General features: G+C 44.1%; 1 protein-coding gene, 1 non-coding gene and 1 pseudogene across 2 annotated transcripts; 1 reads left to right on the forward strand and 2 right to left on the reverse strand.

The window, feature by feature from the left end:
* Positions 1 to 3885: 3885 nt before the first annotated feature.
* Positions 3886 to 47606, forward strand: Mtap (methylthioadenosine phosphorylase). The gene is made up of 8 exons (NM_024433.2): positions 3886 to 4040; positions 14705 to 14791; positions 18525 to 18583; positions 22962 to 23129; positions 37644 to 37746; positions 38661 to 38900; positions 43319 to 43441; positions 45984 to 47606. The coding sequence occupies exons 1-8, from the start codon at positions 4008 to 4010 to the stop codon at positions 46020 to 46022; spliced, it is 852 nt and encodes a 283-aa protein (NP_077753.1). The 5' UTR covers positions 3886 to 4007; the 3' UTR covers positions 46023 to 47606.
* On the reverse strand, positions 28218 to 28734 carry Gm12607 (predicted gene 12607; annotated as a pseudogene).
* A 1902-nt stretch (positions 47607 to 49508) lies between the features above and the next one.
* Gm26490 lies at positions 49509 to 49636 on the reverse strand. The gene has a single exon (XR_003955534.1). It is a non-coding gene; the product is annotated as a small nucleolar RNA SNORA17 (small nucleolar RNA).
* Positions 49637 to 71931: the final 22295 nt, after the last annotated feature.

The following is a 71931-nucleotide window of genomic DNA, read 5'->3' on the forward strand; positions in this document are numbered from 1 at the left end:
CCATGATATGTACTCACTTATAAGTGGATATTAACTATAAAGTACAGGATAGGCTACCCATGCTATAATCCACAGACCCAAAGAAGCTAAGAACAAGACGGTTCCAAGAGAGGATTCTTGAAACTCACTCAGAAGTGGAAATAAAATAGATATCAGATGTGGAGGAAGGAAGGGAACTGAATGAGAAAAGGGGAGGGGCTCACGGGTGGGGATCAGGTTTTGAGGGGAGAGGGAATGGAAATAGGTGGGGGGGACAACTCTGGGAAGAGCTAGTGATCTGGAATGGGAAGAACCTAGCTGAGACTCCTAGCAACTGGAGCTATGGAGACTGAAGTGACCACATCCTGTCACCACACAGGACTTCCAGTGGAGGGAGGGGACAGAAACCCATTTACAAAAACTTTGACCCAAAATATGCCCTGACTACAAGATGTGCAGGGATAAAGATGGAGCAGAGTTTGAGGGAATGGCCAACCAATGACTGGCCCAACCTGAGACACATCCCAGGGGAGAGAGCCAGCCCCTGACACTATTAATGATAGTCCGCTATGCTTGCAGACAGGAGCCTAGGAAGGAGTCTTCTGAGAGGCTTCATTTAACAGCTGATGGAAACAGATGCAGAGATTAACAGATAAACGTTAGGTGGAGCTCAGGAAGTCTTGTAGAAGAGTGGAGGAAAGGATTGACGGAGCCAGAGAGGTCAAGGACACCACAAGAAAACCGACAGAATTAACTAACTCAGGCTCATGGAGGCTCACAGAAACTGAACCTCCAACCAAAGAGCAGATGCGCCTAGCTTCTTAGGGACTTGATGTGCCAGGGTGGGGAGATACCCAGAGAGGCCTCCACTCTTTCAGAGGAGAAGAGGGGGGGGAATTGTGAGAGGATGGAGGGGGGATGGGCAGATAAGATCCATCTTATCTCTCGGCCATAAAGCTCCTTGTCTCCTGCATGCTCTGCACTGGGTCCACACTGAGTGGCAGGCTTCCAAAGACCCAAAAGATCCATCAGCTGAGAGGCCTTTAGGGAAGTACTTTCATCCATCAGTATTCTCAGGCTCCTAATTTTTTTTCTATTTTTGTAGTAGATTACGTGTGTGTGTGTGTGTATCTTTGAGCATTCATGGGGAGGTCAAAGAACAATCCATAGAAATTGGTTCTCGTCTCCTGTAGTAGCTTGGTCTTGTTTTTCCTCCAAGCCCCATGTTCCCAGATAAAAGATTTGGACTCAAATATATTTACAAATACCTTGGTCATATAGCTAGGGTCTTGTCTGACTAGATCATAACTTAAATAACCCAATTGTTTTAAACCACATTCTGTCACGTGACTGGTTACCTGTGCTTGGGTAGCATGTGTCTGTCTAGTCACTTCTTCCTGGGCAAACCTCCCTTGCCTGGCTCTATCAAAGAATTCTTTCTGCCTCTGGGATGTCCCACTTTCTATTCTACCATTTCCTATAGGCCATAGGTTTTTTAATTGACAGGTGATACATCCATACAAAACACAAGAAGTTCTCTCTATAGTCTCCTCATTGGGCTCTGACATCAGGCTGGGCAGCGAACTCCTTTACCTACTGAGCCAGCTCACTACCACATCCTAACCTAATATTTTTGTATCACTTCTGCCATTATGTTTAGTTTTTAGGTTTCTGAGACAGTATCCCACTATGTTTCTCAGGCTGGCCTCAAAGTTACAATCCTCCTGCCTCTGTCTTCTATATGCTAAAATCACAGCCTTACGCCACCACACCCAGCTTTCCATTGTATTTTATAACCTAAAATGATTGTAACAGAAGAAATGTTTATATCTTGAGAAAACTTAGACACAGAGTGGATAATGGCGACGAATGGGTCTACACAGCATCAGGCAGCATCCACACCAACAGAAGGTGGAGATTCATTAAATGGAGGTGTACGGGTATTGCTTTACTACTGACATAAACACCAGCTCTCACACCAAAGACAGTCTGAGAACTTGTTTTGGACCCAAGCATGAGTGGCCAGGGCAGGGAACACAGATTTAGTTCAACCCAAATTATGTTCCAGGACAGTAACAGTTTCACCAAGTTGTCATAGGAACGGAACAACGACAACAACAAAAGTCACACAGGAAAACACTTTGAATGTATTCCTGAAAACATCACACAGGTGACTTATAGGGAAGGATAGAGTGTAGGCTGCAGATGCTACCGATGAGGCTCGCCTTTGGGATTGGTGGGAGCTAGCTTTGTACACTCCAAAAGATTTACCCAATAGGCACAAGGACAATAAGGCACACAGAAAGGCAGATAGTAAGTACCACTTAGTGGGGCAAGACAGGGCAAGGTAGGCTCTGGGCCAGAAACTTTCCAACTCTCCACAAGCCTGATTAGTTCATCGGCCTCGTCGAATGCGAGTCGAGGGTACCTTTTCTCTGGGAACTTTCAGTTAACACTGCTGAGAAGAAGAAAACAGAATCTCCTTCCTTGGCTCCTTCCCAACCACAGAGAAATTTGTAGCTTTTTCTATATCTCGGGGGACCACCCTTAAGATAGCTGTCACCCAGGGCTGGCGAGATGGCTCAGCTGTTAAGAGTACTGTCTGCTCTTCCAAAGGTCCTGAGTTCAAATCCCAGCAACCACATGGTGGCTTACAACCATCCGTAATGAGATCTGATGCCCTCTTCTAGTGCATCTGACGACAGCTACAGTGTACTTAGATATAGTAATAAATAAACCTTAAAAAATGATAGCTGTCACCCAGGGTTGGAGAGATGGCTCAGGGGTTAAGAGCACTTGTAGAGGTAAATTCGGTTTCCAGAATCTATATCAGGCAGTTCACAGTTGCCTGTTACTCCAGCTTCAGGCTGGGTTCTGGACAAACACACACACACACACACACACACACAAACACAAACACACCTGCAGGTATTTGTGTGTGCATACATATAAATAATGAAATAAACTAAGAAAAAAAAAAAGATAGCTGCTGCCCAGCATTTTGTTTGGCGCAGCTTGTACCATCAAAGGCTATAATGAATTGTCCTAGTAGAGAAGGGATAGGGCCTCTCAGAGAGAGTATCCAGGGGAAAGGTCGCTGGGGTCAGAGTGGGTCTTGCTGGTATTGCATCACAGAGACACAGGTCCTGACCTGAATCCTGCTGTACCGTATGCTGCCCTGGCATAGAAAGTTTTGTTTTAATTTTTGCTTATTTTATTGGAGTGAGGATTGAAGCTAGTGTCTCCTTGGATGCTAGATAAACACTTTAGTGCTGAGCTAAATACCAAGCCCTCTGTTTATTTTTGAGATAGACTCTTAATATTGCTCAAGATGGTCTTGAACTCACTCTGTAACCAAGTAAGACTTTGAACTTGCCATACTGCTTGCTGACCAGACTTCATGAGTGAGTGGGATTACAAATCTGCATCACTAGCCATTGTATAAAGGAATTTTAAAAATGCCCCTTGCTGGTAGCATCAGGCTGGGTGTTGGGGAGGGTCCTGCCTCCTTAAAAGCTCCCCGCCAAACAGAAGCTAAATAAACCAGTTTGTAAATCAGAGCTGTGGGGGGCGGGAATCTCAAGCTAGCACTCTTCAGTTTCCCTCCGCCCTCCCCAAAGCCCAGGAATGCGGCAGGCCCTGATTTTACAGCCCTGGCCACCGGGGCAGCCAAGTCGCCGCAGAACTGGCAGTAATGCGCTACCTCACCATGTTCTTGTGAAACAGTTAAAAGACAAAGTGACAAGCACATCCTAAGTGGCTTTTCTATCTTGATCATAGACTCGCCATCAGGCTGCACAGTAACAACAGAAGCCCCGAGAAGCCGAAAACTCTGCAAGAGGGACGGGAGGCGGGAACCTGATTTGAGGAGGAGGGTGGAGGAGAACAGCCAATCCCGCGCTCCCCGGGAGGAAGAGGAGGAGCCAGAGCCCGTGGGTCCCCGCACTGCTCACTCCCGCGCCACGCCGGCCCCGCAGTCTCCTCCCGGTCCCACGCTGCGGCCCGCTGTGGACTTCCCTGGTGCAGACATGGCCTCGGGCTCCGCCTGCACGGCGGTGAAGGTGAGATCACCCTACAAGCTGTGAATGGGCCAGCCCTGCAGGGTTCCTTCTCGAGCCTCCAGGCTGTGTCCCCAGCCGGAGCGCCCCCCACCCACCGCTCAGCAGGGAGGGGACAGGGCGCGCGGCACCCAGCGCCACCCCGATGTCCCCAGCCTTTGAACTCATCTGCATTCCGGGCCCGAGCGGTGGTAACCGGGGCTCTGATGGGGAGTGGGGTAATAGAAGGGGGAGCGGGATGATGGAGGGGACTGCGCCCCGCTGCCACCCTCTTTTAGTACCACTCCCCCCCAGGCGGGAGCTGGCGCGTGGCTCAGCTCCTGCGGCTGCTGCGTCGGTCCCTCTAGTCTTACGGGACTTAAGCTTCCGCTACTTTGACTAGGCCCACGTGGGAGAGCTGGCACTTGCTCTTTTGCATGCTTCGGCTTCATTTCCCCCTCCAAACTTAGATTTCCTTTTGCTTTGTTTTACCTCGGCAGCGCAGAGCTGAGGGAGCTCTGAGACTTTTTAAATACTGAAACAGAGCGCGGACCGCTCTCAGACTGGAGGCCTCTGTCTTATAAACCGCTTTCCAACCTTGAAAGTTAGAGTTATTTTCTTAGGCCTTAGGTCCCCAGAGATCTGGACACAAGGGACTCTTGTGCGCCGGGAACAGCTGGCCAGATGAGAGCATGAGTTCTGAGAGTTGGAGTGAGCCTCCCTTGGGGAGTTTTAAACACATCCTGATTGATGGGTAGAGAGTGGAATAACGGAGCCCAGGAAACACTGGTGTTTAAGTCCTTTCTAGGCTGTTTATTATTAGCCAAGAACGCAGTTAATTTGATTCAGTTTAGGAATTTCTGACCCATGCTACAGGAAGTGCACAGTTTTCTTCAGGCATCCTTTTGATTGCCTGCAGTGCCGTTTGATGCCCTTGCAAGAGGCCCATCTCTGCATTTAGCCTTCAGCGTGCCAGGGCATTGTATACTGGGGCCCTGCAGGGCTTCATGAACCACTCAGGGTGAGGTTGCTGCATTCGGTCATAGGGGCCAACTTTTTCTTTTCTCCATTTTGAAAAGGATTATTTACATTTATAGAAAGCCATGGTTCCAGTCAGCAGGAACGGGGCAGAAAGGGTCTTCATGTGCAAGGTACAGTAGGTACTTATTTATAAAGTGGAGATTTTAACATATTGTGGGCTGGAAATTTCACTGAGGTAGAGGCCTGTGATTTGAAGATAGATCTATTTGTCATCTCTGTCCCACAATGTGAGTAAAACCAAATAGCTAGAACTTCACACTTAATCAGTCCAGTCAGGATAATACTATCTGTGCAAGGACCAGCATATCTCAACAGAAAGAATTTGCTTTAATCTGGTTAGCCTTCTGCCCAACACACAGTTTCCCTGCAAAATGAATGTGGTCCACTTAAGAGCAGAAAGAGCTATGTAAATATTGAATGATATGTATTTTTTTTATCTTGGCAAGCTTTTGAAATAAAACTTAGAGATATAAATGGTGCTCGGAATACCTGCTGAGTTCTCTTCTTGAGATTGCAACAGGTGAGAACATTGCTAATAAAAAATCATGATGCCAACACCATATTCCACAAACTGCTAAGGCAGCACCCCACATAGAAAACAGGAAGGGTCCCTATCCAGAGCAAAATAACCTATAAAAACGATATCTTAGCGCGAGAGTGAAGTGGCTCCGTCTCTGGAGTGCTTGCTGCCCAAGTGTGAGAACATGAATTTGGACCCTCAGCACCCTTGCTGGGGAGCTGGTGGCAGACACCAGCATCCATAGTCCTGCCAATAGAGAGGCAGACACAGGGAAACTCGGGGTTAACACTAGCCAGCCGAGAATGCCTTTCTCACACACACACACACACACACACACACACACACACACACACACACTGTATTTTATCTGGACATCAGGTAGCATGGATGGATTGTTCATTTGAGATCATAAGAACATAACGATTCTTTCTTACAGATGTGAAGCTGACAGATCAGCTAACGTGTCTCGTACAGGTTCCTAGATAATGACAGACTTACAGCCTGGCACTCCCAGCAAGTAGATGTGAGATATTTCTTGGTCCTTAAACAATAGTTTCATTTGCTTTCCTCTGAGTGGGGAGGAAATAGAGAGCTGGGGCTGCGTGCATACGCAGGCCGCCTCTGCGGAAAACCACTGTATAGGAGGCACGTTTGTGTCCAGCAGGTGGCTTTTGGCATGCACCATTCCATCCGTTTCTGAGAAGCAACTGTTTTATTGTGTACCTCAGTGAGAATATTCCCACACTGGACCCGAGAGGCCTGGACTCTCTTAGGGACCTCTGCTAGGAGGCCAGTGCTGATCACTCCTACTTTGAGCTGTTGTTAGCTTTATGTCACACGCCCAGCTCAGTGCTTGCTCTGTTAATGCTAACTCTGGTACCTTCCTTTGTAAATGGAAATATTACCAGGGGTTCGAGTTTAAATTCAATACCGTTTGGTTTAAGAGATAGGATAGACCATTCAGATGAAAAGCATCCCGTTTTGTAGGGACAGTATAATGCTCATGATCTCGATGTAATCTGTCTACCGGCAGAATCCTACCCAAAAAATACTTATTGGAAACCTGCCAGGCTCTGAGAATGCACAGTTGAGTGAAACAGCATCCCTGTTTTCTTTAAGTTTGTCTTGTATTGGGGCTGGAAGACTAAGTAATATGAGGGAGCTGTCAGGGTCCTGGGAGTGGCAGAAAAGACCTTTAGGTGTTGGTTGTTAGAGGAGAATGGGACTGGCTGGAGGTGATTAAGTCATGGTTATTAGAGCTTCCTTGATGGCAATAAGCACCTTTGTAAAAGGCATCAGGCCCTAAGAGCCACATGGTTCTGCCATTTAAGGGACCATCTATAAACCAAAGAGCTAGCTCTCCCTGATACTGAATTGGCCAAAATCTTGAGTTCTCCAAGGGCCTGCAGATTGTGAGAAATGCGTTTGTAAGTCTGATTTTATTATAGCCACTTACTTAGGCACATCGAGGACAAGCTAGTAGTTGAAATGATGATAAGGAACCTGGAATTACGTGGACAGCTAAGCCTGAGGAAAGGCTGGGGAAGATCTGAGCACAGCGGCCTTGAAATAGAAACCGTCTGTACTTGTGATCGTGAGAATTAGTTGGGTATAGTAGGCCTTCAGGATATAAACCACAGTAGAGAATTTACTAGTACCCTGAGGCAGAGGGAGGCAGAATTTTAGCTAGCCTTAAACTATGTAGAACACACCGTGAGTCAACTGTGTACATACAGTAAGACCCTATCTAAATAAGTAGATAAATAAACAGACAAACAAATAAATGAAGCCAACAAATTTTGGATTTGATTCTAAATGCTTTGGAAGCCATTTAAGGATTGTGAACAGAGAGGTAGTGTCTGATTTATGTTTTTAAGTGATTCCTTGGCTGCTCTGTACAGAATTGCCTATACTGGGCAAAGGACAACATCTGGCCAGAAGCCATGGCGCTTGTGCCAGTCTGGGCTGGCAGCCATAGAAGTAGTGAGGTTCTGCAGGCGGAGTAGAGATAGCGTGTGGGAGGGTAGCAAGAGGGAAAGGGTGCTTCCTGTGTCTGGCTTCCACCCCTGGAGGTGCTGAGCAGTCCTTTCCAAATAGAAGTAAGGAGGCTGAGTTCAGGATTCCTTCCACTAACGCATTTCCAAGTGGGCGCTAAAGCAGGGGGGATGAGGGGGGGTCTCTCTTACAGCAGCAGAAGAGCTGCAGAGTATGTCCAGGGTCAAAGGGTAGAAGATAAATGGAGACAGCAGGAGGCAGAGGCCATGAATTCATAGGAGCACGTTGCCCAAGAGGACTTGAGAGAAACATTGTCCAGGTTTAGCCATGGGCTGGCAGTGTGCTTGATCATGCAGAAGGCAAAGCAAACCTTTGGCATCCAGAGAGGGAGGGAGGTTTGGAGAACTGCTTCAGTGATCCGAGTTATGCCCCTGGCTAGTTTCTCCACCGAGGGATAGGAAGATAATGTTAATCATGTTTAGTTGGATAGGGCGGGAATATGGTCCCTCTGTAGGTCAGTAGTAGACTTCATAGTCAGAGGGTCCTGGTTTGGAAGATGGCTTTTAAACCTCTCTTCTGGACTGCCTTGAGCATGGTTGCCACTGCTCTGTCAGATTGCGCTGAGCTTTGCAGCACACAGTTTACCCTTAGCCTCTCCCCTACAAAGTGCCAACAGCACCTCCTCTCTCCTGTGCCAGACGACATGGTACATACATACTCTCAGGTGCCCCGAGAAAGTGACCTCATATTTGGTTAAAGACCCCTAGGCCATTGCCTGAGAGACTGGCTAGTTAGGAGAGGTAGGAACCGCTGATTTGTGTCTCTGTCTACAGAGGAGATAAGGGCCTGAGTTGCCGTGAGGAAGTCACTTTTCCTTCTTGGTCTGTTGTTAGGAGTGGTAGGGTATGGACCGGAAACTGATACCACGACGTCCATTTGATTTCCATGCTCGTTCGGCATGCTAATTAAAAGTCTGAGCCACATAGGGAAAGAAAATGAGGAAACAAACAGATAAGATAAATATTTGTATATGATGGTCCCGAGATCCTTAACTGGGAAGAACTCATTGGCTTGACTCCGTTGCTTCTAGAGACATTCGCAGTTGTCTCCCTGCTCCACGGTTATACCCTCCATCAACACGTGCCCTTCTCCCTCTTAACTTCCTGTTCTCAGAACCCCTAAGGTTCCATGGAGGGCCCATCCAGATAGTCTCCCATCTCATCTTAATTTATTTACACTGAATAATATTTGTAGGTTCTGAGGTTGGGGTGTCAACATCTTTTTGGAGGAGCCTCTTGCATATCCCCTGAGAACCCGAATGCTAACGGTTACAGCTGTTAGGAAGTGGGGAGATGGAACAGATAGGAAGTCAGCTTTGCTCTGGAAGTTAAGTCCCATGAGGCATGCGGCTAGCCTGGGTATCGGGACTACAGATGTAGCCGTATCAGAACTACAGATGTAGCCTCATTTTGCTACCTTGCCGCTGTGATTTGAGCAGCTTTCCTCTCCTCCGCACCTCGATATTCTGCCTCACCATAGGGTCCAAGTGACCACAGAGTAAAACTTTGAGCCAAACCTTTCCTCCTTAGGGTTGATTTTCTCACATATTTTGTGTCCCAGTGACAGAATGCCAGGTGACTAGCATAGGAAGGGGTCGTTATGCGGCCTGATATATTCCTCTAGCTCATATTGTACAAATTTGTGTTTTAAGCAGAGCAACACACTGGAACCAACCAACAAGCTTCGGATAAAACGCATGCTTTGGATAAAATCCAGTTATCAGATCCTCTGCAGTTTGGGGTCTGACATTTGGCAGAGAGGGACTGCTGATATCCATCAGCTGAGTAGCAAGGAACTTAGGCCACATCCTGCCCTTATTCCACAAGCAAAGGAGACTTGAAAGGAGTGCAGTGAGTTTTGAAGAAGAGGCCCCGGAGAAACCAAATAGTCCATTTCAGCTGTGAAATGTGCCAGCTTCGGGGTGCCCGGGGGCTGTTTGGATCTTCCAGCCTTTCCTAATTCCTCTGACTTCTATGACTGTGTTAGGTTGCTGGGATGGCCTTAGCAGAGCTCAGTGGGCAGTATCTCACAGTACTGGAGGCTCCTTGTCCCAGATAACCAGAGGGTTGCCAAGAGAGTTGGTTTCTTCTGTGGTAACCCTCCTTGAGGTTTGGATTTGGGGTAGCCATGGTTTCCATATATTTTGACCAAAAAAAAAAAAAATCCTCAAAGAGAATAATCAGTATGTTGCATCCCAGGAACATGGATACAAGTGGCCCCAAAGAAAATGTTCTATCAGTGGTTTCATGAAGTTTATTTTGTTACAGGATAAAATTCAAATACACTGGTGGGAGCTGAGATTAGACAGCATACAGCAGAGCAGGAAGTCTCTCAGATTCCATCTGATGAACGCCTTAGCTTCCAGTTGCTACAACTTGGTGGTTTGCTAAACCAGAAGATTTTGCCTCCTGGAAACTAGGATGTTAGATAGGTTGTGGGTGGGCAAGAGAACCAGGGGTGTGGCCTAAGATTTGACTCTGGATCAGCCCCAATCCAGAAGTTCTAATCAGTCCATCAGCCCTGTAGAATCTTTAAGCTGGGGGTGGCCTCTTCTCTGGGAGCTTCAATGTGCAGGCTCCTTGTGCTCTTCCTTCTGGGTGTATCTGTGTCCGTTAGGTTCAACCCTGACTCCAAATCCACTCAAGTAGTGAGCATCACAACATCTGTATATAGGTTTGGACTGGGGCACAGTCTGGCCCATAGGCGTTCCCTGTGGAGAAAGCTTATGTTAGGGTTTTACTGCTGTGAGCAGACACCAAGACCAAAGCAACTCTTTTTTTTTTAAAGATTTATTTATTATTTATTATATCTTAAGTACACTGTAGCTGACTTCAGACACACCAGGAGAGGGCATCAGATCTCATTACAGGTGGTTGTGAGCCACCATGTGGTTGCTGGGATTTGAACTCAGGACCTTCGGAAGAGCAGTCAGTGCTCTTAACCACTGAGCCATCTCTCCAGCCCCCCAAAGCAACTCTTATAAGGACAACATTTAATTGGGGCTGGCTTACAAGTTCAAAGGTTCAGTCCACTATCATCAAGGCAGGAACATGGTAGCACCCAGCCAGGCATGGCGCAGGAGGAGCTAAGAGTTCTACATCCTCATTTGAAGGCTGCCAGCAGAATACTCACTTCCAGGCAGCTAGGACTAGGGTATTAAATAAAGCACACGCCCACAGTGACACACCTACTGTAACACGGCCACACCTCTCAATACTGCTGCTCCCAGGGCCAAGCATAATACAGACCATCACATTTACTTTGGGGATGTGCTGTCTAGTTCGTATTGCAGGTTTTGTACAGACCTCTCGGGCGCAAGCATTTGGTCTCTTGATCCCCGTAAGTCAGGACCATAAATGGGGTCCTATAAAACCATACACATAGTCCCTCCATATTTGTTGGTGGTAACTGGAGCTGAAGGACTGAAATCCCAGAGAGGGATTGGGCTAGATCCCACCCTAGCTGTCTTTCCTCACCTTGAACTTGACATGCTCAAAAGCCACCCATTTCGTTACATGGGTTCATCTCAGCTGTTCTATCTTTGGTGTTTGTGAGTACCTCTGGGAGGCAGGGCATACAGGGCTCAAAAGGATGGTTCCTGAGACCAGGCAAGGTAGGTGAAGTCCTGGTTTTGAGGCACCAGGGGAAGTACATAGGGTATGTATCTGGTTTTAGGGAATGTAGCTGTAAGGTCCAAAGTCGCAGGCATTCTTTTTGAGGTGACTGGTGGGAAATCTAACAGTTAAACATGTCCCTCTTTCAGAAACCTTGTTTTGTGTAGTGAAGACTTTCTGGATGTACAGAGTTGATCCATCTGTTCTGTCTCAGCCCTTTAACCCATTTTTAGGCATTCTAGAGTCACCTGGATTTGGGATCTGATAAGGTATTGCTGCCTCCTGAGAGTGGTTGATGGGTTTCTCAGTGGTGTCCTTGATCACGGTTCTCAACCTGTGGGTCACCACCCCTTTGGGGATTGCATAGTAGATAGTTACATTAAGATTTATTACAGTAGCAAAACTACGGTTATGAAGTAACATCATTTTATGGTTGGGGGTCACAAGTCAGGGGCTGTATTAAAGGGTCACAGCATTTGGACAGTTGAGAACCACTGCCGTAGATGCTCGCCCAGCTACCCAGAGCCTCTCTACAGTGTGTTCCGTCACCTTGAGCAAAAGCTTGCCCCGACCAAGGGTTAGTCTCTGTATCATGGGCAGTGACCCTTTCTAGTAGACTTTGAGCTCCTGGAAGTCCCCAGAGGATGTTAGGAGTTGGCACACGGTGCTCAAGCTGGAAAACGGCGTTGCTGCTCTTTTTGTAAAGCAGGAATAATGCCATAGGACCTGTGTAAGAAGAGAGCATCTGTGAAAATCAGATACGGTTCAGCGCTAACCTGGGGTGAAGTGCTTGGGAGCTTCATCCAGCTGTACTTTGCTTGTGCTGCCAGCAGGTGGTGCTGTGGGCCACATGTTGACACTGCAGGCCTCCATCAAGGTTCTGTTTGTTCCCTGGTGTGGCAGTACAGTATTCAGTTGCCAGTCTGGTTTCCTGTAGCAGGTGTAGGTTTAGGTGTGGGTACAGGTTTCCATTAACAGTGAGAGCCAGCTGGATGACCGGGTGGGCTTTGTAGACTGCTGTGGTCTTCTTGGTCAGTCTGCTTTCCTGCCAAGTACTACCCACTCCTCGCTAAGGGCTGAGGTCCCTAGTGCAGGCCCGTCGTGTCGCTGGGAGGGTTTGGACTGAAGCAGAGCTGGCAGATGAGGGAGGACGAGTTTCAGGAGCTAGCCTGTTCCGATTGCTGCTTCCATTCCTACTGTGCTAGCTTGCTGCATTCTGAGAGTACTTCCAAAACAAAATGAGATCTGTTTCGTATTCAAGCCTGAAAGGTCAGTGTTGTCAGTGTTGACTCAGAATCTGAGATGGGGTAGCCTAGGGGACTTCTTGAAATGATTAAGCAAAGCGGTCATAAGTAAAAAGTTTGAAGGTTTTTTTTGTTTGTTTGCTTTTTGTTTGATTTTGGCTTTTGTTTCATATTTTGTAGCTCAAGCTGGCCACAGGCTCCCTATATATCAAAAGACAGTCTGGAACTTCTGATCCTCCTGCCTCTAAGCCTAGTAGCTAAATTCCCAATGAGTCAACTGATAGTTGTTTCTTCTGTTGCTTTCTTTTGCCCAGTGTGAGGACATGGGCTGGACAGTCTGTTAGCCCAGAGATGTGAAAGATACAACGGAGAAGCCACGCCAGCAGAAGTGCTGGGCTTTTGTAAAATAGAATGATTTTATAGATTGGTTGACCTTAAGCATATTAAACAAATAACTGTTGTTGATTTGAAATCACCAATATGTTGACTGGTCAGTCTTTCCCCTTTAGTTGATATAAAATACATCTGCTGTAATTTCAATAATGTACCACAAGGTGGCATCAGTGTCAACTGTTTTAGCCACCAGGAAATGTAAATCTGCCATCCTACAGCAAAATCTCATAAATTCTTTAGTTTGGAACTTTACCCTGTTGAGCCAGAAACTTCTATTTTCCTTTGTAAGAATATTATTCAGTGACAATTCGTTTACACCCTTTCATTGTAAAAAGTGCTGGGGTCTTTTTCTATGAGCTTTCTCCCAAAGTCCCATGTTGTAGCCTGCTGTTGACCTGTTTAAGTCCTGTGTTCTTTAGGGAGTCAACATAAAGTTTCATAATGATAATGTTACTTAGTTTTTTAATGTTAAGACTTTAATGTTTATCTTTGTAATTGTTCTGGTTTGTTTCTTAGGCTTTGTTAGATCAACTCAATTTTTTTTTAAAGATTCATTTATTTTTATTTTATGTGCATTGGTGTTTTGTCTGCATGTGTCTGGCAACCATATATGCACATTGCCTTCAGCAGCCAAAAGAAGGTGTCGGACCTCCTAGAGCTGGGGTACAGATGGTTGTGAGACACTGTGGTTGCTGGAAATGCTCATAACTGTTGAGCCATCCCTCCAACTCCAGATCAACTCACAGGATCAGGTTTCTTTCTCCACTTTTTATAAGAACATGGATTTCCAGGAAGTCTTAGGAAACTGAAAAAAAAAATGCTTAAACATAAAAAATTAAAACTACTAGCGGGGAGGGGGGTGGGGGGGTGGCGCACACCTTTGCAGCCAGCCTGGTCTACAAAGTGAGTTCCAGGACAGCCAGGGCTATACAGAGAAACCCTGTCTCAAAAACAAAACAAAAACAAAATTAAAATTACTTTGAATAAATATTTGAATTATACAATGTATGAAATACTGTCTGCTGTATATGTATACATATGAACAGCCTTTGACTTAGTATATATATATATATATATATATATATATTAGTATGGGCTTGTCATGTCACTCATCTTTAACCTGCATTCCCTTCCAGGTGGTTATAGTGGCATGCAAAGAAAATTTCTTATAAAATATCATGGTATAGTAAAAAGAAAGCATTATCAAAGAAATAGGCCTAAGTTTTTATATCAAGCTTTCTTTACTCCATAGTAAATGTGGTAGAGAAGCAACCTTGATCAGAAAGATCTTTCTACAACTTTTGGGCTCGATTTCTAACCTGAAAGTCACGTTCTGTTTATTTGTGATTTAATTGGGAGTAAATGTGGTGCAGTCAGAAACAGCGGCCTATGTTTTGGCTATGTCAAGAATGGAAGGGGCTGGAGAGATGGCTCAGCAGTTAAGAGCACCACCTGTTCTTCCAGAGGTCCTGAGTTCAATTCCCAGTAGCCACATGGTGGCTCACAGCCATCTGTAATGGGGTCTGGTGCCCTCTTCTGGTGTGTCTGAAGAGAGCAATGGTGGTGTACTCATATGCATGGAATAAACAAATAAATCTTAAAAAAAAAATAGAAAAGACCATCGGGTTTTATTGTTTTGTTTGGGGGTTTTTGCTTTGATTCTTTTTAATTAAAGGGCTTGTTCTTCAGGAATCTTCAGAGTCATTGCCCTTTGGGGATTGGCAGGAATGAGAATGGGCCTGTAAATACGGTTAGGTATCTTTGCTTAAAGTGAACTATGACCAGCTGTGAGCGTCTTCTTTCTTCTCCTTTCTCCCCTAGATTGGAATAATTGGTGGAACAGGCTTGGATGATCCCGAAATTTTAGAAGGAAGAACTGAGAAATATGTGGATACTCCATTCGGCAAGGTTAGTGTCCGGCTGACGGAGTGCGGGCTTGGCCGGTGCTTATGCCTGGCTGGCTTTGTTTTTACTAAGTTATTTATTCACTTTACATCTGTATCAATTCTTCTTCCTCCTCCTCTGGTCCAGTCCCTCCCTCCTACTCCTCCCCCACCCCACCCCCCTTCCACTCTTCCTCTCCTCCACAGAGAAGAGGGGGCGTTCCAAGCTCATCAGCCAATCCCAGCACGTCAAGCAAGGCTAGGTGCATCCTCTCCCACCGAGGCTGGACAAGGCAGCCCAGCTAGGGGAAAGGGATCCAAAGGCAGGCAGTGTCGTCACAGACAGCCCCCGCTCCCACGTTAGGGTCCCACATGAAGACAAAGCTGCTACTTATGTGCAGAGGGCCTAAGTCCATCCCGGTCCTGTACTCTGGTTGGCAGGTCTGTTTTTATGAGCTCCCATGAGCCCAGGTTAGACTCTAGGTCTAGCCCAGGTTAGACTCTAGGTTTTCTTGTGGTGTCCTTGACCTCTCTGGCTCCCTGAATCCTTCTTCCCCCGGGGTCTCTACATCAGCTTCCAACTGTTGCTGCATTAAGCTAAGCCCCTCCGACAACATTTTTGCTAGATTCCTGTCTGCGAATAGAGCAGAATATAAATAATACTGTCAGGAGTGGGCTCCCTCTCATGGCATGGCTCTCAAGCTGGGCCAGTCATTGGTTGCCCCTTCCCTCAAGTTCTGCTTCAGCCCTCACCCCTGCATATCCTGTAGGCAGGACAAATTGTGGGTCTAAGGTTTTGTGACTGGTTTGGTGTCCCAGTCCCCCATAGGAAGTCTTACCTGATTCCAGGAGATGGACAGTTCAGGCTCCATATCTCCCGTTGCCGGGGAATCTTAGCTAGGGTCGTCCTCACAGATTCCTGGGGGTTTCCATTGTCCTCGGTTTCTAGTTCATCCCAGAGATGTCCCCACCCCAATCCATTTGTCTTTCCCAGTACTCTCTCCTCCATTCTCCCTCCACATGGTCCCTCCTATTCACACCCCTCTCTCCTCCCCTACACAGTCCACTCCTTCTGTACCTCCCACCATGCCTAATCAATTTCCCCCCTTTCAGCAAGATTCAAGTGTGATCTCCTTGGGCTGTCCTTGTTGCTTGCCTTTTGTGGTTCTGTGATTCATAGCATGGTTATCCTGTACTTTATGACTAATATCCACTTATAATAAGTGAATACATACCATCTTTATCTTTCTGAATCTGGATTACCTCACTCAGGATGACATTCTCAAGTTCCATCCATTTGCCTGCAAATTGCTTGATGTCTTTTTTTTTTTACTAGCTGAGTAGTATTCCATTGTGTAGCTGTACCACATTTTCTGTATCCATTCTTCAGTTGAGGGACATGTTTCCAGTTCCTGGCTATTTATAAGTAAAGTTGCTATGAACATAGCTGAGCGAGCGTCCTTGTGGTATGGTGGAGCATTTCTTTTGGGTGTATGCCCAAGGGTGGTATAGCTGGGTCTTGAGGTAAACATCTTTCCAGTTTTCTGAGAAACCACCAAATTGATTTCCAAAGTGGTTGTACAGGTTTGCACTCCCACCAGGATGGAGGCTAGGACATCCTTGATCCGCATCCTTGCCAGCTGTCACCTCAGTGTTTGATCTTTGCTATTCTGGTAGGCGTGAGGGGGAATCTCGGAGTCCTTTTGGTTTATATTTCCCTGATGACGAAGGACACTGAACATGTCTTTAAGTGCTTCTTTGCCATTAGAGAGTCCTCTGTTGAGAATTCTGATTAGCAGTGTATCCAATTTTTTAATTGGGTTATTTGGTTTGTTGATATCTAGTTTCTTGAGTTCTGTATATTTTAGGTATCAATCCTCTGCCAAATGTGAGGTTGGTGAAGATCTTTTCCCATTCTGTAGGCTGCCATTTTGTCCTTTTGACTGTTCTTTGAAATAAAAGACTTAATGATGGTTTGGATTTCCTTGGCGTCTGTTGTTATGCCCCCCCCCCTTTTTCTTTCTTGTTTTGTTAATTTGGATATTTTCTCTCTGCCTTAGTTTGGCTAAGGGTTTGTCATCATGCTGATTTTTCTCAAAGAACCAACTCTTAGTTTCATTGATTCTTTGTTTCTATTTTATTGATTTCAGCCCTGAGTCTGATCTTTTCCTGCAGTCTACTCCTCTTGGGTGTGTTTGCCTCTTTTGTTCCAGAGCTTTGTGTGTGCTGTGCTGTTTGTTACTGCTAGCGTGATGAGGCACTCAGTGCTGTGACCTTTCCCCTGAGCACTGCTTTCGTCTGTTTGGGTATCTTGTGCATTTGTTTTCACTGGATTCTAGAAGGTTTTTAATTCCTTTATTTCTTTGACCCATGCTCACTGAGTAGAGAGTTGTTCCAGTTCCATGAGGGTGTAGGCTTTCTGTCGTTAAGTCCAGCTTTAATCCATGTTGGTCTGTGAGATACAGCGGTTATTTCACTTTTCTTGTATCTGTTGAGACATGATTTGTGACCAAGTATATAACCAGTATTGGAGAATGGTCCCTGAGGTGCTAAGAAGAAGGTATATTCTTTGGTATTTGGGTGAAGTATTCTAGGCAGGGGATTGGGGACAGGGGGTTGTCACCTGGTTGTTGGTGCTGCTGGCAGGCCTCTGGGAATCTACCGGCTTGATTTTTTTTTTTAAGATTTATTTATTATTATAAGACACTGTAGCTGTCTTCAGATGCATCAGAAGAGGGCATCAGATCTTATTATGGATGGTTGTGAGCCACCATGTGGTTGCTGGGATTTGAACTCAGGACCTCTGGAAGAGCAGTCAGTGCTCTTAACCACTGAGCCATCTCTCCAGCCCTTGGTTTTTTTAAATTAAGAGTACCAGTTGGTCTTGTGTGGACAGAGGTCCTAGCACTGAATTTCCTCAGCTGAGGTGTCCATTAAACTACAGGAGACTGATGCCGTCCGTGGCTATTGAACACACACGTGACTTCTTGGTTTACACTTCTAGAAGTCAAGATGTTCATTTTCCATTCAAATCTGTTTCTAATTTAGAGTCCAGGTCGCATGCACCACAGGCTGGCGACTGACTGGATGAGTCAGTATGAAAGTGACATCTTCTGACCCAGATGAGCCAGATAATATTATCCCACCGAGGTTGTGTGAGCAGGGCATCCACCTTCCTAATTCCACATTGCCTCCTCCAGTCACGGGCATTCTTCTGACAAGAAGCCCTCTGAAAAGAGCTTGCATCCCAGCCATGCCCTCATTTTCAGCTAAGTTCTTCACCTGACCTGGGTTCTTCCAAGTTCTTTCTCATCTTGCTCTTAGCCTCGGGCTTTCTTACGGACATTGGTTCTCCCGTCTTTCCCTGTGACACTTCAAGCGGCCATCTTAGGCCTGGACATCACAAGCATGCGGTTCTGTCACTGAGCTCCTGGTAACCCCACAGTTTTCTTAAATCCTCAGCCTTGCCTTTCACACCATGTCTTGAACCATCCAAATGCCATCAACACATATAAGGTCTCCTGGGGCACTTGCTGCCGTCAGAGCCTGTGGAGTCCATGCTAGCCAAGAGCTCAGTCAATATTTATTGACGATAATGTCGATCATTAGAAATCTAAACTCCTTTCCCTGAGCTGTAGCTTCAAACGCCAAGTTCCTACCAGTCTGTTGTGTTGTTTAATGATTCTAACTTTTAAGAACTCTCTGTGTGTTTTAAAATTACTAAGCTGTAGCTGTTTATTTTTTTCCATTGCATGCAGCCATCCGATGCCTTAATTTTGGGGAAGATAAAGAACGTTGATTGTGTACTTCTTGCAAGGTAAAGTATTTAAAGGTTTTTTTTTTTGTTTTTTTTTTTTTTTTTTTTTTGGTTTTGTTTTATTTTTAAACATTACTACTTCGGGAGAGTTTAAATTTAACTTAAAGTCAGGGAACAGGTAATAATGTAGGTGTGAGTTGTATGTCTGTAGAGTCAGGACTCTGTTTACGACACGAGGCCCTAAGATAAGTTCAGATTTCAAATATTTAGGAAGTCAGAGATCTTGACTCCCACATCAGTCTGTAAAATAGTTGGTTTGCCCTCCTCTGAAGCTTCCGCTTCTGTTCTAACGGAAAAGCTATTTCCTTTCATGATATCCTTTCTTCCATCGATCAGATAATAAGATGCTTTGTCCATGACAGATCCTGATCCTTGTGTAGGCGGAGTTGTTTTTCTGTGGAGGGGAGGTTTGGCGTCCCTGGACTAATGTGGGTTACTCGCTCCCCGAACAGAGCTAGTGGGGTACACCACTGCACAGAAAGAAAGCACCGTCATGAGGGGCTCCCCTGCTCACGCGTGGCCGCAGGCTGACTCTCAAGCATGTCATTAGGTGGTACCTTCTAGAAGGATTGCATGGTCTAGTGGTGGGGAACAAGTCTCAGGCCAGCCCACACTTACATGTGTTGATTTTAGTATGTAAGACATGGAAAGGGGACTTTTCAAAGCTTTGTCCGGAACAGTGAAGTAGAAGACCCTTGGAAGCCAGCAAAACTAAAATGGAGTTGTTAATTGTCCCTCCCTATGGATTTCAGACAGGTCTCCTTCCTTGGTCTGTGGTCATTGCTAGAGAGCTGCCTATTTTTTTCTCAAGCTCAGGGAAGAAACGATTGTTTAAATTACACTGATGTTTCACTTGTTCTGGAAAAACCTCCTGAGAGCTCTGGAGGTGAGCCCTAGGAAAATGTGTGCATCTCTGGGTAATGATGGGTCCCTCCTTAAATGTCATCTATGAGCTCAGAGTGGAAACTTGGGGTGCTGTGTTGGTTCACAGTTTGTTAGCTATCAAGAGAAGACAGAAAATTTTCTCTCTCTTTTTAATTTATTTATTTATTTTATGTATGTGAGTATACTATAGATGGGTTGTGAGCCTTCATGTGATTGTTGGGAATTGAATTTTTAGGACCTCTGTTCACTCTGGTCAACCCCGCCCACTCCAGCCCAAAGATTTATTATTGTAACTTTCAGACATACCAGAAGAGGGCGTCAGATCTCATTATGGGTGGTTATAAGCCACCATGTAGTTGCTGGGATTTAAACTTGGGACCTTCAAAAAAGCAGTCAGTGCTCTTACCCACTGAGCCATCTCACCAGCCCCAGAAAATTCTCTTTCAATAAGAACAGGATGATAGTGAGGCATATTTAACAGCTCTGTCAAGCACATAGCTATTTCATTATGGGTTTTACTGATGCGGAGGGGGAGCGCGGGGGGGGGGGGGGGGCGATCCTGTCTTCAAGTGGGCTGGGTGACTTTTGGGAGGCCAGAAGGAAAGTCAATGAGAGAGCTTTGAACCAAAAATGGTTGCCTCCTACCAAAGCCCAAAGTTCTTACTCCAATGCTTGGATATATTTCCACACTTCTAAATGTGACTACTTGAATAAATAATAGTATGCATGTAGGTGCATGTTCAAATATGCATATAAAATAGATTTTAAGTGGACTTTCCAATACTGAATAAATACATAAGCTATAAACAAACCTTTCAAACACTGAACAACGGCAGGCTGTGTGTTACTTGCTTCCAGTGTATTTCTGTCTTATCGCAGGAAAAGAAATGAAAACTCTTGATAAAACTACTTCAGTAGGACATCATTTGTGTTTGTTTCTCAAGAGGCCTAGATAGTCTGGGCATCTTTATAAAATATTGCTCATAAGAACATAAAAATGCCATGTAACCAATGTGAGTTTTAAAATTAATTTCAATTAATTTTATTTATACACATTAGTATCTTGCCTGCATGTGTGCCTGTATGAGGATGTTTGATCTGAAATAGGTATTACAGACAGTTGGAGTTGCCATGTGGTGCTTGGAATTAAACTTGGGTCCTCTGGAAGAGCAGCCAGTCCTCTTAACCACTGAGCCATCAATCTCTCCAGCCCCCTAAAATGAATTTTAAATATTGAGCAGTTTACAGCTGTTGGCTTGAGTTTCCTAAATGAATGTGGATTCTCAGGTTCATGGGTTTTAGGTGCTCGGATAATTTTAACCAAATGCATATGTTTGTCCGACAGAGTGATATTTACATGACAGATGCTACGGAAGAAGACAAGGGCAGTGCCCTTGGCAGATTGTAGTTGTAGAGGTGGGCACCAAGGAGACATAGAGGAGACATTAGTGTTGTAGCTGTATGCGGTGTAGATGCGGATACTTCTTGATCTTGGTGCTGAGATCTAAAGAGGGTCAGGGCCTGAGCAAAAATTAAGAATGGAAGCAAGAAGTCCAGTGAGTCTGGATTACAAAGGAGAAAATAACATGAAGTGGTTCCTCAAAGTTTCGGTAGCCAGAACTCGGAGGTCAAGGAATTGGTTCTCCTGGGGGTTGCGGGTCACTATTTTTAGTAACATTTCCATTTCTTTTGTTTGTTTGGCTTGGTTTTGGTCTTTTTGTTTGGTTTGGGTTCTTTGAGACAGAATTTCTCCTTGTTACCCTGGCTATGCTAGAACTCTTTCTGTAAAACAAGTTGGCTTCAAACTCAAAGATCCACCTGCCTTTGCCTCCCGAGTACTGGCGTTAAGAGTGTGAGCTGCCGCTGCAACCACTACCACAGTAGTAATAATTCTTTATGGGGCTTGTCATAGGTGTGATATGCATACCATCCTAATGAAGTGGCATTTAACCTGGAAACCCTTTGAAAGGGTAATGCCCACTTGATTTGTAGCTATTAAAAAAAGATGTCAGGTCATTATATTTACTAATGCACTAACCTTAAGGAAATTGGAAACTGAGACGGCTAGTCTTTTGGTTTTTGGTTTTTGGTTTTTTCGAGACAGGGTTTCTCTGTATTACCCTGGCTGTCCTGGAACTCACTCTGTAGACCAGGCTGGCCTCAGAAATCCACCTGCCTCTGCCTCCCAAGTGCTGGGAAAAAGGCGTGCAACACCACGGCCTGGCAAGATGGCTAGTCTTGACAGAAGAAATGCTTTATGTTACACTATCGGTCTGGATCCAGGTTTAATTGAGGAACAATTTTATATATATATATAAACATATTTTTTATATATATATATACATATATATATATATATATATATAAAAACATATATATATATATAACATATTTTATAATATGTCTGTATAAGCACTTTGGGGTAAGCATTGAATTTTTATCTGCAGAAAGATTTTTTTTTAATTTTAACTAAAATATTGGTTCCTTTTCTATAATTTTTAAAAACCTTTTTGTTCACTGTTATTACCATATACACAGTGCTACCTTTGGTGTCCATGTCTTGTTCTCCATTTCTCAGTTCTGTTACCAACTAAGAAATGCCATTTTTAAAATAGAAGCTGTGGGCCTTGCGGGCCTGTGGCTTCAGTTACTACACTCTTAGAAAGTTGTGCTTTCTCTTTCTCGCTGTTTACAACTTCTTAAGCAAAGTAGTGGCTCTCTAGAGCATTGTCAAGTTTCAGTACAAAAACAAATTTTTGCCATTAAAAATTGGCATTATAAAGTCTGGAGAGATCACTCAGTGGTTAAGAGCACTGCCTGCTCTTCCAAAGGTCCTGAGTTCAAATCCCAGCAACTACACGGTGGCTCAAAACCATCTGTAACGAGATCTGATGCCCTCTTCTGATGTGCCTGTAAACAGCTACAATGTACTCACATATATAAAATAAGCAGAAAAAGGAAATTGGCATTATATTGAACAATGTATTGAGAAATGAATCAAAATAAGTTTTTCTTTCCAAAAAAAAAAAAAAAAAAAAGGACCCTGTCTCCAAGAATAGTCACAGCCCTATGGTCCAGGTCAAGGTTAGATCTACAGTTCAGGGATGGGCAGTGGTAGTGCACACCTTTAATCCCAATGCTTGGGAGGCAGGGGCAGGTGGACGTCTAAGTTTCAGGGCAGCTGGGGCTACACAGAAAATCCTGTCTTCTGGATGGATGGATAGATAGATAGATAGATAGATAGATAGATAGATAGATAGATAGATAGATAGATAGAATAAAAGCTTTGATTCAGTTAAGCCCGGAACAGTAGTCATGAAAGAGCTGGTCTGTCGTCCAGAAGAGCAGGACATCAATGAACAGCTTCATAGTTGACTTGGTGAGGCAGAAGGGTTTGGAGGCCTCCACCAGGAACTTGGTTTTGCCTTTTCTTTGTAATTGTTACAGTTCCCTGCTCTGACGGCGGATGTCATACTTCCATCTCCTTTCTTAGACACGGCAGACAACACACCATCATGCCTTCAAAAGTCAACTACCAGGCAAACATCTGGGCCTTGAAGGAAGAGGGCTGTACACATGTCATCGTGACCACAGCTTGCGGGTCCTTGAGAGAGGAGATCCAGCCTGGTGACATGGTCATCATTGACCAATTCATTGACAGGTAAGTGCTGAGTGGCTCTGAGAGATGATGTGTGGGAAACACGGGGAGAGGGGAGAGGGGAGAGAATCACTTTAAGCTTCTCATTGTAGGTTGTTTTTTTTTGTTTTTAGCTAAACTGGCAGATACTATATATTGATGAATGTAATTGCTATATGTGGACATTACATGGTGATTGATAAAGTGTTCACCTATCACTTCACATACACACCTCGCAAATTAGCTTGGATGCAAACATTGATTTTCACTGTACAATAGATGCACCACATCACCACACCAGGCAGGAGATTTCAAAAACGTACTCTTTCTGCTCAACTAAAACTTAATGTCCTTTGGCCAATTATCTCCCAGGCTTCAGGTAAGTGCCGTCGTCTCCTCATCTGAGTGTTTTAGATCGCATGTGAGTTTGTGCGTTCTCTTCCAGTGCCTGGCTTACTTCACCTCACCAGATTCCTCCGGGTTTGTTCGTCTTGCTGTCAATGACTGTTGTCTTTATTATGGTTGACTGATTTCTACTGTCAGTGTGCCACATTTTCTGTACCTGTGACTAGGCATCGAGGTTGAGTCTATAGTCGGGATAAAGCTGGCTATGCAGAGGGGCCTCCGGAGTAGGCTGACTTAGATACTTCGGATGAGTGCCCCTGGGTGGGGTAGATCCTGAGGTTTTCACCTTCGTTGAGGAACCCCAAGGCTGATTTTCATAGTGGCTGGCCTAATGTACATCCCCACCAACAATTTGTAAGGGCTTATTGACTTCTGTATCTCTACCAACCTTTGTTGCCTGTTTTCCATTCTGAAGACCGAATCTCACTATAGATATGGTTGACGGTTCCCTGGTGGCTAAGGATATTGACTATTTTTCTTTATATATTTTGGTTTTTAATTCCTTGCTGAATGAATAGCTGGCAAAGATGCTCTCCCAGTTCGTGTGCACTTCCTAGGAGTGCGATGCATCGCGTGTGTACCTTTTCAGCTTGGTTCTTCCGTTTGCCCCGTGCTGTTGTTTCCGAGCTGCTGGGGTCCTGAGGAAGGAAGTTCTTGCCCTGCCCAGGCCTCTAGCTCAGTGTGCCTTTTCTCCGGCACCGTCAGGGTTGCAGGTCTGCTGCTGGATTCACTTGATGTGTGTGCAGGATGAGAGAGGGCAATCTCATCCCGTTTCAGTCCTCTGCCTGTCTACATCTGAATATCTCCCTTCCCCTGCACGGGTTATTAGCACTTGTCTTTCTCATCATGGTTTGGGCCCTCACAGGGAATCCAATGGCTGTGGTTTCTCTCATCTTTGTCACTGTCTACTGCTGCCTTCCTCTTTCTGCTCGCCTCATTTGTCTTAGAAATAGGTGTTCAGTTAGGTTATTTGAGAGCTTTCTAAACTTTTAATACAGGCGTTCATGACTACGCCCCCTTTTGGAACTCAAATGAGTGGGCTGTGAACTTTAGTACACTCAATACTTGATGCATATGTATTCACAGTCATTATATTTTCATCATAGATTGTTTCCATTATGAGTGTCATGTAAATTCCTTTTTACCCTCTGCTTCAGGGTGTTCATTTCGGATCGTACGTGTGAGTAGTTCCTGCTGCTGTCTTTCTGTTTCTCACTTCTTTAATTCACTTCAAGAAATCCCTCCAGGTTCATCTTGTCACACATGACTGTTGTCTTTCTGGGTTTTTTTTGTTTTTGGTTTTGTTTTTGTTTTTTCGAAACAGGGTTTCTATGTATAGCCCTGGCTGTCCTGGAACTCACTCTTGTAGACCAGGCTGGCCTCGAACTCAGAAATCCTCCTGCCTCTGCCTCCCGAGTGCTGGGATTAAAGGTGTGCGCCACCACCACCCAGCTGACTGTTCTCTTTCTTATTTAGTGTTTGTTGTCTGCTAGGAAGGGCATGTCCTCTTGTTAGTGACAGTTCTCCGTGAGTTGGCTTCTGTGCAGTGCTCAGCATCCACTTTGATTCAATGGAGAGAAAGCAAAAATAACACTGCCAGGCGGTGATGGCACTCACCTTTTAATCCCAGCATTCTGAAGCAGAGACAGGTGGATCTGTGAATTCAAAGGCCAGCCTGGTCTACAGAGCAAGTGCCTGGACAGCCAGGGCTACACAGAGAAACCCAGTCACTAGAAACAAAACCACAGATAGATATATCTGTAGTGAAAGGAAGAACTATAGGGCATACTAGGAAGGTAAAATTTAGTAAGATGAAAGTATAAGGGAAAGAGAGAAGTGGGGTACCCCTTTAATACCAGCAGTTGGGAAGCTAGGCAGGGTAACTAGAAACTTGAGACTAACCAGAGCGACATAGTGAGACCCTGTCTCAACAAAAGGTAGCAGTTTGGGGAAGGTTGAGCACACAATAAAAGAGATTGAAGGGAAAAGTCATATATTCCTCCTTGCTGAAGATGGGGTGGGTGGGGGTCAGGGGGAAGTGGATACTTTTTAGATCCAGTCCAGCAGGTCAGTTTGGGCTGGGGGTTTGGAGGCTGAGCCTGTTCTACCTTGCCTACCAGCGTGAGCTAAGAAGTGGCTGAGTTACAGCCGCTAAGGAAGCAGAGCTCTAGTCATGCCAGTGACCTTGGTATGTGGCCCCTAGGAGGTAGACTACAGTCCTTCTGGCTTGTCGCAAGTGTGGGCTGCTCAGATGGTTGCCCGTCACTTTCAAGATACTCTGTCATCAGTGTTCCTGTGTGTATGACAAACCAGTGCCTGTAAACATCCCTGAGCTTCCGCGTGTGAGGATGATGATCAAACCAAGGCATCCTGCAGTGAGCAGGCAAGACGTCCCAGGCATGAAGTGCTTTGCCAGCCCTGGCCACAGTAGACTCTGCCTGCGTCCACCCATAAGTCTTTACACAGTTCATCTCATGCTTCAGAGATCCAACACTGTTTTTAAAAAGAAACTTTTTTACTTCCCCATGTAATGCAGATGAGCACATCAGGCTAAGAAAGGAATAACAGTGTTAGGAGGGGTGATAGATCCAGATTACCATGGGGAAATTGGATTACCTCTTCACAATGGTGGTAAGCAAGATTATGTCTGGAGTGTAGGAGATCCCTTAGGGCGTCTCTTAATACTACCATGTCCTGTGATTAAAGTCAATGGGAAACTACAACAGCCTAATCCAAGCAGGATGACAAAGGACGCAGACCCATCAGGAATGAAGGTATGGGTCAATCCTCCAGGAAAAGAGCCAAGACCTGCTGAGGTGCTGGCTGAAGGTGAAGGAAATACAGAATGGGTAGTAGAGGAAGGTAGTTATAAATACCAATTAAGGCCACGTAACCAGTTGCAGAAACGAGGATTATAAAGTAATATGAATGCTTCTGTCCTATTTTGCTAAGAATACATTTGTCTTTCTTCCAATTTCTTTAACATCAATTGGTATGTAAGTTGAGAAACTAAAAGGATGTTCCCAAGGGACATTGCCCCATTGTGAATTTACTGTACAGGAATAGTTATATCATGTTAGGCTTACTCAGGACAGGACCTTGTTATTGTTTCATGTGGACATGAAATATTATTTGTGTCAAGTTGACAAGGGGTGAATTGTAGTGGCTGTTCCTAGTTGTCAACTTGACTATATCTGGAATGAACTACAATCCAGAGCTGGAAGGCTCGCCTGTGACCCTAATCTGGAGGCTGGGAGATACTAGTTTCTCACCTGGATCTTGGCATGGAGATCTTGAGGCATAGTGGCTATGAACCCCAGAAGATTAAGACAGGGAGATCTCTGAGTTCAAGGTCATCTGGGATTAAAGGCCTGGTGGCAACTTTTCTTTATTTTTTTTTTAACTTGCCCAAGCATTTAACTGTATCCAGTTCCCTCCAAGCCATCAAAGATATTTGATTATATTGGCCTTCCTTACAGCATGGAGTCATGTTTTTCCACTAATGACCTCCCATGGTTTCTGTTGTAATTTTGCTTGCCAGACCCCTTCTTGTGTGGCCATCCTGGCGCTGGTAGTCTTGTGTTTAACGTCTGATTCTGAGCCCACCCAGCTTCTCGTCTGTGTTCTGTTCGATTCGGAATTTTGAGGGAGTCGATCAAGAACACCAGAGGCTTTGTGTACAATATTGGTAGCCTGTCTTGTGGAGTGTCACATCCAGCCAGTGCCACCAGGCCAGTGGTCGTCTTCAGCATACCCACCATTTTTCCTAGTGCTCATTAACAGTCCCTTTGAAAGGATAAGGAAGTGGACATTTCCTTGGGCCAAGAGAATCTTGTTAGGCATTTCTATTTTCGAAGGACCTTATAGGGCATCCAAGATTTATAATTTGAGGTCTGTCTCCCATACTACATGTCTTCATGTGTCGCACTGTGCCCTGCCCGGGCACCACTGTCACACTGCTTGAGGAAGGCAGAATGAAGTCTGGAACTGGGGTCTGCTGCCTGCGTCTTCCTTCACCAGACCAGAAGGGGAAACAGCAGAGTCTGGGACAAATTCTATAGTTCTTTGTCTCCTCTCTGGGTTCCACTGAGAGTCAGGAACGGGGGCCAGCACTCTACCTTTCTCCTCTGGGTCTCTTGAGAGCCAAGCAGAGAGGGGAGACAGAGCTCTGGATGAGTGGACCTGTCCGATGAGGAGCGAGAGCCAAGTGGACCAGAAGGACTGGAGGGGAGATAGCCTTCCTCAGGGGTCTTTTAGTTGTAGGCCTTCCCCACAATGATCCTTAGTGAAGCAGCTCTCTGAGATGGACCTTGCTTGTTCTTGCTGATTTATTTGATGGTAGATGTAAGTGAATACACTTTATTTGGGCTGAGTCAGGGGTTCTCTATCTTTTGTGGAAAAGGAGTACCCAGGAAGGGAAGACAACATTATTGGCTGAAGACTCGGGGCTATCTGGATTCCTCACTAGCATGGAGAACTCCAGATGTTATGCCCAAGGTCCTCAGTTAGGTGTCCTGGTTACCTGTTCTAGAACAAGGAGCAGCTGTACCCTACTGGTCTCAGGTCTCTGAGGTCCTCCAGATCTGAGCTCAATCAACCTTGCCTTTTTTTTTTTTTTTTTTGGGGGGGGGGGGGGGTGTTGGTTTGGGTTTTTTTTTTTTTTTTTTTTTTTTTTTTTTTATCTGCATTTATTTTATGTTGAATTTATTCCCATGCCATGAGATTTTGTTTCTTCAGTTTTTTCTGGGATATCTCTTTCTTCTATACAACCTCCTCTTCGGGCTTTGGAACGATCTGTTCCTTCACAATGAGGATCATCTCAGTGTGGCTAGGGAGCTCATGTATGGGTTAATCGAGCCATGAGCTCTGCTCTATAGGTTCGTCGGTGTGTCTTAAGTTCCTTGTTCACCTGGATATGTTGAATAACTAGACAATCTACATCGAAACCGGAAGTTCAGCATTACTTTATGCATTTTAAAGCATGTGCAGCAAAAATTTAGCACTCTTTCCAGAATGGCACACATTGCTTCTTTAAAGTGACATCCTTCAGCCTCTTGGTGGCTTTGCCGCTATGAGGCTATGCATACCCTTGCTGTCCTGGGCAATTTCTCAGATGTTCTTAAACTGAATGAAGGTTTGAAACTCTAGATTTGCATGATTTTGTCGGATGTTCTGCGGCAAGAGAGTAGCAAACCATCTTCACAGGTCACGCCTGGCCGCTTACAGGAAAAGGCCTTGCCAGTTCCTTATAACTGGTAGCACGGTCCTATGTACTGTACATTCCTGTGGGTAGGGACATTTCTCTTTCATCCTGCCACCTGTGGGGGTGGGCAGCTGACACAGAGGAGTCGATGTAACTTCCCTCCTGACTCTGGCTTTGCTATGTGGATAAAGAGAGCTTAGCTGTTCTCAGGGCTCCAGTTGGACTTTTAGATGGTGAATTTTTTACATGCTTTGATCCCAGCATCTTCTGATCTTCAGTGTCACTTTGCCACTTATAGATAAAGCAGCAAGTGTATGGACCCCCAGCTGCTTGCTAAGGGGTCTACAGTTACTTCCTCACCAAATGCTAACAGTTCTTTTTACAAATATCTTTGATTATGCAGTGGCCTCTCAACCGCACAGGATCTATGATGAGGTGCCTCATGAAGTCAGAGACGAGAGATAGATGCCTCCTCCCTGCTGTGGTTTGGCACGGGCCTTGTGTAAACAGGCCAGATTCTAAGAAGAGCCTTGGCCGAGTTTAGAAGCATAGTTGTTTGGATTGCTTAGCCTTTCTCTTGTTACTTATCAGCTTTGTAGCTTATACTTACTTCTTAAAGGTTCGTTGTAGAGTGTTGCATAGGGGGCCTTCTCCTGGGGGACTCTGCTGGCTTCTCCCCAATGTTGACACACTCTATTGTCTCTTCCTGAATTTCTGGGCACACCTGGTCCCTCCATTTAACACCATGACCAAAAGGCAGGTTGTGGAGGAAAAGGTTTATTTAGATTACACATTTAGATAATAATTCATCTTTGGAGGAGATTGGGACAAGAATTCAAGCAGGGCTGGAACTTGGAGGCAGAAGCTGATGCAGGGTCACGGAGGGGCGCTGCTTACTTCCTTGCTCTTCATGGCTTGCTCAGCCTGCTTTCTTTTAGAACCCAGGATCACCACCAGCCCACCTACCGTGGACTGGGCCTTCCCCACGATTAGTGAGGGGAAAAATTGAGAAATTGCTTTGCAGCTGGACCTCATGGATGCATTTTCTCAACTGAGGCACTGATGAATCTAACTTGGGTCAAGTTGACACACAAAACCCACCAGTACAGATACTATTTTAGATCCTGTTGTTTGGGTAGAGGAAATGTAATACAGCCATCCCATTCGAGAGGCTGAGGTCCCAGGGGCAGGGACTTCCGGCAATGTCTTCATGTATCCTTTCTTCCTGTGCCATCAATATCTGCTGCATCACTGAAGTCATTGATTGGACAGGAAGGAAGGATATATGTAGAAATTGTGGGTGTGAGTCTTTATTTTAAACTTAAAACAAAATTCATAGAGACAGAGTAACTTCTGTGACTCAAAATACCAGGTCAAGCAATGCCTGCCCTTCAGTATCCTTACCTGTTAATGTAAGAGTTCTGCGGGTATTGGGTTCTGATATGTTCCTTCTCAAGCTTTTTGGTTGGTTGGTTGTTTTTTTTTTTTTTTTCCCAGCTTGTCCTCTTGCAGGAAGAATAGGAGAGGCCTGGGTTTGCTCTCGCTCTGACTCATCAGGAAAGTCCCGCACTAAATACATGGGCTGATATGATAGATGATGCCTATGTATTTCACCCTCCTCCTCCTAGAGACACAGCCCTACCTTGGGCTTCCCCGGTGATGTCATCGTTGAAGGCTGAGGTCTTGTAGGGGTGTGCTCTGGTGTCCACACAGGTCTTCTTTCATCTTGAGTGTGTCCACTAGAGTCTAACGGTTAGAAACGGACTCCTGAGCGAGATGACTTGCACCTGGGACCTCACCCCTGAGGAGTGCACAGTAGGGCCATTGTTTGAGGGTAGTTCTGGATACCCAGATTACATAATGACAGCACCCTGTCTAAAACAGGAAGGGAAGGCACGGAGACCCATGATGCAGAGTTTCCCAGGGGCCTTTGCTCCGTCCCACCCCTCTGAGAGGCAAGTGTGGACAGGACAGGACCATCCTGTTTCTCTGGCTTCTTGTGTGTGTCCTCACTCTGCTGAGAAAGTCATCTTCAATGTTATAAAGAAGCAGATACTACTGGGCATACACTCACTGCATGCCTCTGCCCTCCCTTCCATCTATAACTTGTGTCCGAGTTTTCCTTTTGTATCTAGCAAAGTCAACAACCCCCAAGAAGTAGTTTGTCCTTGGAGTCTGCTCTGGAATCTAGTTTCGTTAGAGCTCTTCACAGTCTCACCACATTCCTGTTGTAACAACTGAGCTGTGGAGCTGAGTGCCATGGTCAGTTAATGGCAGGCACTCCGTGATCATCCTCTGATTGATGCTTGAGAAGACCTAGGGACAGAGATGCTGCTACATACTAGCAAGTGGACCCAAACTCAGGTGATTCGAGCCTGTCCCCTCAGCTCCCGCTCTCCCGCCCCAGTGAGATGGCTCAGATTTTGTAACTGTCTTCTGGCACTTACTCGTTTGTAACACTGCCACACCCTCAGTGAGCCTGGCTGGAGCCACCTGTCCCTCTTCTGTCTCTGAGTCTCCATCACAACATCTTGTTCCGTGTGCATGCTCAAGCCTACCTTCTCTCCCTGCAAGCATTCTGGACAGTTCTCCCCCTTTCCACCTGACAGCCCCTTTAGCTGCTTTCTATAGCTTCCTGTAAATAAGACATGAACTGGCCACAAGTGATGTCTAGGGGGCTGTCCTCTGGGCTTTGGAAAGCAGAAGTTAAACTGGCAGAAATGATGTTCTGATTAGCTATTCTCATAGACTGACTCAGCCCTTCCTATAACTTGGTGTAAATTGTTCCAACTTGTGGATACGTGCTTTGTTAACTCTTGCCACTTTTCTAGGAATGGTTTCTGTTTTGAGGTTTTTTTGGGGAGGTTGGTTTTTTTTGAGACAGGGTTTCTCTGTGTAGCCCGCTGGCCTTGAACTCAGAAATCCACCTGCCTCTGCCTCCTGAGTGCTGGGATTAAAGGCGTGCACCACCACGCCCAGCTCTAGGAATGGTTTCTCACATAAGTTCATATTTAGAAAGCCCCGAAACTTTGCTTGTTTCTCTTTTTCCAAGTGAATGTGAGTGATTATGATGCAATAGACAGGAAGACAAGTTAGCTGTGAATAATTCAGGAGTGAAAGAAAATGTCACATTCCACTCTTAGGAACTGGCAATTTCTTAAATATAACTATTGCTGTTCAAAGTGGACATTTTTAAAAAGGTCATCTGACCCACTAGTGGAATTTAAAATGCTAAAGCTTTTCTAGCCAACTTTTTTCCATTTACAGTTTACAATCCTAAGCATAAAAGCACACAGTGGTACTTTTTCCTGCATATAGTATATCTATGTGTGGCTATTGTTTCCCCGGTAAACAGATAAAACCACTTACATCAACCTGGAACAAGTTGGAACACTTGGGAACCAATAACAGCATTAGTAAATGTTACTGTCCCTTTTTACACACAGACAGACTGAGATTCTAGGACTGTCTCTTTCAGAGTCTTGAGCAAAGGCTTCATTGATGCAGTGTTGAAATCCTAACCCTTAAGGGAACGAGGTCAGATTTGTTCCTGCAACTCCCATCAGAGTTAAGATTTCTGTGATTGTCATTTTTGTATTGTTTTTTTTTTTCTTTTTTGAAGATTTTTTTTAAAAGAATCATTTATTGTATTTTATGGATATGAACTTTGCCTGTGTGTATGTGTGTGCACTGCATCTGTGCGGTCAGAAAAATGTGTTAAATCTCTTGGAACTAGAGTTGTAGATGGTTATGAGCTACCATGTGATGCTAGGAACCAAACTCAGGTCTTCTGTAACCAACAAGTACTTTAAACACTCCCAAGAATCATGTTTGTTCTTATGTTGCCTAGTGTACTGTTAGCAAGATCTCATTAGCAGACTATAAGGAGGAATAACGAAGCCTCTTCATTGAACAGTCTCATCACTGAGGTTTAAACATCCATTAGGTTCGTTCATTTGTTCGTTCGTTCGTTTGTTCTTTTTTTCTGTGTTGTTGTTGTTGTTGTTACAGTTGTTAAACAATTGGGAATACTCCTGAGATTGAAATGATCCTAATGAATGGAAGAATCTTCCCCAGAAACCATCCTTGTGAGCAAAGCCATGTCACCTTGCAGGCACTTATGCCAGGGCTTGCTAGAGACAGAGGCCGCATTTGGAACCTACCTCAGAAGTTGTGATGGTTTTGTTTCTTGGAAAAGAAGTGTGTTTCTGTCTGATGCATTTTTAGCTTCACATTTCTTCATGGGAAAGCGTTGACTTAACACTTTCAAGCTAATTCAAAGGTGTCTACTTAAGAAACAACCTACCAGGGGCTGGCCAGATGGCTCAGTGGGTAAGAGCATTGACTGCTCTTCCAAAGGTCCTGAGTTCAAATCCCAGCAACCAGATGGTGACTCACAACCATCTATAATGAGATCTGAATTCCTCTTCTGGTGTGTCTGAAGACAGCTACAGAGTACTTATGAATAATAATAATAATAAATAAATCTTTGGACTGGAGCAAGCAGAGGTCCTAAAACAAAAATTTCAATTCCCAGCAACCACATGAAGACTCAAAACCATCTGTACAGCTACAGTGTACTTGCATACATAAAATAAATAAATCTTAAAGAGAGAGAGAGAGAGAACGAACGAACGAACCTACCAATTGGTTTTTCTGCTGTGCTGTGTCTGAACTACCTTGAACTCATTTCTCTTGGCAGTACCAGTGTATATGTGTCCTTCACTCTTTTAAAGACACACTTTGTGCATTTTATCTTAGTACCTGAGCTGGTCAGTTTTAACTGCCACCTTAACACGATTTAGAATCATCTAGAAAGAGAGTCTCAGTGAGGAATTATTAAGGCCAGGTAGGCGTGTGGATATGTCTGTGGCTAGTTATTAAGTAATATCAGGAGAGCTAGTCAATTGTGGGCGGCACTCATTCCCTAGGCAGGGGTCCTGAGTGACAGGAGAGGAGTCTCTGCTGTATTATGTGGACATGATATGACCACCTTTCTCAAGCTTCTCTCACTATAACTTCCCCATAGAGATAGACTCTCGCCTGGAATTGTGAGCTAAAACCCTTTCTCTCCTAAGTTGCTTGTTGGCAGAGTATTTTGTCCCAGCAGCAGAAAGGAAGCTAGGAGAGCATCTACCCCTGCTTGACAACCTCGGGCAGTTTTAGAGGTTTGCATGATGTGTGACCCATCAAAACGCCAAACTGCCATGTTGGTAGAAGAGAGTACAGAAGCGGATGTTCCGTGTGCAGCGATGGCCAGTGCCAGCCCCTTGTATTATATTATCTCATCCACCCTTGCTTAGCCCATGGGGTAAGTGGTTCCTGCCCCCACTTTTAGATATAGGAAGATCTGAGGCAGAGGCGCAGAGGTCTGAGTGACTTTCCCAGAAGCAAGCAGCCAGTGAGTAGTAAACATCAGTCAAGTTTACAGCAAGTCAGTCCCCTAAAATCCATGCTCAGTTAGGGGGCAGAGTTAATCTCTTTACTTTAGAATAAGAAGCAGACCTTCAGCAGGAGTTCTTTATTGCTATAGAAGCCATGACTGGGTTGATTATATATCAAACTACAGAAACAAGTGCATCCATGCCCTGTTGATAGTATAACAAATTATTTACAAACTTAGGGGCTAACCAAAATTTTGTCATCTTGGTATTATTTGGTTAGTAGTTTAGCATGGGTCTCACTGGGCCTTTTTTAAGCTGTTAGCAAGACTATATTACTCTGGGAGTGGTGCTTAAGATGGAGCCCATTTCCTGATCCTTTGTGCCCTATCCATCCACAGCCAGCACTAAAGGATGAAGTTCTTATCATTCTGGCATCTACACACCTTCTACCCTCTAGCACATTTAAGGATTCTTGTAAGGATGACGTTCCTGCATAATTAATCCAGAAGTCTCTTTCTGTTTTGAAGTCAGCTTCATACTAAGCCATCTGCTACCCTTGCTTTTCTCTGCCAGGTTAGGTAAAGTAACCGTGGGTTCTGGGGATACACCTGTGGGGTAGGCCTAACCCAAATGTAACAATGAGATGCAATTGTACCTGAGTGTATTGAGGGGCAGCCACTGTAAGTTTCCATTTTTAATCAAGGGTGCAAGTGGGTATTTTATTCTGTTTCAGCTGCTATAACAAAATAGTGTAGACTCTAAACAACAGAAATTTCTCAGAAGGCTAAGAAGGCCCAGAAAAGGTGTTAATGGACCTGGTGTCTGAGAAGAGCTAGCCTTCTTGACCTGGTCTTAGTTTCCAGATGTTATGACCTTAAGGGGTAGGGTTTCAATATAGAAGTCTAAAAGTTGGACAAGCCTTAGATGTTGCTGTGAGGTTTTTTGTTTTTTTGTTTTTTTTTTTAATGTATATGGAGTTTGGGGTATTAAGGACTTTGTACAAGACACATTTGACTGGTTGGCTGGTTGGTTTTATTTTAATTGAAACAAAAGGATGAAAAACATCTCTGGCCCGTATCACTCAACAACAATGAACTACACAGTTGAACTATAATTGTGAATTCAGACAGGTTGGTTTGGTTGGAATTGGGAGGTGACCTTTCCAGCTTTGTTAGCAGCCTCTCCTCCAAGGCTTCATTTGCAAGATGGTTCTAGGCTTTGTCCTGAGGTCCAGAAGATGCAGTTTCTGTGACAGGCTCAGAGGGAGTCACAGGTGACTCACATTTGCTTTAGGATTTCCTTTGGGGTTGCCTTGGCATTTCTCAGCTGTGGCTCTGTCCCAACTCATTTAGCGTAGACCGTTCCTCAGTTTACAGTCCATGTGTGGGTATATTCTATTGATAGCGATTTAGCTTTTGATCATTTCACTGAGCACAGTGACACTTGAATTAGTGGTGCAGATGCCACGAGTAGGCGTGTCTTCACGGGGGAGGAAAGCTTTGATTTTAATGCTCCTTTTCCTTTCGTTTCCTGGGGCCTCAGCCTGCAGCTGACTCTCAGGTGTCTCTTCTATGTTACCGGGGCACCTTGATGATTAACTGACTTCTCTTACTGCTTCTATAAACGAAGGGATGAGCACTGTGGATTATTTTTATATGCTTTTTGAGGTAGATTCTCACTATGTAGCTCTGGCAGTCCTGGAACTTACTATGTAGACCAGGCCGTCCTGAACTCACAGAGATCCTCCTGCCTCTGTCTTCTGAGTACCAGAATCAAAGTCATATGGCTCCAGGCCCAGTGAGTACTATGTTTTATTAGAAAATGGGAGAATGAAAAATATACAGGACTTGCTATAACTATGTAACTTGTAATTGAATACCTTCATTTAGTAAGAAAGATGTAAGCGGGCTGTGGTGGCACACCCCTTAACTCCCAGCTCTTGAGTTCAAGGCCAACCTGGTCTATAGAGTGAGTTCCAGGACAGCCAAGGATACACAGAGAAACCCTGTCCTGAAGAACAAAAAGAAAGAAAAATGTAAACTGTTTCATTTGAAGGAAGGAATTAAGACCAGTCAATAAGTATCAAGTAACACAGCAAGATGTGGTATGTTTGCCACAGGCAGAGATATAGGGAGACAGAGAAGTCGTGGATATGTTGTTAGGGTAGGTGTTCCTTCATGGACGCCTGTTGCCATAGCTACTGGAAGTTTCAGTGTCCTTGCTTTATGATCCTAGAGTTGCAAGTGGGGACATTGCTACAACTTGACTCATCATCAAAACTAAAACCGGGCACATCTGGAAGTGATAACAAGGCATCCTTTAGTTGGTCATTCTTCCAGGGAAAACCCTGTTGGTGTAGGCTAGAGCTGTCATATGACCCATTCTTCAACCTCAGCTGGATGCCAAGGAGTAAACTCTGACTTCTTGAGGAATGTGAAAAAGAGTCAAGACTCGTAGAGCTTGCTTTCCTCCACAGCAGTGGGACTTCTTCATCTCAAATAGAGATGACTTTGATGCCAAGTAGACTCGGTCACTAGGTATGACCCAGCCCAAAGAATAAGTTAATTTGGAACAGTACCAAATTATGCCAGCTGTGTGAATGGAACCAGCAAAAAGAATTTTCCATCCTGCCCCACTCCCAACTCCTGGAAAAAGACACCAGATTTTCTGCTTTCAGTTTTCCTGTGTCCCATCCTTGCCTCATCTCCATTCAGCAGGAAAAGGTGGGCTTTGGGGTTTTCTCTGAGTTACTCAGTAGTTAGAAAAATCAATGCATACAAAAAAGTAGTTGGTAGTCTTTTCTGAAAGTTTTGAAGGAGAAGTTGAGCGAACTGGTAGTGAGTTCATTTTAGCCTGTCTTTTATGGATTCCCAAAACAGAATTTAGAAAAACAGAAAACAAAACAACTTGAACTAGAAAACATGAGAACGAGTCAAAGGAGGTAGAAACAAGCTGAACAAGGGGCAGATTACCAGTGGAGCAGGGCAATCTGGCTGGTGTGCAGAATGACCTAGCAAAACGTGACTAGGATTGAGGCCGCAGTTATCTTTACTTTAAATGTGGGTAAGGACTTTCTATGGACCTGAAACAAAGTAATTGTTTAAAAAGTTGGGTTTGGGTTTGTTTGGTGTTTGTTTGTTTGTTTGTTTTATAGATTTTAGGGAGACCTGGGTATAGTCTGATTCAATTATGAAAAAGCTAACAAATAAAGAGTATAGTACAGTTTGGGGGAACTTAGTGTGAGTCTGGGAAATAGCACACTGAGCCAACTCTTCTGTGTACGTCATGATAAAATGTTTTAGATTGACTTTGACTTGGTCATTACTGCCCTCCCTGAGGTCCTGATTTAACAGTCTCCATGCGTACACATTCGTTCTTGGTTAGGAGTGTATTACAGCCGGCCCAGAGCTAGAAGGGTCCAGTTCAAACCTGAAGATGCTCTGTGACAGTCACCTGCATGTATCCACAGCTATTGGATAAGAAGTGACCAGAGGACAGAGACAGAGCTTTAACAGTGGTAAACACCTCACCCCTTTATCTTCCTAGGACATCCCTAAGGCCTCAGACCTTCTATGATGGGAGTCATTGCAGTGCCAGAGGAGTGTGCCACATCCCCATGGCTGAACCGTTTTGCCCCAAAACAAGAGAGGTTAGTGGTCTCCCTTACAGGTATATCAGGAGAGCTTGGCGCGCAATCTGCAGGTTTGTCAGTTGGCTGAGTAGGTAATCCCCTTTTTATTCCCTCAGTGTTGGTTTTGAAAATCAGTGGTTTGTGGGTGGGTTGGGGAGCAGGGCAGGGGGAGGGTATAGGGGACTTTTGGGATAGCATTTGAAATGTAAATGAAGGAAATATCTATTTAAAAAAATATATAATGTGAAGAAAGAAAAAAAGAAGAAGAAAAGCAGTGGTTTCATGGTGAGCCATTTCCCATGGCCAAGAATATCTGCATTATTAGTTATTTTAAGCAAAATTGTTTCACCTGCTGAGCCACCTCTCCAGTCCCAGAACTGTTTCTGATACAACTGATATTTCTAAAAAGCCTTGAAGTAAGGAAGCCCAGATAAGTTGATTTCTGGACAGAAAAAAAAAAAATCAGGAAAGCCATTCTTATTTCACCGTATGTCTTTGGAGGGACAGCAAGCTTTATAACAAACAAACAAAAAAAGCAGAGCAGTGACTGGAGGACAGCTGCACTCTGGGAAACGCCACTGGGCCAGACCTTCAATCTGTGTGTGACAAGTGATACCTTAGCTGAGCGAGTGAGATCAGCCAAGACCTGAGGCCTCAGTCCAGATTGCAGCCCCCGGGATAGCCTCCCTAAGTTCTAGACAGTGAATGGAATTCAAGTATATAAATTACCAGAGCCTGGTGTGGTTTTACTAAAAGCTACGAGCTATGCCTGCAGTGGACCTGAATGTGTGATTGTAGGGTATGATGGCCTCCTTCAGTGCTCTAGGTTCTCTAAGGATATGACAGCAAAGTCTACTCTAGGTAATTAGTTTGCTAAAATAGAAAGATAAAATCTTGGACTGTCCATGTCATTTGTGCTCTTCCTTTTCCAGGTCCTCATAGAAACTGCTAAGAAGCTAGGACTTCGGTGCCATTCAAAGGGGACAATAGTCACAATTGAGGGGCCCCGTTTCAGCTCCCGGGCAGAAAGCCTTATATTCCGTACTTGGGGCGCAGATGTTGTCAACATGACCACTGTTCCAGAGGTGGTACTTGCTAAGGAGGCTGGAATTTGCTATGCAAGCATTGCCATGGCAACCGACTATGATTGTTGGAAGGAGCATGAAGAAGCAGTAAGTGGGAATCCCTCCTGATCCCGTGAGGTGTGGGCGACAGCCACCGAGAGAATGTCTCATGGGTTTCCTTTGCATTTGTCTCGGGGCCTTTGTACATCGCTTTTAGGTGTTCAGTAGGCTTTGTTAGATCTTTTCTGTAGTTCCTGTTGGCATATAAGATCTACCACAGAGGGTCAGGGAGTGCTTATCTGAGCATCAACAGTGTAGGCACTACATCATAGGCACGGAGATGTACTGAGAACCATTGAGCCCTGGGTCTGCCTTTAAAGAGAAAGTTGGACTTTGTGTGTGGTTTCCTTATGCTGTTGCTACTTATGTTTGTTTTCATGGAGAAGGAAAACCTAGTAAGCAAGCCCCAAGTCCCTACCCTGCTCATCACACTGTGGCCACTGCCCCAGTGCCTGCTTCGCCATCCAGTGAAACAGAACACAGAATCGCCTAATCATGTCACCTGTCTACCCACATGTATTTTGCTGGGCAACACAAACGAATCCTGGTCCTTTGGTTTTCATAAACGCTTTATTGCTTTCTCACTACAGCTGGTAGTTTTTACTTATGGGAGAGTTTCCAGGCTGACTGTGTCTGGCCTGGCAGCTCAAGAGCTCCTCCCAGCTTCATGATCTACAGAAGCTGTTTGCAATTAATGGGAAACACACATTTGTTCCTGTCACTTCCTGGCAGCACATGGCTTCCTGTCAGATTTTCTACTCAGTCTCAGGCTAGGCAGCTAGATGCCTCCTCTACAGAGGGAGCGGTGACTCTTACGCCACATGGGTGCTGGAAAGCACATGGCTCGGTTCTGTCAGTGGGAAGGCATGTAATGTCACATGCCACAAGAAAGACACGCATAAACATGGAATCCACTCAAACGGCCATTTGTGTCATTGTGCTTTAAACAAGTTACGGCCCGACGTGACATGGTTCTAGAGTGGCCTAAGCTCACCTCGGTTTCCTTTTGACACTCAACAGATTATTTAGTTTGTTTTCTCTGAAATAAAGCCAGGACATGGAGCAGAGGAGTGACTCTCTGCTTTGTGCGCGTGCGTGTGTCAGTGCCATTGTAACCAAACACAAACAGATTGTGGGAAAGCCACCAGACAGCTCCTGTGTCACACCCAGGAGGCAAGGAGAGCTAGATTGAACAAGAATGGGGCAGTAACCTTCCAAGGCCATTGTCCCAGTCACTGCAACAGCCATCAAGCCCAGCCTCCTAGTACAGGTTCTCATCTGTGGGTTACAACCCCTTTGGGGGTTCAAATGACCCTTTCACAGAGGTTGCCTAAGACTGTTGAAAACACAGATATTTGCATTAAAATTCATAGTGTTAGCAAATTACAGTTAGGAAGTAGCAATGAAGTTAATTTTATGGTTGGCGTCTCCACAATACAAGGAACTGTGTACTGAAGTGTCAACAGCATTAGGAAGGTTGAGAACCACTGCCCTAAAGGTTACACTGGCTGAGGAACAAGCACTCAAACATGAGCCTGTTGTGTGCATCGCAGCTCCAAGTCATGAAGGGGAGGTGGGACTGCTCACACTGCAGGAGTAGGTGTCAGGTAAGGGCCAGAACTCCAGGCCTGCGTGTAACCTTCCAAAGTTCACCCCAGCTGGCCTACTTTGGTCAGCTACAGCCTGCCTCTGAAAAAGAATCAGTGGTCTCCCAAAATGTCACTGCCTAGTGGGGAAGAAGTGTTCAAATCATGAGCCTGTGGGGGGTCAGGCAAGAGTCAGACCACAGCAAGTGGTTTGGAGAGTGCCGACTACCAGGCTCACTCTCATCTGTAACTCCATCGAGTGGCTGTGCAAAGGAGCGAACCTTGGAAGTTTAAGCTCGACCTGGAAGTGAGGGTTGGGTTGCTGCTCTGAGTCATGGGGTCAATAGGAAGGGCATTTTGAGTGGAACCCAACAACAGGAACAAGGTTAGTTCAGAGTCAAGGGGGAAAGAATATGGACATGAGTAAAAATAAATAAGGTGAGTCTCTGGCTGCTGGAATCGCCTGCGTGTGATCCCTCGGCTTAAATCACATCTTTGTATGCAAGCCGCACAGAAGCCGAGCTTCCACCCCTGTGGAGGTCCTACTTCCTTAGCTTGTCTTGGTGTTTGTGGAAGCCATCTAGATGAAGAGACACAAAGATGTGTCCTTGGATCTTAGCTGTCTTCTAAGCAGGATAAAGGAAGGCAAGGATCTGGGCCTGATGGTCAGCTTTCCCCCAGGAACCAGTTCATTCATACACAAAGGTAGATAAGAGTCCATCTGAGCTGACTCCATGCCCAGTCATGTTTCATCTGTACCTCCGTAATTTTAATCCAGAAGCATTGCAGGAAGTAGCCAAGTAATTAGGTCATAATTATGTTATAATTACTTAATATGCTCAAGCAAATTTCTAGTTCCTAGTTAAATATTATAAATAACATACATGTTATAAGTGATTCTCTTGCGGGCGCTCGACTGGCCAGGAAGAACGACGCTGCAACAGGATCCTTCTGCACACGTTTATTGGGAGAGCTTGATTGTAGAGGCGAAAAGACCCCGAGCCCAGAACTGGTGCTGCTTTTATAGGCCTAGGAGAGGCGTGTCTTACACCCGGATTGGTTATGCACTAAGCCTCATTTGCATGTTCCTCATCTGATTGGCTACTCTCTCTCAGTACCTCACAGAACCTCATTATCATACCTCATTTGCATGTCTCACATCTGATTGGTTATACTCTCAGTACCTTACAGAACCTCATTATCATGTCCGGGCCAGGCAGTGTCTTTGCAAAAAACTTTACTGCATATGTACACATTGGTTGTTTGTCCAGACTTATGCATGGTGGCCAGCAGTAGTCAGTGCCACTCTGCAACGGCACATGTGGCTTCCCACATGACTCCTGTGTGCATGCACACACATGTGCACGTACACACACACACTCATACACAAATACATACACCAGTTTCTGAAGATCCAGTTTAGCATCCAGTTTATGCTGGGTAAGCATACTGGCACTGAGCTATATCCCCAGTCCTAGAAGTAATTTTTTTGTCTTGTACAGGAGCTTAAGATGCCAAGTACAGTTGGCACACACTCAGACAGCAAGCAGTACCTGGCCGGGGGGGGGGGGGGGGACAGAAGCAAGAGAATTGTGAGTTTGAAAGCAACTTGTGCTATGCAGCTTGTGCTACAGAGTGAGGGACGGCTTCGCATAAAGGAAGGACAGGGAAAGGGGACAAACGTGTTGAGTCTCCTACACTCTAGGTTCCTACCAGCTTCATCTTACCGTGTGTCCTTCTGTCTTCTGTATTGGATGCTGGATCTAGATACAGAAGGAAAATTAAACATCATAATGGTGATTTGTGACGAACACAGAGTGAGTTGGAATTTTTGTTTTCAGGTGGTTTGACTTGGTTTGTTCATTTCTTTAGGCTCTTGGGTGTAGCTTATGGTGTTAACCACCAGTCCGTTTACTATGAGTCATAAAAATAACACTTCTACTTTTTTTTTTCCTTAAAAGATGCTTTTAGAATATTTAGCTCCTGTTTAGTTATCCAGAGTAGCAAATTAAACTGGAATTCACTTTTTTATAGACCAGGAAGGGTGGTGGTGATAGCGGTGGCGGCGGCAGTCACTGCTGGTTGACATCTGTGGGCTTTTCAGAAATAACATTGGGTTGCTTTAAGGCCTTTCCTCTAAGATGAAGAGCAGTGTTTGGGCTCAGGGGATTAAATTTGGAGTAAACAGACTTACAACACAGGTTTGTTTTCATCTGTTCAGGCAGCTATGAGAAAAATCCCATTAGAAGTAGCTTCTAGACCAAAAAGAAGGCCTTGTTTTTACATTTCAAGGGGTTGAAAACTCTAAGATCAAGACTGACTGGCTATATGTCTGGTGAGAACCTATTTTAGTCCTATCTTCACCAAACCTCACATGACATATAATTCATGTTTTAGTTACTTTTAAATTGTTGTGATAAGAACCATGACCAAGACACCTTATAGAAGAAGGAGTTTATTAGAGACTCACAGTTCAGAGGGCAGGGCGGATAGGAGCAGGCAGGTAGGCATGGCGCTGGAGCAGTATGGCACACCTCCTCCAGCAAGATTACATTTCCTAATCCTTCCCAAACAGTTCCACCAACTAGGGACCAAACATTCAAACAGATAAGCCTATGGGACCATTCTCATTCAAACCACAACAATGAGGGAGCTTGCTGTAATACCAGACCCCATTCCTAACAGCAGTGCCAGCCTGACCTAATTAATCAACTTCTGATACCCCAGCTTCCAGACACCCTCAGTCCAAGAGAACGAAATTCCTTAAGATGAATTTGGAAGGGAGACAAACATCTCACACCAGTACAAGACAGGGACATGGGTAAGTGTTCTGTGAAAAGCAGTTTATGCCAGTAAAATTCTGTGTTCTTCTCTCTCCAGGTGTCAGTGGATGGGGTTTTAAAGACCATGAAAGAAAATGCCAATAAAGCCAAAAGTTTACTCCTCACTACTATACCTCAGATAGGGTCGATGGAATGGTCAGAAACGCTCCGTAACCTAAAGGTAGGTGCCCTCACGTCTGTGAGCAGACTTGTTTTATGGCTTTTAACTATAGTCTGTCTGTCTTTCTGTCTTTCACTTTCAATTTGGTCCCTCTCCTTGTGCATTTTATGCAGGCCGACGCTTCTTTTTTTCCAACAAGCTTTTTTGTTATCTTGTGCCCCAGATTCTTTCCATCGTCCTGGAGTTGTCCTCACGTCTTGGCTCAGAAGGCTGATGAGTTTCCTGTGTGCTTCTCTTGTGCTCAGCTGTTTTCTCTTTGGTAGATTGGTGCAGGCTGTAGGCAGGCCTTTATAGCCAGGACATCAATACATCAGTGACAAAGTGGAGGGAAATATCTCCTTTAGGCCAATATTACTAAAATTAAGACCATTATTAGTGATGGGTAAATGACAAGTTGCAGATTGGTAGAATCTCAACTCGAGTGTCTGTTCTAAGGATACAGTTTAAATTGCAAGGTTAGAGAGCGCCACTTTTAATGACCATTTTGTGACTTGATTAACTGGGGTGAGTACGGAGCCTCACTCTCATTCCACTTTACCTTTTCTTGTACCTAAAGAGAAATTTCCTCCAGGTGTCCTAGAGCTTTTCTGTGCTCCTGGATCCTTTGACAGTCACTGAGAGGGTGGCACAGGTTGATAGAAGCTACCCCTACCTGGATTAGTACCTCCCACAGGAGTGAGCCACAAGTTTAGGTAGTGAAGCCATTGTAAAGTAGTAAATGATTAATAGTGTTTTCTATCTTGCACGGAATGCCACAGCAGAGCCCAATGTAGAGCCACCCAAAGGTCGAGAGTCGCTCCAGTGAGCTGTGCAGCACACCACTGTGACCATGGGTCTCAGCCTGTAGGACTGGGAAGGCCAGGAATGTTGTAATATAATGTCTTCCCTGAGAGGAGACACCCCACTGGTTTCAGCACCGGATACCTAGGAGATAAATGTTTACTTAATGAGTGCATAATTTTCCTCCCGTGAAGGGTTCTGCTAAAGTGCAAAAGGACCTTGTGATTATTTTAGTTCTGGGGGGAATTGGGGGTTGGGGGTGGGGGAGAGACAGGAGATAAAAATCCACCAATTACAAAACAGTGGTTTGAACAAAGCAATTTCAAACATATGTGCTCAGACCACTCAGAAGTTTGTTTGCTGGAACCATGACTCACTGTGGCCTCTTCAAATCAGTTTCAGACTCACAAGCTGTGATGATCTAACCTTATGTTTACCACAGTTTCACGTTCCAAGTCAGTTCCTTAAAAGACATGCTGAGATGGTACAAATCTGTGGTCCCTTTGAAGCTGATGTAGTGTGGTCATGGAAATACTCACTTTAAAGTGGATTATTTAGTGTAGCATTCATCAGGTTTCAAATGAAGTGAAGAATTGAAGGTTGAAGAATTGTCTTTTTAAAGACAAACTTGAGTACCATGATCTCCGCTCTGGAATAATAAGGAACATGGGAGTAATCATTTTTATTCTGAATCATCTAGGCACGAAAATGCATATAATGAAATACGTATATGTTCACTCACGAGTTCATTCCACAAACACCAATCAACCCACTGTGTCAAGCTCTGAGTTAGAACAGTACCCAGCTATGAGGTGTGGCAGTTCATGCTTTTTATGCCAGCAGTTGAGAGACAGAGGAAGGTAGATCTCTGTGAGTTCAGGGTCAGCCTGGTCTACAGAGTGAATTTCAGGTCAGCTGGGGTGACATCTTGTCTCCAGAAACAAAATGTAGGACAATACTCAAAGCCCTCTCCCCCAGTGGAGAAGATCCCATTGTGTTGCTGATGGAGACACATTAAAACTTCAATGACTTTACAGAGATACAAGATAAGGGGTAGAGGTCACATGGGCGACAATTAAGCTGGGAGACTGGGGGAACATGTGTGATTCTCACAACAGTCCCCTGAGATGAACACAGCCAACCACAGTTGTCACAGAAGGGAAGGACACACAAGAAATCAGAGTTGCTCCTAAGGTTCCACATATGGTTAGTGGTTTTCCTTAGCTTCATTTTTAATTTCTCGTCTGTGTGTGTGTGTGTGTGTATGTGTGTGTGTGTTTATGGTTATTGGTTTTCCTTAGCTTCATTTTTAATTTCTCGTGTGTGTGTGTGTGTGTGTGTGTGTGTGTGTTTGATATATATGCCATGGTGAGTGTGTGAAAGTTAAGAGGGCAGTTTGTAGGATTTGATTCTCTTTCCACCATTTGGGTCCCAGTAATTGAGCCCAGGTGTCAGGCTTGGTGGCAAGTACCTTTACCCGATGAGCCATTTCGCCTGCCCTAATTAGTGTTTTTTTTTGTTTTTGTTTTTTGGTTTTTTAAATTTTGATTAATGTGGGAAGTATCTGAAAAGCTTTAAAACTATGTGTCCCCTTGAGTCCTTCCTATAATCCTCAGTGTTTCAAGGATTCTATTGTTCTGTTTTTGCTTTTTATGTCTGTTATTGTTGCTTCTGCTGCTGTTGTTGCTTTTCATAGAAGTGCTGGGGTCGTTATGCTGTCCGCTGCTTGTAGCCCCTGTCATCTCTGCTTACTTTCTTTCAGAACATGGCCCAGTTTTCCGTTTTACCACCAAGACATTAAAACAGCATGGCTGACACAAGAAGACGTTCTACTTCTAGTCTTTGGGGGATTTTGCTTAAACAAAAATGGGAAAGATCCGCAGCCTTCATGCCTTTGCCTAGAAAGAAAGACACTGTTAGCGACTCAACCAAGATCCCAACTCCTCCGGGACCCAGAAGGAAAGCAGACAGCCTGCCAAACAGAGCCGGAGAGCACATCTGTCTCACTTTCCCTATTAAACTGACAACAAGGATTACTAGTGAAAACATCCACTACCCTACAGCGCTAAGGAGCCAATACGAGCTCGAGATGGGACTGTGTGATTGTAAACTGGCGCCATGTTTCCGACACTTGGTATTCTAAGAGTTTCTCTTGAAGAAGTTATGAGATATTCCTTCAAAGAATCATGTGTAAAGAAGAATATTACCTGCCATAGTAAAATAATCAAAACTATCTGAATATCAAAAAAAATTAGCTGTGCCGTGTTTCCGTTATACTTAGGTTATGGAGCAATCAAGTGGAAATCATGTTTCCTCACGAAGAAATGATTAATCTTTTTCTCTACTTTTAAATATAATCAAATAATAAAGCTGTAAAAATTAAAATGGACTTAGAGAACTTTGAAACTCCTTTGGTGGTGAAGTGAAGACAACAACAATAATATAACTGCGCTGTGTATGTGAATCAAGATATATAAGCCAAATAACCCCCTTTCCCAAATAAAGAAATAAAGGAAAATGCTGTGTGAGGAGCTTACTAAACCTTTGCTAAGAAAGATCCTGGGTCACCACACAGCTAAGATGATGTAACTGAGAAAGCCAAGGCCGGTGTTTAATGCAAGCCAGTGTGACTCATCACAGTGTATCGAGAGTTGACACATAATCAGTTGGCAATTTTTTTCTTTTGTTTAAAAGAAGAAAGTAGAAGCCTAACTTTTTATTTTTCAAATTACTGTTGTTACAGGTGCCCTACAGCGCCCGTAAAGGGTCTGTAAAGTGAGTGTGCCTGTGTCTGAAATTGACTTCAAGATAATAAGCTGTTGATTGTAAGCAATAAATGAATTATTTGCTCCAGTGTTAATGTCGAGCGAGGCCCTGGATAAGTGCAATTGTTACTTCCGCCCATGTTGCAGTGCTCCCATCTCTGGCTGTAAGCAGTCCGTGGAGACTCCGTGAGGCCTGATCAGGGCTTTAGGTTGTTTTTACTCACTGCAGTGTCAACACTTCTTTCCCCTTAGCCACTGCGGGGTGGGCATCCGTTTTGTTGCCTTTAGAAAATGCTGCTCTCTTCAACATGGAGAATGACTTTCTTCAGTGGCCTTTCTAGCATCATGTGCAGGCTTCTTCCCCTTTTCCTTAATCCTTCATCATGATGAAACATGCATATAATCACTGGGTCTGGCTCAACATGATGCTGTCCGTTCTGTCCATCTTCCTACGGGTATCGTAATTCCATTCTTTTTCTGACAAGATGAAATCTCCTTGTGTATCCTTTCCGCATCCTTATCCATGCATGTGTTGATGGACGTGTGGGCTGCTCCCATAATGTACCTGTTCTGAGTAGTGTTTCAATAAACATCAGTTTGCAGACTTCTCAGATGATCAGATTATACTTGAGCGTTTGTGTTGGGTCTTAGCTATTGCTGTTTGTATAGAAACTAAACTCCACTTTGAGAACCACTATCCAAACCATTTCTCTGGTTGTTCTTTAGATTCCAGACCTCAGACCTAGTCAAGGGCATCACTTGGTCCATCGTACATTTTTTTTTCACAACTCTTTATTGGTTCTAATTGGTTGAATTTCACATGCACACCAAACCACTCATCTCCCCTCCCCTCATGCCCACTCTCCACCCTTGCCCCCTCCCCTGCCAACAGAAGCGGTAGTGAGGGTCTCACGGTGTGTCCTACAGTATACTCTTGGCTTGCCAGTGTTGGTGGCATTGAGTTGCTGGTCTGGTACAAGGCCCTTTGCCTTCTGCTACACTAGCAATACTGGAACCTCACTGGGACTCTTCATATATCCTGTTGTTGCCCTGTAGTAGATCCTATAGTTTTGGATCTGTAGGACCAGCCCCTTCATTCTAGCAGTTCATCCATGGGGTACATGTTGGGGTGTACCAACTCAAAGCCATGGATCTGGGCCTGAGAGGTATCTGAGCTGGCCAGCCCACCAACCCTCCCACACCCATACTACCAGGACAAGCTCTCCTCCCCTGTGCCAGCTGGCCCATCCAATGCTGCAGCCAGCAAAAGGCTGGTCATCTTAGGCTAGCTCCCTGTCTTGTCTTGTGCTCTCTCCTTCCCTGGGCACCTTGTGGATTATCAGTTTGGGGCTCTCTTCAGCCTGGGGCCCATGGTTCCAGGTGGGGTTCTTCTAGTCTCCAGCTTGCTCCCCTCCCTGGGAGCCTGTGAGGTTCTGCACAGTGCCAGACTAGTGGTCCTCAGGCAAGCTCCCTTCGCTCCCTGTCCAGGGGGCCTCCTAGCACTTGGATCGTTGGTGAACTTGCTTTTTGCAGTTTATATTAGGTTACTAATCATTCAGATGTTCATAGGTGTCTTAGACTTACTGCTAGACACCATGACTAAGACAAGTCTTATAAAGGACAACATTTAATTGGAGCTGGCTTACAGGTTCAGAGGTTCAGTCCATCATCATCATCAAGGTGGGAACATGGCAACATCTAGGCAGGCAGGCATGGTGCAGGCAGAGCTACATCTTCATCTGAAAGCTGCTAGGGGAAGACAATTCTAGGCAGCTAGGAGGAGGTCTTTTTTTTTTTTTTTTTTTTTTTTTTTTTTTTTTTGAGTTTAACCACACATGTCTTTAATTAATAAAATGTACCAAAGTAAAATATACAATAAACAAGAGGAACCAAAGGGTTTCCAGAAATAACCTCATGGTAAGTAGGGTTGGGCAGAGTCAGGGACAACAGGTTTGGTAAACAACACAGTATCTAGGGGAATGTCAAACCTGTAGAGGCCTTGAACCCAGATCTAGTGCTGGGGTGCAAGTATTTCAGTCTACAATGGATCTTCAAAGCTGCAGCTTTGAGGGAACTTGAGCTGCCGCTGGCTCTATGAAGGTGGCAGAGTACTGGAGCTTTGGCTAGGGCTGAGTCTTATCTCTGGAGCTGAGTCTGATGTGTCTTCAACTGCTACAGATGGAACTGGGTCCATAGCTTTTGTTGATGGAAATGGGCCAGTGGTTATGGACAGCTAGCACCACACCCAGAATGTTCCCCAGGCCTGGAGAAGGGATCGGAAGATACCAGAGGTGCTGGGTTGAAGAAGGGAGTCAATATCTGCTAGGCTTGGGGACACGGGATCACCAGTGGCCCCAGCATTAATGGAGGCATAATCTCCTGTGCTGGTGTGAGCTCTCCCACCTTGATTCCCAGGAGTTTGGGGACATTCTTAGGGATGCTCCCGAAAGCTAGGATGAGGTCTTATAGCCCACAGTGACACACTTACTCCAACAGGGCCATACCTTCTAGTTGTGCCACTCCCTGGGCCGAGTAAATACAAACCATCACAATAGGTCAGAACACCGAGCATAGACAGAGCCTCTCCTCCCTGCCACCTACTGATTCATACGTACACAACAGCCACACCTGCAATGCCTCTAGGGTCAGGTCCATTGTACTTTTGTTTTAGCTATTTTTTTTTTTTTTGCTCTTTATTAGGTTATGTCAGCACACAAATATGCTTCATTTCTCCCTTTCAATATGTGTATATGTGGTGCTGCGTATCAAACCCCAAAGCCTTGTGCATGGCAGGCTAACACTGTACCATGGACCTATACTTCCTGGCCTCCATTAAAATTCTTTATTGTCTTAAAAATTCTTTGACTTAATCTGGAATAAAATCCTTTCTTAGATTTTTGTTCTTGTTCTTGCCTTAGTGTGTATAAAATACCTTTGTTGCTGTGATAAAATACCTTGATAAAAGCAACTTAAGGAAGTATGGGTTTATTTTTGCTTCACAGTTCAAGAGTGGAGTCCAGGGCTTGAGGCAGCTGCTCACCTTGCATCTACAACGAATAAGTGGAACGTGATGACTGCTTGTGCTCAGCTCACATTATCATTTTTATACAGTCCAGGATCCCAGCATAGGGAATGGTGCCACCCACATTGGGTCTACTCAAGTTGAGTGTTCCCCCTTTAGAAAATCTAATCAACATAATCTTAAACAGGCAGGCCCAGAGTTCATCTCCTGGGTGACTCTAGATCTCATCTAGAGTTGACAACTGGCATTAAGCGTAACATTCTCCCGTCTCTTGATCAGTTCAATTCAGATTTTGACGCCTCCGGTACCACCTCCTTTCCCTTGATCCACCCCACTGACAGCACATCCTCTGTACTTCCCAAGCACTTTATTCTATTGTTACACTGTTAGAATTGTCTATTTCATTATTCATTGGCGTGTGGCTGTATTTACACAGTAACTAACACAGAAGAAGTACTGTTTGTACTTCTTCTTTCAGCCATCCTTCCATTTCCAGCTGGAATCACTGGTTCCATGGAACCTTGTTAGGCGAGCCCAAAGTAAATTGTCCACCCTGGGTATTTTCAGGCCACCTAGAGTGTTTTACCCAAGGACCGTTTGTCATAATGCACAACATAAAGCTATGTACATAGTCTCTCTCCCAACTAGACAACTAGATAGTAAAAAAAAAAAAAAAAAAAAAGAAAAGACTAGAAAAAAATGACTTATGTGTTAATTATTCAATAAAAATTCAATGAGTTATTTAATGTATTGCCTGATTTGAGTTTTATACCTAATAATATTTTTCCTGCAATAAATTTTCTTCCTCTTTAAACTATGATGCTTAAAACTATATGCCCTATGGTATTTAAAACTATCTGTTCTTAATTCTTTTATTATATTTTAAAATCATTATTTTAAAAGAAAAAAAAGAAAACCCCTACTTGATAGAGGCCAATTGGCCTTGGATCTTCATAGTTGCTTATTAGAATGAAATTTGTGTATGTATACATATCCATACATGAGTGAGTGTGTGTGTGTGTGTGTGTGTGTGTGTGTGTGTGTGTATACTTTACATTTATTTAGTGTGTGTGCAGAGGTTAGAGAACAACTGTGTAACTCAGTTCTCTCCTACCATGTGGATTCTGGGCATCAGAACTCAGGTGGTCAGACATGGAATTGAGAGTCCTTATCCCCTGAATCATCTCACTGGCCCCTTACATGTATCCTACACTTCATTAGAGTGACTGTCTATCTCTTTGGTACAGGGAAAGTCTCCACCTTCAAGCCCTCACTAAATATAATTCGTATAATTCACAAACCTTACTCTTGTCCCCTTTTTTTTAACTCATAAGCCAGATCTTGGGTAATTATTTAAGAAATAATAATACTCTTGTTTTTTTTTTTTTATTTGAGGAGTGTGGTTTGGTGCGCTTTGGACAACAAGCTAGAGAAAAAGGCAAACTGTTATACAACAGCTATTAAAAGCTGTCCTGTGTGCAGTGTACAATAAGCACTAGCCTTTTTCCTTCTTTCACTCTTAACACATTTGAAGATAAGGAATGAGTAAGAACCATTAGTGTAGATCAGAGCTTCTCAGCAGGTTTTAAGTCTGATGGCCAGCGTGATTACAACTCTGGAGGCAGTGCAGGGTCTGCCCTCCTCTAAGTAACAATTCAGCTCACGACAAAAGATTATGGTGGATATTTCAATGGGTCCTTCACCCCAGAGTCTGTTGGGAGCCGCGCCCACATTCGCCGTTACAAGATGGCGCTGACAGCTGTGTTCTAAGTGGTAAACAAATAATCTGCGCATGTGCCGAGGGTGGTTCTCCACTCCATGTGCTCTGCCTTCCCCGTGACATCAACTCGGCCGATGGGCTGCAGCCAATCAGGGAGTGACACGTCCTAGGCGAAGGATAATTCTCCTTAATAGGGACGGGGTTTCGTTTTCTCTCTCTCTTGCTTCTTACACTCTTGCTCCTGAAGATGTAAGCAATAAAGTTTTGCCGCAGAAGATTCTGGTCTGTTGTGTTCTTCCTGGCCGGGCGTGAGAACGCGTCTATTAACAATTGGTGCTGAAATCCGGGATGAAAAAATACGAGAAAAAACTCGGGACTGGCGCAAGGAAGATCCCTCATTCCAGAACCAGAACTGCGGGTCGCGGTAATAAAGGTTCCCGTAAAGCAGACTGTTAAGAAGGATTCAACTGTATGAATTCAGAACTTTTCAGCTGGGGAACGAGAGTACCAGTGAGTACAGCTTTACGAGGTAAGTCTGGTCTTGAACTTTCTAAGGAAATTCAAGACAGTCTATCAGAAGTAAAGTGGAAAATGGCTTTACAAGTTATGTTTGGCCTTGAATTTTTTCTAGTGTTAGAAGCCCTTTTGTTCCTTTTCACATGTTATCAAGTGGTTAAGGCAGGGCGGATTCTAGATGAAATTCAGGGCAATCTATCAGAAGTAAAGTGGGGAGAGAGAGTAGGAACAAAGAGGAAATATGGTACACAAAATAAGTATACAGGCCTTTCCAAGGGTCTTGAAACCGAGGAAAAGTTAAGGTTAGGTAGGAATACCTGGAGAGAGATTAGAAGAAAAAGAGGAAAAAGGGAAAAGAAGAAAGATCAATTAGCGGAGGTCTCTAGGAAAAGGAGCCTGTGCTCATCGCTGGATGGGCTCGGGGAGCCAGCTCTTGGTAGCTCTGAATCAGATGATGAATTCTCCTCTGAAGAAACAGACTGGGAGGAAGAAGCAGCTCATTATGAGAAAAAAGGGTACCAGCCAGGTAAAGTGCTAGCTAATCAGTTAAGGAAGCCAAAAGCGGCTGGCGAAGGCCAGTTTGCTGATTGGCCTCAGGGCAGTTGGCTTCAAGGTCCGCCCTATGCGGAGTCCCCGCCCTGCGTAGTGCGTCAGCCCTGCGCAGAGAGGCAGTGCGCAGAGAGGCAGTGCGCAGACTCATTCATTCCCAGAGAGGAACAAAGGAAAATACAACAGGCATTTCCAGTCTTTGAAGGAGCCGAGGGTGGGCGTGTCCACGCTCCGGTAGAATACTTACAAATTAAAGAACTTGCCGAGTCGGTCCGTAAATACGGAACCAATGCTAATTTTACCTTGGTGCAGTTAGACAGGCTCGCCGGCATGGCACTAACTCCTGCTGACTGGCAAACGATTGTAAAAGCCGCTCTCCCTAGTATGGGCAAATATATGGAATGGAGAGCTCTTTGGCATGAAACTGCACAAGCGCAGGCCCGAGCAAACGCAGCTGCTTTGACTCCAGAGCAGAGAGATTGGACTTTTGACTTGTTAACGGGTCAGGGAGCTTATTCTGCTGATCAAACAAACTACCATTGGGGAGCTTATGCCCAAGTTTCCTCCACGGCTATTAGGGCCTGGAAGGCGCTCTCCCGAGCAGGTGAAACCACTGGTCAATTAACAAAAGTTGTCCAGGGACCTCAGGAGTCCTTCTCAGATTTTGTGGCCAGAATGACAGAGGCAGCAGAGCGTATTTTTGGAGATTCAGAGCAAGCCGCGCCTCTGGTAGAACAGCTCATCTATGAGCAAGCCACAAAGGAGTGCCGAGCGGCCATAGCCCCAAGAAAGAACAAAGGCTTACAAGACTGGCTCAGGGTCTGTCGAGAGCTTGGGGGACCTCTCAGCAATGCAGGTTTAGCGGCTGCCATCCTTCAATCCCAAAACCGCTCCATGGGCAGAAATAATCAGAGGACATGTTTTAACTGCGGAAAGCCTGGGCATTTTAAGAAAGATTGCAGAGCTCCAGATAAACAGGGAGGGACTCTCACTCTTTGCTCTAAGTGTGGCAAGGGTTATCATAGAGCTGACCAGTGTCGCTCTGTGAGGGATATAAAGGGCAGAATTCTTCCCCCACCTGATAGTCAATCAGCTTATGTGCCAAAAAACGGGTCATCGGGCCCTCGGTCCCAGGGCCCTCAAAGATATGGGAACCGGTTTGTCAGGACCCAGGAAGCAGTCAGAGAGGCGACCCAGGAAGACCCACAAGGGTGGACCTGCGTGCCGCCTCCGACTTCCTATTAATGCCTCAAATGAGTATTCAGCCGGTGCCAGTGGAGCCTATACCATCCTTGCCCCTGGGAACCATGGGCCTTATTCTCGGCCGGGGTTCACTCACCTTACAGGGCTTAGTAGTCCACCCTGGAGTTATGGATTGTCAACATTCCCCTGAAATACAGGTCCTGTGCTCAAGCCCTAAGGGCCTTTTTTCTATTAGTAAAGGAGATAGGATAGCTCAGCTGCTGCTCCTCCCTGATAATACCAGGGAGAAATCTGCAGGACCTGAGATAAAGAAAATGGGCTCCTCAGGAAATGATTCTGCCTATTTGGTTGTATCTTTGAATAATAGACCTAAGCTCTGCCTTAAGATTAACGGAAAAGAGTTTGAAGGCATCCTTGATACCGGAGCAGATAAAAGTATAATCTCTACACATTGGTGGCCCAAAGCATGGCCCACCACAGAGTCATCTCATTCATTACAGGGCCTAGGTTATCAATCATGTCCCACTATAAGCTCCATTGCCTTGACGTGGGAATCCTCTGAAGGGCAGCAAGGGAAATTCATACCTTATGTGCTCCCACTCCCGGTTAACCTCTGGGGAAGGGATATTATGCAGCATTTGGGCCTTATTTTGTCCAATGAAAACACCCCATCGGGAGGGTATTCAACTAAAGCAAAAAATATCATGGCAAAGATGGGTTATAAAGAAGGAAAAGGGTTAGGATATCAAGAACAGGGAAGGATAGAGCCCATCTCACCTAATGGAAACCAAGACAGACAGGGTCTGGGTTTTTCCTTAGTGGCCATTGGGGCAGTACGGCCCATACCATGGAAAACAGGGGACCCAGTGTGGGTTCCTCAATGGCACCTATCCTCTGAAAAACTAGAAGCTGTGATTCAACTGGTAGAGGAACAATTAAAACTAGGCCATATTGAACCCTCTACCTCACCTTGGAATACTCCAATTTTTGTAATTAAGAAAAAGTCAGGAAAGTGGAGACTGCTCCATGACCTCAGAGCCATTAATGAGCAAATGAACTTATTTGGCCCAGTACAGAGGGGTCTCCCTGTACTTTCCGCCTTACCACGTGGCTGGAATTTAATTATTATAGATATTAAAGATTGTTTCTTTTCTATACCTTTGTGTCCAAGGGATAGGCCCAGATTTGCCTTTACCATCCCCTCTATTAATCACATGGAACCTGATAAGAGGTATCAATGGAAGGTCTTACCACAGGGAATGTCCAATAGTCCTACTATGTGTCAACTTTATGTACAAGAAGCTCTTTTGCCAGTGAGGGAACAATTCCCCTCTTTAATTTTGCTCCTTTACATGGATGACATCCTCCTGTGCCATAAAGACCTTACCATGCTACAAAAGGCATATCCTTTTCTACTTAAAACTTTAAGTCAGTGGGGTTTACAGATAGCCACAGAAAAGGTCCAAATTTCTGATACAGGACAATTCTTGGGCTCTGTGGTGTCCCCAGATAAGATTGTGCCCCAAAAGGTAGAGATAAGAAGAGATCACCTCCATACCTTAAATGATTTTCAAAAGCTGTTGGGAGATATTAATTGGCTCAGACCTTTTTTAAAGATTCCTTCCGCTGAGTTAAGGCCTTTGTTTGGTATTTTAGAAGGAGATCCTCATATCTCCTCCCCTAGGACTCTTACTCTAGCTGCTAACCAGGCCTTACAAAAGGTGGAAAAAGCCTTACAGAATGCACAATTACAACGTATTGAGGATTCGCAGCCTTTCAGTTTGTGTGTCTTTAAGACAGCACAATTGCCAACCGCAGTTTTGTGGCAGAATGGGCCATTGTTGTGGATCCATCCAAACGTATCCCCAGCTAAAATAATAGATTGGTATCCTGATGCAATTGCACAGCTTGCCCTTAAAGGCCTAAAAGCAGCAATCACCCACTTTGGGCGAAGTCCATATCTTTTAATTGTACCTTATACCGCTGCACAGGTTCAAACCTTGGCAGCCACATCTAATGATTGGGCAGTTTTAGTTACCTCCTTTTCAGGACAAATAGATAACCATTATCCAAAACATCCAATCTTACAGTTTGCCCAAAATCAATCTGTTGTTTTTCCACAAATAACAGTAAGAAACCCACTTAAAAATGGGATTGTGGTATATACTGATGGATCAAAAACTGGCATAGGTGCCTATGTGGCTAATGGTAAAGTGGTATCCAAACAATATAATGAAAATTCACCTCAAGTGGTAGAATGTTTAGTGGTCTTAGAAGTTTTAAAAACCTTTTTAGAACCCCTTAATATTGTGTCAGATTCCTGTTATGTGGTTAATGCAGTAAATCTTTTAGAAGTGGCTGGAGTGATTAAGCCTTCCAGTAGAGTTGCCAATATTTTTCAGCAAATACAATTAGTTTTGTTATCTAGAAGATTTCCTGTTTATATTACTCATGTTAGAGCCCATTCAGGCCTACCTGGCCCCATGGCTCTGGGAAATGATTTGGCAGATAAGGCCACTAAAGTGGTGGCTGCTGCCCTATCATCCCCGGTAGAGGCTGCAAAAAATTTTCATAACAATTTTCATGTGATGGCTGAAACATTACGCAGTCGTTTCTCCTTGACAAGAAAAGAAGCCCGTGACATTGTTACTCAATGTCAAAGCTGCTGTGAGTTCTTGCCAGTTCCTCATGTGGGAATTAACCCACGCGGTATTTGACCTCTACAGGTCTGGCAAATGGATGTTACACATGTTTCTTCCTTTGGAAAACTTCAATATCTCCATGTGTCCATTGACACATGTTCTGGCATCATGTTTGCTTCTCCGTTAACCGGAGAAAAAGCCTCACATGTGATTCAACATTGTCTTGAGGCATGGAGTGCTTGGGGGAAACCCAGACTCCTTAAGACTGATAATGGACCAGCTTATACGTCTCAAAAATTCCAGCAGTTCTGCCGTCAGATGGACGTAACCCACCTGACTGGACTTCCATACAACCCTCAAGGACAGGGTATTGTTGAGCGTGCGCATCGCACCCTCAAAGCCTATCTTATAAAGCAAAAGAGGGGAATTGAAGAGATTTTACCCCGAGCACCAAGAGTGTCTGTGTCTATGGCACTCTTTACACTCAATTTTTTAAATATTGATGCTCATGGCCATACTGCGGCTGAACGTCATTGTTCAGAGCCAGATAGGCCCAATGAGATGGTTAAATGGAAAAATGTCCTTGATAATAAATGGTATGGCCCGGATCCTATTTTGATAAGATCCAGGGGAGCTATCTGTGTTTTCCCACAGAATGAAGACAACCCATTTTGGATACCAGAAAGACTCACCCGAAAAATCCAGACTGACCAAGAGAATACTAATGTCCCTCGTCTTGGTGATGTCCAGGGCGTCAATAATAAAAAGAGAGCAGCGTTGGGGGATAATGTCGACATTTCCACTCCCAATGACGGTGATGTATAATGCTCAAGTATCCTCCTGCTTTTTTACCACTAACTGGGAACTGAGTTTGGCCTTAATTCAGACAGCCTTGGCTCTGTCTGGACAGGTCCAGACGACTGACACCATTAACACTTTGTCAGCCTCAGTGACTACAGTCATAGATAAACAGGCCTCAGCTAATGTCAAGATACAGGGAGGTCTCATGCTGGTTAATCAACTCATAGATCTTGTCCAGATACAACTAGATGTATTATGACAAATAACTCAGCAGGGATGTGAACAAAAGTTTCCGGGATTGTGTGTTACTTCCATTCAGTATGTTAAATTTACTAGGGCAGCTAATTTGTCAAAAAGTCTTTTTCAGTATATGTTACAGAATTGGACGGCTGAATTTAAACAGATCCTTCGGGAATTGAGACTTCAGGTCAACTCCACGCACTTGGACCTGTCCCTGACCAAAGGATTACCCAATTGGATCTCCTCAGCATTTTCTTTCTTTAAAAAATGGGTGGGATTAATATTATTTGGAGATACACTTTGCTGTGGATTAGTGTTGCTTCTTTGATTGGTCTGTAAGCTTAAGGCCCAAACTAGGAGAGACAAGGTGGTTATTGCCCAGGCGCTTGCAGGACTAGAACATGGAGCTTCCCCTGATATATCTATGCTTAGGCAATAGGTCGCTGGCCACTCAGCTCTTATATCCCATGAGGCTAGTCTCATTGCACGGGATAGAGTGAGTGTGCTTCAGCAGCCCGAGAGAGTTGCACGGCTAAGCACTGCAATAGAAAGGCTCTGCGGCATATATGAGCCTATTCTAGGGAGACATGTCATCTTTCAAGAAGGTTGAGTGTCCAAGTGTCCTTCTCTCCAGGCAAAACGACACGGGAGCAGGTCAGGGTTGCTCTGGGTAAAAGCCTGTGAGCCTAAGAGCTAATCCTGTACATGGCTCCTTTACCTACACACTGGGGATTTGACCTCTATCTCCACTCTCATTAATATGGGTGGCCTATTTGCTCTTATTAAAAGGAAAGGGGGAGATGTTGGGAGCCGCGCCCACATTCGCCGTTACAAGATGGCGCTGACAGCTGTGTTCTAAGTGGTAAACAAATAATCTGCGCATGTGCCGAGGGTGGTTCTCCACTCCATGTGCTCTGCCTTCCCCGTGACGTCAACTCGGCCGATGGGCTGCAGCCAATCAGGGAGTGACACGTCCTAGGCGAAGGATAATTCTCCTTAATAGGGACGGGGTTTCGTTTTCTCTCTCTCTTGCTTCTTACACTCTTGCTCCTGAAGATGTAAGCAATAAAGTTTTGCCGCAGAAGATTCTGGTCTGTTGTGTTCTTCCTGGCCGGGCGTGAGAACGCGTCTATTAACAAGAGTCCATCCGTAGACTATTTCAGTGAAGAGGAATAGAGCCCCGTTGACCTCTCGTGAATTCATGATAGACTGTAGTTGGGCAGTCTTATGTAGGTCCATTGCAGGCAACCATAGCTGCTGAACCATTACTGCCTTGTACCATGTCTAGAACACAACATCTCACAGACTTTCTCCCTGTTTTCCTACTCTTACGTGCTTCTGCCCCCTCTTCTCCAATGATCCCTGAGCTTTAGAGATAGTGATGTGTGATATAAATGTTCTGTTTAGGATTAAGCACTCAATTGTCAATTATTTCAGCTCCTTGAGCCTGGCTCCAGTAGATAGCTCTAAACCCATGGTCATACAGATGGCCCTGGGTAAACTCAGTGGCTCTCAGAGCAGGAAAGAAACCACAGTGTTTGGAAGAGCATTACAGGATGGAGCAAACGGTGGTGAGAGGCAGATTGGAGAGGGATGGGAGGGAGATTGGAGAGATTGGTGGAGAGGGATTACAGTAACCAGAATATGTGTGTATGAAATTACCAACAAGTTCAAGAAAGGTTATAAATAAATAAATATTATTCAATTATCTTGTCAGCTACTTATTGCTTTCTGCTATTTGCGTCATTATAATTTGGAGAAACCAGGTTCTGTGAAGTAAAGGCCACTTTGGACATTACTTACAACAGTGTGACATATGCATTTATGTCTTAAGAACTGTTAAAGTTAGAATGTAATCCTCCCAACATTCACATGTTGGAAGCTAATTCCTCATGAAATAGGATTGAGGAGTGGTGAGTTATTAGGTCACAAAAGTCCTTAGACACCCCATGTGTCTTCAACAATGTTAGGACAAAGATACAGAAGAAAAAACAAACCAACAAACAAACTCATTTTATGAAACACAAGGAACCTTGATTTTGGACTTCCCTCTTGAGCAGAACTATGAGCGAGACATTTTTTGCTTATGTTTACCCATGTAAGGTATTTTGTTATAAGAGCCCAAATGGACAAATTCCGCAGCCAAGAAAAGAATTGCACGTCAGTTGACAGTTTAAATCAGAGAGCCAAGGTGATGGAACTGCCGTTTTAGTTTCATAGTTCACAGAATTCAACAAGGAACTGAAAAAGAGACAGCGGTTTCATAAGTATTTTGCTGCAGCGCCCTTTTTTTCCTCCCCTAGAATTAAAAAAAAAATCATAAAGAGAACAATCAAAAAGTTTGATTTAATTTCATCTGGAGAAGGAGAGAGAAAAGTGTGTCAGTGCCCCAGGCTCCCCTCGGTTTTAGGAATAACCCAGGCTGTGAAGCTTCCCATTGAATGCGATGATGGGTTTGTAACTGCCCTCTGTGACCTCAGGCCCTACGAAAATCAGGGTTCCGAAGCTGAAGCCGTAATAGGAAGGTCAACTTCAGATATTTATAAAAATTTTTTAAATTCTATGGCAAATCCCAACTGTGCTGGTCAACTTGACACAAACCCAGATACTGGGGAAGAGAGAACGACTCCAATTGAGAAATGCCTCCATAGTACAGGCCCGTAGGCAAGTATGTAAGGATTCTCTTGATTGATGATCAATGTGGGATGGCCCAGCCCACATGTCTTTGTTAAGGTTTTATTGCTGTGAAGAGACACCATGATCAAGGTAACTTATATTGGGACAACATTTAATTGGGGCTGGCTTACAGGTTCAGAGGTGCAGTCCACTATCATTATGGTGGGAAGCATGGCAGAGTCCAGGCAGGCATGGCACTAGAGGAGCCAAGAGTTCTACATCTTTTTCTGAAAGCAAACAGGAAAAGACTGGATTCCAGACAGCTAAGAGAAGGGTCTCAAAGCCCACCTCCACAGTGACACACTTCTTCCAACAAGGCCATACCTCTCAATATTGCCACTCCCTGCATCAAGCATATTCAAACCACCACACCACTGTGGATGGTCCATCCCTGGGTAAGGTGTCTAAGGTAGAGATCTAAACCAGTATGCAGCGCTTTCCCTGGATCCTTCTTCCCTTCCTGTCTTGACCTCCCTTGGTGATGGAATTGTAACAAGAAATAAAGCCTTTTCTCTCCAAGTTGCTTTTGGCCGTGATTTTATCACAGCAATAGAAGAGTAACTGAGATAACAATACATTATCCAATTTGCGTATTAATAATTTGTTTGTTTGGGAGGAAGGGAGGCATACACCAGAGAGCACATGTGAAAGTCAGGACAGCTTTCGGGAGTGATTTTCTTCCTACCGTGCAGGTTCCAGGGGTTGCTCTCAGGTCGCCATGCTGAGGCATCTTGACAGCTCTCATCACCCTATTTCAAAGCTTATCAGTTCACAATTTGTTCCTCCTAGGATCCCACCTACCCGCCCCCCCCCCACGTCCTTTATTAATTTGAGGAATTTTCTATGTTGTGTCTCTGAGGATTTCAATGCCATTTCTAAAGGATACTTTTTAGTCATAGGAACACCGCCATAGAAATGTGAATAAAATGCCTTAGTCCCAGCAAATGGTAACTACTCAAAAAGCCAATTGTCTTATAACTGCCAATTTTACACAGTGTTTATTTGAAGCCAGATCCAAAAGAATCCTTACATTCTTGGAATGCCAGCAGTCAGAAAGCTGAAACAGGACTTGAGTTCAAGGCCAGCTTGGGCTATATATTTTGAATTCAGTTTGAACTACATGGAGAGACCCTGTCTCAAAACAACAAACAACGAAAGACCCAACTTAAGGACTGGGCATGTAGGTCAATGATAATATTGCTTGTGTGGCATTCCCACCTAGCACCTCCATAATCTAACTAAATCGGACACATTTCAATTGGATGACATGTGCTTAGTGATTTTTATCAATCTAGATTCTTCCTTTAAATCCTTGAAGTTTATTTGTTTAAAAAAAAAACCATAATTTCATAAAGTCTACATTTTATTACTACATCCTTAACATGCCTAAATGTTCCTCTGTTATCTTGTAACACCTAATAGAGGCATTATCACTGTTTTCACTCTTTTATAGGGTAAGTGCATTTAAACTCTTCATTATTTTGTGGCATTTTTGGTTTTGTTTTGTTTTGTTTAAGACAGTGTCTCTCTATGTATCCCTGGCTGGCATGGAACTTGCTGTATACACCAAGCTGGCCTTGAACTCAGAGATCAGCGTACTTCTGTCTCCCTAGTGAGAGTTCGGCCTGCACCAACACAGCCATGTTAAATTATTTATATGTATACCTTTTAGGAAATGTCTACCCTAGTAAGTTCCCATGTGATTCTTTTCAAAAGATCTTTGGTGTTAAGTGATACCTCCTGATCTGCGTGGATCTGTTGGCCAGTGAGGTATCCGTACCCCCAACATCACAGGCTTTGCCTATGCTCTTCTGAAGAACTGGATGATGCAATTCTGTTCCTAAAAATATTACACACTTGAGTCATAAACAACGGAAAAATCATTCTGGTAGTGACTGACCTACAAGTGTCACCTCTTAGTGGCTAGCTTTCAAAGATCAAGAAGGGCTCTGACACTGCCAGAGGAGGAAAGTCGTCACCAATCTTATCCAATCATGAACCCTGCCAGCTAGGATAATGTCTGGCCTGGCAAGGATTTGTGGCACAAACATCATAGGAGCAGCTAGCCACCCATATTATGACTGGATTTAATGCCTGTTCTGCAAAACAAAGCCATACCTAGTGATGAGACACCAAATCTTTTAAGTTCAGACTCTATTTTAGAGAACCTGGCCTAAGTTTAAACTCAGGTAAACTAACAGGCTGGTACTTGGCATTGGCTTCCAAGTTGCCCCCCAACAAAAGCTGAGCCCAGCTCCAGTCTCTAGGCTAATTCTCAACAAGACCAGTGTTTCCACGTTACAGTTTCCACAAGACCAATGTCCCCAGGTTATTATCCCTTGTAACGCAGGTTACAAGCCCACCCCTTGCCTAACAGCCACCAATGCAGACAGGAAAAGAAATAAGTTTATGATACGACTCCTAGCACCAGCCAATTATGTTAAAGACCACAGTAGCTTTCCAATTAGAAGCTTGCACGTGTACTCCCTGCTTGCTGTTTACTATAAAGCCTTGCCCTGACAGATATTCTGGGCTCCCCCACCACCAAAACCATCCTGCGTGACTTCGGTGCATTGGGGTGGCCCCAAGCTAACTCAAATAGAATAAAGACCCCTTTGTGAGTTGCATCAGATTGACTCCTATCTGTTTTGGGGGGGGACCACTAACATTTCCCTGGCACTACAGTACCATTGTCAGGGCCATGAACCTGTGGATAGTCAATTTCTAGGCCCTAGAGAGAACTTACTATCAGTCTTTTTAGTAGACAAACCATTAATTAAATCTACTATTATACCTATAGCTTAGTGCATCTCTCGGCCTTCCCCAGAGAAGCTTCTTGCAGCAGGTGGCAGTTAGCAGAGACTCACAACACGTCAGGATGTGGAGAATAAGAGACTGGAGTGCTTGGCCCTAAATGGACATCTATGTCACACACACACACACACACACACACACACACACACACATGTTTTCAATTCTCAGAACATGGTATTTGTAGCAACCGGCACCCATATTTCTGAGCTGTGTTTGATTATATTTAGCTGCAGAGTAAACCCTCGTGTTCCTTTTGACATAACAGAGGCCAGGCAACACTGGAATTATGTGTTCAGAAAGCGATTGTTAGTTATAATCCCCATATTCAGCAAATCTGCCTTGTGAAAATTAAAGATAGTTTCGTGTAATAATGGAAATTGTATTGCTTACAGAGCCTCCTCATAAAACATTCTTTAAAAAAAAATACTTAGCTTGAAAGTCAGTGGCCTAGAAAGTAACTCAACCCTAGTCTCCACTAAAGAACACTGGTGAAGATAAACATTTCATTATAAAGCAGCATAAAATTCAGCCAATTTAAAATTAGTAGCAGGAAAAGTATGATCCTTAAAATGTACTGTTCAATGGTACCATTCATCTCCCTACAAAAGTCACATCCATGTTGAAGATTTGTTAACCAGTTGACTGTTGAGAACTTCATGACTAGATAATTGAAATGTTGTTATCAGACAGTGCCTGAAACCTATAGCAGAGATGCCCTGCTTCCTGTGACTCAGCCACTGATGTACCTACCAATGTGTTTACTAAATGCCTTGACATAAGACTTTTGTAAATGACCCTGGATTCCACCTTACACTAATCAGAATGGCTATGATCAAAACCTCAGGTGACAGCACATGTTGGTGAGGATGTGGAGAAAGAGGAACACTCCTCCATTGCTGGTGGAATTGCAAACTGGCACAGCCACTCTTGAAATTAATCTGGAGGTTCCTCAGAAAAAATGGAAATAAATATACCTGAAGACCCAGCTAGACCACTCTTGGGAACATACCCAAAGATGCCCCACCATGCCACAGGGGCACATGTTCCATTATGTTCATAGCAGCCTTATTTGTGATAGTCAGAAGCTGGAAACAACCCAGATGTCCCACAATAGAAGAATGGATACAGAAAATATGGTTCATTTACACAATAGAATACTACTCAGCTATTAAGAATGAGGACATCATGAGTTTTGCAGGCAAATGGATGGAACTAGAAAATATCATCCTGAGTAAGGTAACTCAGACCCAAAAGGACACCCATGGTATGTACTCACTAATAAGTGGATATTAGCCCAAAAAAGGTACAGAATACACAGGACATAACCCACAGGACCCAAAAAGGTTAACAAGCCAAGGACCAAAGTAAGGATGCCTCAATCCCACTTGGGAGAAAGAAGAAAGCAATGATAGTTGGGGAGGAGGGGAAAGGGAGGGAGGAGTCTGGGTGGTAAAGGGGACAGGGAGAGGAAGAGGGGAACATGATCAGGTATTGGGGGAGGCAGGATTGAAGCCCTGAGGGCAAGCAGAATGAATGGAAATTGGCAACATCAGGAGGTAGGAGATGTCAGGACCCTCTAGAATGTACCAGAGACCTGTGAGGTGAGAGAGTCTCAGAATTCAAAGGGAAGGACCTTAGATGAAATACCCTACTGTGGGGAAAGGGAAATTGTAGAGTCCACCTCCAGTAGAAAGACAGAGTATCAAGTGGAGGGATGGCATTGCCATCCCATAGTAAAAAACTCTCACCCAGAATTGTTCCTATATGAAAGAACTGTAGGCTCAAATATGGAGAAGAGCCTGAGAGAAAGGAGGTCCAGTGACAGGCCCAACTTGGGATCCAACTCAAGGTAAGGCCCCAAAGCCTGACACTGTTACTGATGCTGTGGTGTGCTTATAAACAGGAGCCTAGCATGGCGGCCCTCCAATGCTTATAAACAGGAGCCTAGCATGGCGGCCCTCCAAAAGGCCGAACAAGCAGCTGAAAGAGTCAGATGTAGATATTTACACCCGACCAACGAACAGAAGCTGGTACACCTGTTGAATTAGGGAAAAGCTGGAAGAAGCTTCCTTATAGGAAAGCCAGCAGTCTCAACTAACTTGGACCCTGGAGATTGCTCTGACACTGAGCCACCAACCAGGCAGCATACACCAGCTGATATGAGGCCCCCATCAAATATACAGCAGAGGACTGCCGGGTCTGGACTCAGTCAGAGAAGATGCACCTAACCCTCAAGAGACTTGAGGCCCCAGTTGGCGTGGAATATGGGGGTGGGGACATCCTCTTAGAGATGGGGGGCGCAAAGGAGGAGGTATAGGATGTGGAACAGTCAGAGGGCAAACCAGGAGGGGGATAAAGACTGGACTGAACTGTAAAAAAAAAAAAAAAAGATTAAAGAAAAAAAAATACTTTTGTCCTGACACTGTAAAAATTTGTGTATCCTCGTATCATTTTCCACAGTTGAAACAGCATTCAAGGCAACCAGAATCCATGTGCCCAGGCCATGGCCATGGTCATTCGTATTTGTCTTAAACTGTCTTACTTTTGAGGGAGACCTGTGTTTGGTAGCAAAGGATTCAACATATATAATGATAATGACAGGAAACAAAACACAGCAAAGAGTGGCACAAGAGTAATGTTTGGCTGTTTTGTTTGGTTGGCTTTTTACACACCCCGGGTACCCAGATGTGACATCACTCATAGTGGGCTAGGCCTTCCAACATTATCCAAGGAAATGTCCCACAGACCGGCCTACAAGTCAATCTGATGGAGGCATTTTCTCAAGTGAGTTGCCCTCTTGTCGAGCTGACAAAATACTAGCCAGCACACAAACAAAGCTGGAGAGAAGTGAGAGAGGAATATGAAGGATATGGGAAGGAACGGAAACATGAAGGAAGACAACGAAGTCCAACCGGAGCAACAATGTATGTATAATTTAATCATGAGAAACCACCAATCAAAAGACAAATGCTGTCAAGCTGGATGGGGGAAAAGTAAGATTAAACTAAGCACAGTGTTGTTCCTACTGGCGAACTGGAAAATCTCCCCCTTTTTGAGTAAGGCAGCCCAAGATTAGTGGTGCCTACCCTAGTGTGCCTTATCCAAGAAGGAGGCAGAAACCAGAAGGATAGATAAGTAAACATTTAATAAAGTAGCATTGGAAAGATGCACACTGGAGCGTTAAGGTGGGCACACCAGAACAGCAGCACCAAGAACTGATGTCTTCTCCATTTATCGAGGTGGACATAACTGTGTTTGGTCCAGGATTATGTGAGACAACTGAGGAAGAAATTAAGTGCATTCTGGTACTGAAGGCTTCAGCTTTGCAGTCAGATACAGGCCATTCTGTGTAGCTCTAAACTCAGGATGGATGCTTGCGATAAAAGAGAGAGCTGGGCAGGACATGGCAAGATGGGTCAGCAGTTCAAGTCTACGGGATGAGGATGAGAGTTGGGATTCCCAGATATATTATAGCCCATATATTACAATGCAAGGTGGACATGCTAGCCTGTAATTCCAGCCTAGAAGGGAAGGGGAAAAGGGTCCCTAGGGAAGGTGACTAGTAAAACTAGCCATGTCCATAAGGTCTGGGTTTTATTGAAAGATTCTGACTTAAGTAATCAGGCAGCTGTGACATTGAGGATGAATCTGTACTTCATGTCTGGCCTCTGCATGCACATACCTTCAGACACATGCAAAACCACGTATATACACAAAAAATGGAAAAGATATGATTGCTAACTACATTTCTAGCAGGGGATGACCTTTTAGATATTAGGACTTTGAACCGGGAAGGAATCACTGATTATATTTGCTGTCATTCGCTTGCCCTTTTGCTTTATGGGTAGGTTAAAGCCCCTGCTCTTGGTCCATCTTTAGCTTAATAAGCACAGACTCTGCTGCCCTTCTGGTTGTCTATTTGCTCGTTTGTTTGTTTTCTAAGAAGTGACAAGCAGTTTGAGGGTTGCTAGTTAAAAGTTTAGCATTTGGAAGTTTTAAGTTGATCCTTCAAGAGTCTGCCTCACATTCCCATTTCCTAACGTTTATCTCAGTATTCTGGTTTATACCTGAAATGTCCCATACAAGCTAGTGTTTTGCATTCTTGCTCCAGTCTGTGCTAATGTTTGAAGGCTGTGGAGTCTGGCTGGTGGAAGCCACCATTGGAATATCTATTCCTGCTTCTAGGCTGCTCTATATTCTGTGGCCCATTTCAAGCTCACTGTCTCAGATGGAGGTCCTTGCCCTGCCTACACCACCTATACAGCCTTGATCCAGGAACCAAAATGACCCTTTCTTCTCTTAGCCATTTCTGTTAGGCATTTGGCCACAGCAATGCAAAGGTGATACATGCTATCTACAGGAAACACGCTTTAGATAAAAAACACAAGTAGGTTTAAAGTGAGGGCATATAAAGATGTATTATACAATTATATATTATACAAATATCAACTACCAATATTTATATATTATACAAATATAGCTAGAGTGGCTATATTGTCAGTGGTGGAGAACATTGAAAAATATAACTGGAAACAATTAGCAACATTTTGTTTGAATTTTTTATTTTATGTGCCTGACTATTTTGCCTACATGTATGTATGTGAACTATATACATATCCACAGACGAGGCTGTAAGATCCCATGGAAATGGAGTTGGGGGTGGTTATAAATCACTATTGGGCAATAGAAACCAACTCTGGATCGTCTGCAAGAGCAACAAGTGCTCTCCACTGCTGAGCCATCTCTCTAGCCCCTGAGAACATCTAAAAATAATAATAAAAGTGGCAAACTAAGATGAATAGATAACAACTATAAATATGTGTATACCCAGTAAGAAAGCATAAAAATACCTGGTGTGCCGGGCGTGGTGGTGCACACCTTTAATCCCAGCACTCGGGAAGCAGAGGCAGACAGATTTCTGAGTTCAAGGCCAGTCTGGTCTACAGAGTGAGTTCCAGGACAGCCAGGGCTATACAGAGAAACCCTGTCTTGAAAAACCAAAAAAAAAAAAAAAAAAAAAAAAACAACAACCTGGTGAAAATTTACAAATTTGAAAGGAGAAATAAGTAAAGCATAAAAAATAGAAGCAGTTATTAATAGTCTCCCAGCCAAAAAAAAGCCCAGTACCAGACAGGTTTTGTGCAGAGTTCTATCAGACCTTCAAAGAAGATCTAATTCCAGTTCTGCACAAACTATTTCACAAAATAGAAGTAGAAGGTACTCTACCCAACTCGTTTTATGAAGCCACTATTACTCTGATACCTAAACCACAGAAAGACCCAACAAAGATAGAGAACTTCAGACCAATTTCTCTTATGAATATCGATGCAAAAATCCTCAATAAAATTCTCGAGAACCGAATCCAAGAACACATTAAAGCAATCATCCATCCTGACCAAGTAGGTTTTATTCCAGGAATGCAGGGATGATTTAATATACGAAAATCCATCAATGTAATCCATTATATAAACAAACTCAAAGACAAAAACCACATGATCATCTCGTTAGATGCAGAAAAAGCATTTGACAAGATTCAACACCCATTCATGATAAAAGTTTTGGAAAGATCAGGAACTCAAGGACCATACCTAAACATGATAAAAGCAATCTACAGCAAACCAGTAGCCAACATCAAAGTAAATGGAGAGAAGCTGGAAGCAATCCCACTAAAATCAGGGACTAGACAAGGCTGCCCACTTTCTCCCTACCTTTTCAACATAGTACTTGAAGTATTAGCCAGAGCAATTCGACAACAAAAGGAGATCAAGGGGATACAAATTGGAAAAGAGGAAGTCAAAATATCACTTTTTGCAGATGATATGATAGTATATATAAGTGACCCTAAAAATTCTACCAGAGAACTCCTAAACCTAATAAACAGCTTCGGTGAAGTAGCTGGATATAAAATAAACTCAAACAAGTCAATGGCCTTTCTCTATACAAAGAATAAACAGGCTGAGAAAGAAATTAGGGAAACAACACCCTTCTCAATAGTCACAAATAATATAAAATATCTTGGCGTGACTCTAACTAAGGAGGTGAAAGATCTGTATGATAAAAACTTCAAATCTCTGAAGAAAGAAATTAAAGAAGATCTCAGAAGATGGAAAGATCTCCCATGCTCATGGATTGGCAGGATCAACATTGTAAAAATGGCTATCTTGCCAAAAGCAATCTACAGATTCAATGCAATCCCCATCAAAATTCCAACTCAATTCTTCAACGAATTAGAAGGAGCAATTTGCAAATTCATCTGGAATAACAAAAAACCTAGGATAGCAAAAAGTCTTCTCAAGGATAAAAGAACCTCTGGTGGAATCACCATGCCTGACCTAAAGCTTTACTACAGAGCAATTGTGATAAAAACTGCATGGTACTGGTATAGAGACAGACAAGTAGACCAATGGAATAGAATTGAAGACCCAGAAATGAACCCACACACCTATGGTCACTTGATCTTCCACAAGGGAGCTAAAACCATCCAGTGGAAGAAAGACAGCATTTTCAACAATTGGTGCTGGCACAACTGGTTGTTATCATGTAGAAGAATGCGAATCGATCCATACTTATCTCCTTGTACTAAAGTCAAATCTAAGTGGATCAAGGAACTTCACATAAAACCAGAGACACTGAAACTTATAGAGGAGAAAGTGGGGAAAAGCCTTGAAGATATGGGCACAGGGCAAAAATTCCTGAACAGAACAGCAATGGCTTGTGCTGTAAGATCGAGAATTGACAAATGGGACCTAATGAAACTCCAAAGTTTCTGCAAGGCAAAAGACACCGTCAATAAGACAAAAAGACCACCAACAGATTGGGAAAGGATCTTTACCTATCCTAAATCAGATAGGGGACTAATATCCAACATATATAAAGAACTCAAGAAGGTGGACTTCAGAAAATCAAATAACCCCATTAAAAAATGGGGCTCAGAACTGAACAAAGAATTCTCACCTGAGGAATACTGAATGGCAGAGAAGCACCTGAAAAAATGTTCAACATCCTTAATCATCAGGGAAATGCAAATCAAAACAACCCTGAGATTCCACCTCACACCAGTCAGAATGGCTAAGATCAAAAATTCAGGTGACAGCAGATGCTGGCGTGAATGTGGAGAAAGAGGAACACTCCTCCATTGTTGGTGGGAGTGCAGGCTTGTACAACCACTCTGGAAATCAGTCTGGAGGTTCCTCAGAAAATTGGACATAGTACTACCGGAGGATCCAGCAATACCTCTCCTGGGCATATATCCAGAAGATGCCCCAACTGGTAAGAAGGACACATGCTCCACTATGTTTTTTAGCAGCCTTATTTATAATAGCCAGAAGCTGGAAAGAACCCAGATGCCCCTCAACAGAGGAATGGATACAGAAAATGTGGTACATCTACACAATGGAGTACTACTCAGCTATTAAAAAGAATGAATTTATGAAATTCCTAGCCAAATGGATGGACCTGGAGGGCATCATCCTGAGTGAGGTAACACATTCACAAAGGAACTCTCACAATATGTACTCACTGATAAGTGGATATTAGTCCCAAACCTAGGATACCCAAGATATAAGATACAATTTGCTAAACACATGAAACTCAAGAAGAATGAAGACTGAAGTGTGGACACTATGCCCCTCCTTAGAATTGGGAACAAAACACCCATGGAAGGAGTTACAGAGACAAAGTTTGGAGCTGAGATGAAAGGATGGACCATGTAGAGACTGCCATATCCAGAGATCCACCCCATAATCAGCATCCAAACGCTGACACCATTGCATACACTAGCAAGATTTTATTGAAAGGACCCAGATGTAGCTGTCTCTTGTGAGACTATGCCGGGCCTAGCAGACACAGAAGTGGATGCTCACAGTCAGCTAATGGATGGATCACAGGGCTCCCAATGGAGGAGCTAGAGAAAGAACCCAAGGAGCTAAAGGGATCTGCAACCCTATAGGTGGAACAACATTATGAACTAACCAGTACCCCGGAGCTCTTGACTCTAGCTGCATATGTATCAAAAGATGGCCTAGTCGGCCATCACTGGAAAAAGAGGCCCATTGGACTTGCAAACTTTATATGCCCCAGAACAGGGGAACGCCAGGGCCAAAAAGGGGGAGTGGGTGGGTAGGGGAGTGGGGGTGGGTGGGTATGGGGGACTTTTGGTATAGCATTGGAAATGTAAATGAGCTAAATACCTAATAAAAAATGGAAAAAAAAAGTAAAGCATAAAAATTGGAAACTTCAGTATCCCACTTGCAGTAGTAAATGCAATGTACAATTATCCAGAATGTAAGTAATGAAGTAAAAGAATTTAAAAATTATAAACCCACAATATATATTTTGTTAATAGAGCACTATCTGTAATAAGATCAGAATGCACATTCTCAAAGACATAAAGACCAGAGACTACAAAACAAAGCATAATAAATTTCAAGTATGAAGGAAATTGCTGAAGCTTTCAAGGGGTAGATTCAGTGTAAGAACACATGGGAGAACTAGAAGTCATTAACATAGGGGAAAGGTTTTAACTTATTACCTTGTACAAATTAGCACACTCTTTAATAACCATTAGGTCAAAGAAGAAATCAAATGAGACGTGTGGTGTGAATGAGAAATGTCCCTATGTGTATTTGGACATTTGGCCCCCATTTGGTGGTGCCGTTTGGCAAGATGGTGAAAGGCTGCATGCTTTTCCTCCAAGATCAAGTAAAAGATAAAGCTAACCGGTCACATCATTTCCATTCATCTCTGCACCGAATACTAATTTC

Source organism: Mus musculus, chromosome 4, assembly GCF_000001635.26.
Source record: "Mus musculus strain C57BL/6J chromosome 4, GRCm38.p6 C57BL/6J".
Classification (NCBI taxonomy): Eukaryota; Metazoa; Chordata; class Mammalia; order Rodentia; family Muridae; genus Mus; species Mus musculus.

Bases quoted from the DNA above. Each gene is read 5' to 3' on its own strand.
- Mtap (NM_024433.2), top strand. From the start codon at position 4,008: ATGGCCTCGGGCTCCGCCTGCACGGCGGTGAAG. The intron at 4,041-14,704 runs GTGAGATCACCC...TTTCTCCCCTAG, and splicing joins CCGCCTGCACGGCGGTGAAG to ATTGGAATAATTGGTGGAAC. The intron at 38,901-43,318 runs GTAAGTGGGAAT...TTCTCTCTCCAG, and splicing joins GGAAGGAGCATGAAGAAGCA to GTGTCAGTGGATGGGGTTTT.